This window comes from Silene latifolia, chromosome 9, assembly GCF_048544455.1.
Source record: "Silene latifolia isolate original U9 population chromosome 9, ASM4854445v1, whole genome shotgun sequence".
NCBI classification, from domain to species: domain Eukaryota; kingdom Viridiplantae; phylum Streptophyta; class Magnoliopsida; order Caryophyllales; family Caryophyllaceae; genus Silene; species Silene latifolia.
In genome coordinates this window covers 32461575-32533663 of record NC_133534.1, presented here as the reverse complement: position 1 = coordinate 32533663, position 72089 = coordinate 32461575, and the positions used below count along the sequence as shown (strand labels likewise).

The window sequence follows — 72089 nt, the reverse complement described above, 5'->3', positions numbered from 1 at the left end:
TTTTACCTCTCGACCCAAGGGGAAAATTCAAACCTAATCGGGCCGGACCATATCTAGTCAAATCAATACTCCCGTGGGGTGCGGTTAGAATCACGGACCTAGACGGAATGAGTTCTCAAACCCCACAAATCTCGACCAACTGAAACGATACTATGCCTAGAACAGGAACAAAAACGCGCCTCGCGTAAACCTACGTGTCGCTCTTGTGGCACTAAATAAACGGCCCCTAGCCCATTTGAATGTCACTATGCTCTTGCATCTTGGCAAACTTGTCATCCTCATAATCATCAAACAAACTAAATTCGCACCTCCAGAGTAAGCAAAGGCTCATGCTTATTTTCTATGTTCATTACAAGCTCTTGCTTCGAACAATTATTCTTTTACATTTACTCGAACTACGCGCAAGGGTTTGATTTCGCTTTTTAAGTGAATACGTAGGCAATCCTTCACGGGATTCAACCCACCATTTTATTCAAAATGTAAATAGAAGGACATTTGCATTGCATTTGAAATTCGACAAGAATAATTGAAGAAAATCACAACGGTTTCATAACCACTTAACCTTTTTATTTCATTCAATTACTAATAATAATAATACGGCAAATAATAAAAATAGACTAGGCTAGGATTCTAAAAAATCCCTCCTTTCTTATTACAACAATAATAATAATAATCAAATAATAAATAAGACTTGGGCTATTCCTCCATCTTTCCCTTGCCCTTGTCGTTCTTGTCATATTTCTTGTCACGACCTCGAGCCGGGCGCTCTTGCACCACTTCAGACCTAATCACCAACGGTCTTTCTCGAGGCCTGACTCTTCCATTCTTGCCAACCACCATCTCTCGCGACAGAGTAGTCTTCGATTTCTTCAAGGATGAATGACTTGAACCCGGCTTCTTCTTCTCCTTCAGATCGAGATGCTTCTCCTTCTCTTTCTCTCCCTCGCGCACCTTGTAGTCAACGGCTCGCGCTTCCTCGCCTTCGCTCCTCCGAAGTTGCGGCATTCCTCCACCTCAGATAAGAGTCCGACACCCACAAGGCATTGGAGGAGAAGTTCAAGAACCACATGTTTCTTTGGGCCCACTTCATAGCCCACTCTCTTCGGCTCTCTCGTAGTAAGCGCCATAGCATCATGGAACGGTGTCAAGCCTAGGGATCATCTGCTTCAACCCGACTTGCCTCATCAATCTCTCAGGAAAGATGCATACCATAAACTCCAATCCAGGAATGCGCGCGGACCTAGTAGGATCCAAAGAAGACACTCCAAAGGATGACTTGAGGTGCCACCACGGAACGACCCACCCGATCAGCGGGCCATCATCATTCTTCAGCTTGTTCTTCCAATAATCGCAGACCCGGGTGAAGTCCACCATGTATAGCCGTGTCCTCGTCGAAATCATACGGGCATGATAGGAAAGGGCATGAACTGGGGGCTCGAGCAATCGGAGCCGTTCCATAAGCCAAACCTACCAAGAAAACAGGTATTAGACACCCAACACAAAAAAAAAAAAAAAACACAAAAAAAAGAAAAGAAAAAAAAAACGAAAAAAAAAAAAACAAAAAAAAAAACAAAAAAAGAAAAAGAAAAAAAGAAGGGTGACTCTTACCTGTAGGATAACGGGACTCCCCAAAAATGGAAGATCGCGGTTGGATTTCCTATTGTCCAAACCCAAGATAATCTCCCCTAAGCATAGACAAGCTGGGCTCCTGCGCAGCTCCATTTGCTCGATAAGACCCAATAGACGGGGATCACCTCTCAAATCTTCATCAACATGTCCCTGAAAGACATAAACATGAAGCAAACAGAAGCCGAATGCTCTCCTCCTAGCAACATAAGAGACAGTAGGGTCCGCCCTGTTGATGAATCGGTCTATAAAATCTAGCATCCTCACGCCCTTCGGAGTAACGAGACGATCTACCTCAAGTCTAGTAAGTCCAAGCAAATCTCTAAACTTACTCTTATACCCTTGAACAGTAGAAGGGATGGCAGGTAAATGTTCGGGGTCCCACCCGCCAATAGCAGCAATTTCCTCCGGAAAAGGACAAATATCACCTCCTGGGAACGCAAAAACATGATAATTTGGGTCCCAATAATCAAGACAAGCATCCAAGAACGGTTTTACAACCTTAATGAGTTTCAAACTCAACAAAGACCCAAGGTTATAAGCACCCATGTCATGTTTCTCAATGTTCGAAAACTCATTAGTCCATTCCTTCAAGCGAATCTCTAAGGTATTCATGATGACAATTTTCTCTTGAAAATTTATTGGGAGTTTTTATGTGTGAATCAACGAAGAAGAGACGGAAGAATTATATGATTTAAAGCTTCGTCGACGCTTCTATTTATGCTAATTGCTGTTTCCAAAAATCCGTCAGCACCGACCTGCTTGGGAACAGGCGCGGCACCTGCTGCGCCTCTTCAAAGGGACGCAGCTCGTGCTGCGCCTCTTCCCCAGCCTTACCTCTGTGATTTCCGCGTTTGGATCTTTCCTAATTCTATAAACGAATAATTTCCTATTCCTACGGGATTTTATTTTGGTAAATCCGAGAAATTTACCATGCTTCAGGTTTCCTTAATCCACAAACGCGCATTTCGAGGCGGCATCGACATTTTCCGCCATTTTTCTCACACTTTTATATTTAGTTTTCATTTTAATTCTTTTTTATTTCAACATTTACTTAGTCATTTCATTTTCTTAACTTCTTTTTTTCCATTTTCTAACTTATAGATTTCTCTTTTTTCTTTTTTTTCCCGGGGTAACCCTCCCTACCGTCCGGTCATTTCCAACAAATTTTTTGCATTTTCGCGTCCTTTCGAGTCTCATTTTGCACTAATTAAAGGCCTTGTGTATATAAAAATGTATGTGTTACGTAATTGTCTATGTAAATTTCGGCAGCATGACGGTGTAAACCGTTGTCTACCAAACCTGTTCAAAAGCTAACCTGCAGGTACAAATAACACAACCCAGCAACAAAAGGCACTCAGGCCGTCGTATATACAACAAAAAGCAAATATACAAGCAAACTGGGGGCTTCGCCCCAAACAAAGTCCAAATGTGCAATTGGGGGCTTCGCCCCAAACAAATCCAAATCCAGTAATCGGGGGGCTTGCGCCCAAACAAATCCAAAAATGTTCAAAATCAAGTCTACAAAACCACGCAGACTCTGCATGGGCACCCTCCACTCGGCAACCCTCGCCATAAGAGCGGCAATCTCGGCATCCCGAAACTCGAGCTCCCTCGACAAGCGAGCCGTCTCCTCCCGAGACTGGGTCAACTCTCGCTCCAGCTCACGATCGGCCTGTGGACAACAAGAAATTGGCTCATGTCAATCAATTCAAACAAAACTGAAAAACCAAAGATCAAAAGAAAACAAATGAGGTTCATACCTGACGACCTCGACCGCCGACGAGTGCCTCAATGGCCGTAGCTCGTAGCCGGTTGGCCACCCTCCATAGTGCCACAAACCGAGATGGCGCGACCTGCGTTTCAAAAGAATTCTCAGTAAACTGAACAAGTTCAATCAAATGTGTTCTTACACGAAAACTATGCAAAGTAGGAACTCACCCTCCGAATCGAGATTTGCCGCCATCATCTAGGCCAAGATCCGTCACAAACCACGTCAAAGTCACGCAGCTCGGAGATCGTCGTCCTCCCAGTAGCGTCAGTGTACTCGAGGGTCTCGGGGTACTCTGGGGGCTCGATGCCCGCCGCCTCAACCTCCTGCAAAGACAAATGGCTCTCATTAATCGATGATCTTTCGTCGCGATTCTCAGCAATCAAAATCCAACAAGAAACAAAAGATGTTCACCACTACCGGCCAATACGCCAACCTCCCGTAAAGGAACGCCGAGTAATCCTCGTCAGGGAGAAGAAGGTCGTCACCACTGGCACCAGCCAAGTCCGCCTCCCTCTCGGCCTCGAAGGCTCCTAAACATCGTCCTAGGAGGATCGACGGGAACCGTCAACGCGCCCGAAAACACCGACGAGCTAACCGCTCGCCCGGATACCACACAGACCCATCGACGTCCACAACAAAGAGCCGACTCGAGCTCCTAGGTCGAAGGACCTCAGCGACAAAAGGAGGCACTCCAGCGTACTCCGCCCAAGGTCTGGGCACCCACTGCGACAATATAAAGGCAAAGGTCATTCCTATGATCGATTTAAAACAAAGTATGAGAAGAATAAGTGCATACAAATAGGATACTCACGCTTGCTCACCAAGAGCGTTCACATCCCGCCGGTAGACATTGTTGGGAAAGAACGCTTGCTCTTCGTCCGCACATGACCCGCCTCCCTCACCACGGGGTAGGCCCTCTCCAGGGGCCGTCCTCTCTTGGGCGCGAGGCCCGAAAAGTAAGAGTACACCCACGCCTGCAAAGCATAATAATCAATGACGATCTGTCGGTCGTCGATAAAGAAAGAAATTGACTCCGGCCTAAAGGAAGGTTCATACCTCCAAGAGTAGCCCGGTCCGACGGCACCGGAGAAGTCCCCTTCTCCATCAACTCCGGACGAACCATGGCCCTCATAAAGCGGATGAGGACCGCAAAACCAAAGCAGATGACCCGGTCCCCAACGCCCTAGGGAACTCAGGTCAGAAAGAAAGGGGAGAAGCTTCGTCGACAACCTCTCACCCTTGTCTCCGAGGTAAATCGAAGACAAGAACCACCAAAGCCACGACAGAGCCCTCTGCTCACCAGTACAAGGAGGAGGAGCCGTCTCCCTCCCATCGATCACCACCGATCCGGGGTCTTCCCCCGCAAAGTAATCTCGAACGTAGGTACTGGGTACCAAACCCGGCAAGATCGCAACAGCCTTCGGCGACAGGTTCCAACCGATCAACCTCCTCGCCTCGGCCGAATCCGCCCTCATGCCGCTCCCGCCACACCATCTCCTCGGTCCCCACGCGGCGGACTGAAATCATGCCGTAGTCCTCCAAGGTGACTCCCACCTCACCAAAAGGCAGGTGAAACGTGGAAGTCGTATCCCAAAATCGATCCAAGAAAGCGCGGACCAGGCTAAGGTTGGCCCGCAACTTCCTCTTCACGATATCCCTCCAGACCTGGACCAGAGGACCGAACGCTCCGCGCTCGATCAGGGCTCTCTCCTCCCCCGACAGCCGCTCGTAGTGCTCCATCGCCGTCGTGTACCCCGAGAATGACCGGATGTTCCCAGCCTCCTATTATGATTCGAAATAAAGCTATCTTTAGTTTTGAGTAAATTTGACGAAAGAAGAAAGGGATAGGTAATGAGTTAGGGAATTCCTATTTACCAAGCTCTTCACCGTCCTGTAGGACAAATGACCCTCTGCAGCCCACACAAGGTGCCTACTCTCCCAGGTCTCAACCCACGCGGGAGCTCCTCTCAGCTGACGACCCCCTCGTCCGAGGTGGGCCCGTCTCGGAATCTCCTCCTCATCAGCGGCCTCCTCCTCGGGAACCTCGTCTGCAGCAGCCATCACCGCAGCGGTGAAGGCCTGCTCCAAAGCCTCCTCAACAACAGCAGCGTCTATCTCCATGGGACCCCTCCCAGAAGTAGAAGCATCGTCACCTGCAACGTTAAAGCAAATCCAGGCCGCATCATATGACGACAAGCCTTTGTTAAGAAATTTTCGAGTCTTCAAAGCCCTGAAAACTGCCCTTTCTGGCCATCTTTGGCCATGTTCTCACCAATTCAATCACTCATGTGACAAATTGGGTCAAGTCAAGTCCGAGTCAAAGCCTAGTTCCGAGTTCAAGTCGAAAATTCAGCAGCATTTCGTTATAATGGCGGTTATGCCCTAGAGAAGTGTCCTGAAAAGTTGTCACAAACCAAACTTCCGAGATGGTAGAAAATTTACCCATCATCCAAGGGTCCCAAATATCAAATTTCATCACAAATGGGCAATCCTAAGGCCATTTTCGAAGCAATTTACGGTTTAGCTGTGAAACCGTCTCAAAATTCGCTCAAGGGCTCAAAACTCGATGAAAATTCGAAGCAAATACATGGTTATGTTCCTAACATTGCCTATTATCCATTCCTAGCATCAATTTGGCAAGACAAATCCATTTGGGGGAAAAGCCCCAAATTTTCGATCAAAAGGGTCGAAAACCCTAATGTTTGCGGCTCAAAATTCGACAAATACGGATGATTAATGCAAGATTAAGACACATACCTCGATTAGTCATATTTAAAGGAAGCTTTTGAATCCAACCTTGACGGAAATGGTGAAGATTTGAGAGAGGAATTGAAGAAATTATGTTTCGAATAAAATGAACATAAACCTTCTGATTTCGTGTTTTTACGCAAGAATTGCCAAATTGGGGAAAAGACGCAGCAGGCGCTGCGCCTCTTCCAAGAGACGCAGCTCTTGCTGCGCCTCTTCCTTTGTTCCCTCCATACGAATTTTCAAAAATTCGTTGTGAGTTCGTTATTTGTGGGCCCATCTTTGGTGCGCCTCTTCCTCAATACCATTATATCTTTTTGGTCCGTTTCGACGATTTTCTTTCGTTCCGGCCCACGTTTTATCCAGCGCGGCAATATTTTGCAGTATTGTCCAAGCCCATTTTATCCCGCGCAGCAGTATTTTGCAGTATTGCTCAATTTATTTTGTCCAGCGCAGTAGTATTTTGCAGTACTGCTCACGCAAGACTTCTCCTCTGACGATCAAGATGTTCCTAGTCGTCGATATATTCCCCAACAAGAGTTCGCTTGAGACCAACGCAAGCAGATTCAACCTCAAGTTTTTTTGCCAGAGTTCGTTTGAGACCGACGCAAGCGGATTCCCCCAGCAGTTTCTACCGACGTCCTGCTGTTTTCAATATCTCTTGTTCCCCGCGAAGTTCGATTAAGTCTCAGGTATGGTCTCTTCTTGTGGCTGGCGAGCTTCCTTACGTAGTCTAATGGACTTTAAACGACCCTCCCCGATAGTCGACAGACTCTAAAATGTTCCCGACGACAGGTCCTTGGTTCAGACCCCTTGAGCCGCCTTGCGTCGCCATAGTCGTCGAGTTGTAATCTTGATTGACTGATGGCTATACTTTGACTTTCGCCTTGTCCAAGCCTCAGTCAAAGTGGGGGCTCTGTAGACACCTCGTTTCTGCACCCCTCGCAAACCACCCGGTGATGATTGGGCCGCATGTTTGGTTCGCGGAACGATTTGTGACAATTCGTAAGATTATGTCAAGTGATTGCTCAAATATTAATGTCGACCTCTTAGTTGTCATCTACGTCCTGATACGGTCGTTTTGGCAGTAATTAGAGTACATTCGGAGTCCGGGTCAAAAACCGTCTCCATTTTCTGATAGTTGTTAAATCCCGAGTCGAATGTTCGGAATGTTCCGGATATTTCTATTCCATATTTCTCAAATTTTATCTTTTGGCAAATAATATCCCGTAATATTTACATAAGATATTAAAGATAATCGAATTAATTCCGTCCTACCATAACTTAAACACGGAAATCTTTCTTAAACAGGAGGAAACCTCCTGGGAACAGACGCAGCAGGTGCTGCGCCTCTTCCAAGAGACGCAGTGGGCGCTGCGCGCTTCTTCCCGTGCCCTTCTTTGCATGATTTACGTATCTTTTTTATATCTTTCCGAGATTCACTTCCAAAGAGTCTCCGAAACCCTATTCCTTCACGTGATTAGTATAAATAGGAGCTTTCGTTCCTCATATTTCTCACGCGAGTGTCCGCCCTTCTCTTCTCCCTTTGCATTCTAGACTTCGTTCTTACTAATTGGCGCCTACGTGCTTGGACTTCCGACCACGTAAGCTCGGATCTTTCCGGGTACCAGCCTCTCCGTTGCATGACCGACCAATTTGACCACTACACTCAATCAATCTAATTAATCAACTTGTTAAATCGTTTTCCTCTTTCGAGGGCACTCTTTCCTTGCATTCGCGTCGAGCATCACTAATCGATCTTCTTAGTTCTTCTCGTTCCGTCAACATGTAAGTCTGAGGGTGTATTAATCTCTCCTTTATTGTATTTTATTATTGTATAACAATTGTAAGGTTTATGTCGAAAGTACCTCATTAAAACCGATTTCTAAAACCGTCTTTAAAACCTTTTTTGCGGATTTCCGAAATGACGTCGAGAAAAGACGCAGCAAACATGCGCCTCTTGAAGGAGCGCAAGATCTCTGCTGCGCCTCTTCGTGAGGGCCGCCGCATTCTGCTTCTTTTCTTCTTCCTCCGTCCTCTCGTAATTCGTATCAAATTTATTTCTTTTGTTTTGTTCGTCTGTTAATTCTTCATTCTTAATCATTAATTCACATATATAATTCATCATTCATTCACATATTTCATTCATGCTTTAATCATCATAAATCCGACTCAAATCCCAAATAATCAATATTTGCGGGTTTTCGTTATTAAATTCAATTCGAGTTTTAGAGATTCAATTCGTTCATGTTGAGTTTCTGGGATTCATTGTTGATATAGTTTTCACCTGTTTATTCATTAATTCGTTTCATTCATCATGTTTAGTTGTTAATTCGTTTAGTTAATTAGTTTAATTAATCATTCATTAACATCGACCCTTCACATAATTAATTCATTAGCATCCGTCTCATCCGTGTTTTACTGCTTTTATGACTAATTCATATGTAAATAACCCATTAAATCACTTCCATCCGAGTCAATTGTCGTAATCAATCCATTAATTTACCAATTAACATTAACGGTTTTGCGCTTCGGCTTCACAGACCCCAAACTCACCCTTGGAACAGACGCAAGAATCGCTGCGCCTCTTCCAAAGGGCGCATGCTCTTTGCGCTTGTTCGAGATGAGTTAAATCTCTCGAACTCCTTTTCTGCCTTGACGTAGTTTAATTAGTTTACGTATTAATTAACTAATATTCGTATTATCGCTAATTTCTGTTCGTAATTTATTTAATTCTTTTAATTTTCTTTTCTTTTATTCCTTTTTATCAAATCATCCGTTTTAAAGGTATTTTCGACATAAATCGTCTATTCCATTGTAATTATTGTAATTTTCATTATTGTAATTCATAATTATTGTATTTCTTTCATTGTTTGTATGTTTCCACATGTAATTGAACTTAAATCCTACTTCGACCCAATTGTATGCTAATTACGTGTCAACCGACTTAGTCTAATTCTTCACATGTTAGGATTAATCAATGGATGTTGCATTGCATGCATATAGCCGACGATATATCAAGTACGAATAACTTCCCTAATCATTAGTAGAGGCCGCTATCGAGGCGGGCGGGATTAGGTGTTCGATCAAAAGAGCTTCCTAATACGTACCCTCACCCCTTACTCCAGATCTCCGTGAGCACCCGTGTTCATTGGCATCCACGAGAGTCATTCTAGACATAGAATGCTAAGGGTAACGACTGCTTAGTGTTCATGTCACTACTTTGTGTCTTGACATGACACGAGGTATTCGAACGGTTCCAATTTCCCATAAAAATTGGTGGCGACTCCATACAAAATGCAAACGCTTGTTTTCGAGCCCCTTCACCAAGCGCCCCCGTGGGCGGCCCGCTGTCCACAAATATGCCCCATCACTTTTTTTTTATAGGTTTTTTTAAGGGTGTCTAAGCAATTCATGGATTATACAACCAGTTGTATATGTTGTACGGTGTAGAATCTGAGCTTTGTGATAAAGTATCCGAGTTTTATTATAAAGTATTGAATTCATCCATTTACACATTAAAAACATGAACTTTGAATTAGCTCGGAAAAAATACATTTAAGCTCGGATTCTTATACTTTGGTTATACAATGCTTATAGTACAACTGGATGTATAATCCTATTTGTGTCTAAGTTTAGAGTCCACGTGTTTTTCCGAACTTGTTTAAGAATAACCCATTATCGCGTTTGTGATTGTTAGAATAACAATATTTTCAATAAATCTTTATCATGCCTCTAAATATCTTTTTGATATGTGTGAAGGAATTTTTTTTTTTGAAATAGAAGAATAATTTCATTAATAGAACGTCATACGACACCTACAAAGAATAACTATAATCGAAAACGAATATATTAGAAATCCACAAATAGGATCCTACATCCAGTTGTATAATGCTCATTATACAACTAGCTAGAATTCGAGCTAATATATAAAGAACTCGAGCTATATATTTTGAGCTTATGTTTACCCATTCCAACAATTATTCATATTTTTAGTATATGTTTCGAGTTCTTGGCATTACATCTACTAATGGTTCAACAACATTTTAATTACATGAGATTTTGAGTCTATATAGAGTCTTTTGATTCTAATTGTAATGTAGAGTTTTTGGTTGAAATTTTATATACAAACTAGATTTAAGTTACTTTTATATCCTTATTGATCTGTTGTTGAACAGTATGATATTAAACATGACTTGTCAATTATATTTCCCAAGCTTTTGCAAGTCATCTAAGAAGTCGAGCTATTACCCATAATGCATGTGTTATTGAACATAGAACTCGAGCTTATATAAAAAAAAAAATTCGAGTCATCCGTCATTAGCCATTGAAGCTCCACCTGATGCGTGACTTACCAATTGAATTTCCCAAGGCTTTTGCAAGTCATCTAAGAAGTCGAGCTATTACACATACTAGATGTGTTATTGACAATAGAATTCGAGCTTAAATATGAAGAATTCGAGCCATCAGTCATCAATCATTGATAGTAAAAAATTGTTTTCGATTGAAGAAAGAGAGTTATAATAGCTTATTAAATAATTTAGAGGGAGAGGATGATTAAGTAAGGCATAATGAAAAAAGATGGATATATAAAGAATTCGAGCCATCGGTAATCAGGCAATAAAGCTCCGTCCACCATTGATGGTAAAAATTGATTAATTTCTTAATGATTTTGATTGAAGAATGAGAGTTGTAATAGTTGATTGAATAATTTAGAGGGAGAAGATGATTAATCTGTATAAAAGAAGAAGATGGAGATCAGTAGTTAGAATAGGGAAGCAGTTATGGAGAAGAGGGATTACATTTGATTTGTTTTAGGTTTGTTATTTTTGGATTTAATAATTGTATTAGAGAAAGACTAAAATAACCCTGGATGTACAATGCTATTGTACATCCAGTTGTATAGTCTATGAACTGTTAGAAATCAAAGAAAAATTAATTTCTTGTAAACTAGGGATCTCAAACCATGATCTGACAATTCGACTCGGCCTCGTATCGCTATCTTCATGCAGCTTTTGATGAGGGGATCGTGATAAATTGTAAAAGAAAAATACATGTCACTAGTTCCATAGATCGTTTACAAATAACTTGTATCCATAGTAATGTGCGACGAACCATCAACAAATTATTCTTGTCTATATTTTGATTGAAACTAAATTTAAGTTTAACTAGGAACCCCGAAATAAAGGAAAAAAAAAAAAACTGAAAAACGATTCTCCCAAAAATAGAGACTTATATTAATTAGATGACAAATGCGCATACTATTAATTGAAAGATGAAACGGTTTTGAGGCTTACCATCGATTAATAATCGATGGGAGCCTCGAATATAATGGTTGGAGTCTAGTTTTTTTTCAGAGAAGAGGAGGAGATAATTTTTTCTTTCTTAACTAATAATTCTTTTTTTGTTTTTTTGTGACAAGGAAACTCATATGTGTGAAGGAATTTAGTACAACCTTGTAGATATGAAAATGAGTCATTTAGCCTAGTAGGTAAATAAGGTTGTTTTTGTATTCGTCCCTAGAGGTGCTCACTGGGCCGGGCCAAGGGCGGGCCGTGCTAAGGGTTTGGGGCACTAGCACGGCACGAGTGAGGGACCGGGCTTGGCCGGGCCAGTGCTAGGTTGGTTTTGTCCAGCCCGAGCACAGCCCACATAGTGGCGGGCCAAGGCGGGCCGGGCCGGGCCAGCTATATTTTTGGATTTTTTAGTGTTTGGACCGGGCTGGGCCAAGGAAAATGCGGCACTAGCCCGACCCGAGGGAAGGAGCGGGCTGTGCTGGGCTGGCACTAGGGCTGGAGAAAGTCAGCCCACGAGGCAGTGTTGGGCCGGGCCGGGCCGGATTGGCCCGCCATGTTGTCCACCTCTATTCGTCCCTATTGAATTTGAGCTAGTATCCTCTCTATTAACTCAAAAATAATGGATGATCTATTGTCTTTAATAAGTGCATTTTAATATATTACAATATTAATCTTACACATCACTATCTATTACTTATTTTGTGACCGTTAGATTATTCCGGAATAATATCTAAACCGTTAAGAGATAATGGAGAGGGAAAGTAATGAAGATGATTCAAATTGGTTGAATTTATGGTCTTGTCTATACTCCTTTAGCCATGCTTCCAATTGACGGTGGGTCGGTGGTTTCCTCCATTGTGATGTGACTGATGTCTTTGTCCACGCTTAGACTTGGCAAAAGCAACCCGCTCTGATTGACCTGATTGAAGGCTGACCCGAGACCATAAAGTAACACGAACTACATTACCCGAATGTGACCTGAAAGCCCAAATTGACCCGACCCGACCCGAACATGGCCCGAGGTTTCTTGACCCATAACTGACCTGATCCGAAACCAACCAACCCGAAAATGACCCAACAAAGCATAACTCTAATTGAACCGAAAAAATTTGAAATGACGTTTTATCTCTTATTCATTGATCCGAAAATGAGCCGACCCGAAATAACTTTACCCGCTTGACCCGACTAATAGACCCGAAATAGGTCTGAAACCTGAAACCCGATTACCCCCAAATCAATGAAAGACCCGAACTAACCCGACTCGAATTGGCCCGACCCTAACCCGCCCCGATTGACTCGTTTGTCAGGTTTATCCACGCCCCATGTTTTACTTATTACGCCCCCTATTTTTTCATTTATTCCTAATTTGCCTTTGAGCATCCAAATTAAATTTAGTAAAAATTAATTACCCCCAAATCAATGAAAGACCCGAACTAACCCGACTCGAACTGGCCCGACCCCAACCCGCCCCGATTGACTCGTTTGTCAGGTTTATCCACGCCCCATGTTTTACTTGTTACGCCCCCTATTTTTTCATTTATTCCTAATTTGCCTTTGAGCATCCAAATTAAATTTAGTAAAAATTAATTATCTTTTTATCGCAAATGTGTTTTGGAAATGGTTTGTAATTGCGTTTCAGTGACCTTTTTATAGCAACTAATTATCATTTCATCGTAAGGGGAAAAAAGAAGTAACGAACTAACTTTTTTTTTTTTACATATTTATAAACGGGGAATAATAAAAACGATTTTAAATTTGTTATTTTTTGCGGACAACGGCTTAAATTAGACAAAAATGACAATTTAGAACGAACAAATTTTAAGCGACCATAACTTTTTGCTTGGGTGTCCGTCTCCGACGATTTTTTTTTTCAAATCGTTTATCTCGACTAGACGAATGCAATGGAAAAATTGAAAAAAAGACTAGACGAATGCAATGGAAAAATTGAAAAAAACACGTCCTGAACTTGGTCAAGTCGTGTAGAACACGTGACTCAGCCTTGGCTAAGACGTGTAGACTACACGTCCTAGCCTGCCAGGCGTATAAATCACAAGCAATAATGTTTAGAGAATCACAAATAGTTTGTCTTTATCTACCCAAGTGGTTTTATTTGACCCATCACAAATGAGAATTTGTGTAATAATAATAATCTCCTTCAGTGATGTTTGATTTCCGAAAGGAAAATGAGTTAGCGGCACCCTCTCACATGAAATAAGTGGGGACCCTCATAATAATGGTGTACCCATTAATATTAAGTGGAAAGCTCAATAATGAAGGGTGCATGAGAGAAGGTGACGCCGAGATTGAGCGCCACCCGGTGACATCGTATCATCATTATCCATAAAAAGGGGAAAAAAATTAGAATCAATCAAAGTTTTGGCAAACTTACTTCCATTTATTTTTCATAATAATTTCAAATTCAGTTACAAATTTGTTCATGAATCACTCAAACAATGCCGACTAAAAATGCTTGATCATCTAATCGATCTCCGGCGATAATTATTGATTTCTCCTAGGATTTCGCGCTCGTGAATTCCGGATTATTATTTCTGGGGATTTTGTGAAGATAAGATATTAATCTTATCATATTTGCATTGGATTCTTCATTTTCTCCATCTTCATCGATAGACAACGATCAAGAACCTTCAACAAAACCTCCAACACCTTCAACTACGACGTTAATTCGATGGAGAAGGAAGTTGTAGAATCGCCGCAACATGTGGTAGGACTGCGCGCGTCGTCGGACACAGTGGACCAGTGGTGAACTCGGTGATAGAGAAGAAAGAGGATGAACCGGAATGATGTTTTGATCTAAGGATTTTGTTGGTATATTGGGGGTCCGGGGGGGGATGATGTTTGATTTTGGTGGTGGTGGTGAGTGAAAGGTAGGTGGTGGTGGTGGTGGTGGTTGAGTGGTTCACTGATACTGGGCAGGCCAGGGGCATTTGCCTAGGGCCCAACCTTGAAAGGGGCCCAATATGAAAAAAAAAAAAAAAAAAAAAAAAAAAAAAAAAAAACTCAGAAATCTGCCTCAGTGCCCCTGCTCCTAGGTATGTAATCTTCAATTCCTGTGTACAATCAATTTTCTCAAAATCTTATCCATTTCACCATCTTCTTTGTCTTCAATTCCTTTGTATACAATCAATTTTCTTCAATTCCAAAGCAAACCCATTTCAGATTTTCCATTAATTTGGCTAATTCCTACACCAGACAGTGACAAAAGAATAGAAGGGGCGACCTAAGAAGATGCGATTGATGATCGGAATGGTGGTGTCGAACCGTCGACTATAGAGGAAGTGGTGGCGGAGGAGGCATGTGTTTAATGGGGTTTTTGTGCTTGGTACTTTAGGTTTTCAATTGTTCTTTTTAGTCGTGTTGGTATGCTAATATGGAGTAACTTGTTTCTTTTGTTGGGTTATGTTTTCCTATTAAGCATGTCCTATGCTATAGAACGGTCTTATAGAAGAGTAGTTATTTTTTTTTATATATTGATTTGGGTCTTAGACTCTTAGCCATAATTTTATTCTATTTCGTTATATGTGCTGCAAACCTTTAAGTTATTTACAAAGATATTAATTGTATGTATATTTATTTGAAACTTTGTATATTTTAAAGAAAAATTCAAATTAAAACATTATTTATTTAAAAAATTATAGTGTATATAACAAGAGACATTATTAAGGTTTTCGATATTTTTTACGCTAAATAAAATTATTTAGAAGATTTTTTTTTAAAAAAAAAAAATTCAAGCCAAAATAATTTATTGGGGAAAAAAAATTGTGCCCCCATGCCTCAAATTCCTACTTCCGCCACTGATCATACATTGTATTTTTTTTAAAGGGCCCCAATTCACGATTTCGCCTAGGGTCCCGAGAAGTCTAGAACCGGGCCTGATTCTGGGTAAGTGATTTTGGTGAAGAAAATTAAGTAATGGGGTGGGATTGTTTTTTTTTTCTTTGGTCAAGTAATGGGGTGGGAATGTGGGATTGATAGAGGTTATTATGTTAATCCTTGTTTTAGATTTTTTTTAAAGAGATGACCTGACTAGTAGGTAGTGGGTTATCGGGTTGTATTATGAGAAGAGAAGGTTAATAGATCGTTATATTGTGAGATTAATTGAAGTTGAGAGTAATACGGAGTATAAGAATACCACCTATAATTCAGAGTATTCTCATATAATAATTGATTAAACACCGCCATATACATATAAGAATTATTTATTTACTAAAGCGACAACTAAAAGAGGTATGTGGTTGATTTTTAGCTAAAACTAATGTCATGACAGGCTTCACATTTAACTCTATCGTCGGAGATACACTCCTCTGAATCCATTGTCACAAAATACTCTAAATTGAATAACCTATTACCATATTTTACCCTATTATATGATATACGGAGTACATCTTATTTTGGTCATTGTTCAACCATAATTTTTTTTAGAGTGTTAAGATTATAGAGGGGATATTGCATAAGGGAATTGTATTGATTGATAATAATGTTGTATATTAACTGAAATATGGTGAGCTATTTATAATAGCTCACATCTTTATTAAACCCTAATCGTAATTAGGCAAACCCTAATGGTAGCCGGTCCTAATGGGCCTAATATCCTAATACCCTCCCGCAATCGTAAAGACGGTACGTAGTACGAACTTTAAGATTGGAGAATACAAGATAATCATAATTAAAAAAACTCCATCTCCTCGTCGTAATTCTTCATTTTTCTTCGTCTTCATCAAACTTCTTCATCTTCGTATCACAAGGTAGGTAAAGTATAAGACTCGCTAGAAACTTTTCGGACAAGAACGAAGATTTTTTCGGACTTGTCGAGTATCAAGTAATTTGTTAGGAACACTAATCTGACCTAAACAAATCTCGGTAAAACGGAAAATTATCCGTCAATTTCAATATTTAGAGAACGCTAAGTTTTTCGGACGCAAAATACATTTTTGTTGATTGCGTAACTCGCCAGTCAATTTTTGTACCACCTTGAACGAAGTAAAGATGATAAATCAAGTTTCAAAGATGAAGAAATTTGAATAATTTCTTTCTTCAAATTAACGAGAGGCTTTACGGATTGCATACCTCCCGTAAAAATCAATCTAGAATAAGAGGGGTTCTTATTATCTCTCACGGCAGCATCATCATGGACTACGATTTTTTTTAAAATTTTGAAAATATAATAAACTAAAACAACGATCATCACATGTAAATCCCGCTGGCAGGCACCGCTAATGTAAAACGCTTACCGGTAGGGCGGCGAATTTTTATATTTTAGGCCTCATTATAGAGGGGATATTGCATAAGGGAATTGTATTGATTGATAATAATGTTGTATTTTAACTGAAATATGGTGAGCTATTTATAATAACTCACATCTTTATTAAACCCTAACCGTAATTAGTCAAACCCTAATGGTAGCCCTAATCGGCCTAATATGCAAACAAGTATATTTTTGTGTAGATTTTACACTATTTGTTTTAAGAAGAAGCTAAAAGTTATCCAATTGTGCTTTGCTCACTAGTTTCTTGTTTTCAGTTATTTAGAGATTTGAGAAAACAAAAGACTGGAAGGAAACGGGAAATGGCCGGTGATTGGGATTGATCTTGGGATGACACACTCATGCGTTGCAATTTGGAGGAGGAATGACAATATTGAGGTCATCCCCAATGAACTCGGTAACCGCACTACTCCATCTTGTGTTTCCTTCACGGACGGTAAACGATTAATAGGTGATGTTGCAATGAATCAAGCTATGAAAAACCCGAAGAACACCATTTTTGGTTTGTTTCCTCCACTCTTTTTTCTTAATCTCGACGTGTTGTTTTATATCCAAATTTAAGAATAATGCTACTCGTAATAAATAAAAGGTTTTTAGAAAATTTGTTATAACATTTTTAAAAAATATTATTCAATGGGCACCTGTTAAGATGCTAATAAAAGAAGGTTTGCAAAATAATTCTCTAAGTATGGTAATTAGGAGTTCATATTTCAATTTCTTGTGATGCTTTCCTACAAATCCTTCTTTAATTAACATCTTAACACGTGACCATTGGCACATGTTAGAAAAACCCAAAAATAAATATAACATGCGTTACAAAACTCACTCGCCTAAACGCTAATAGGATGATTACATAGTATTCTAGAAATTAGGCAATAGATTAAAAAAGGATAAATTAAAAGGGCACATGTGAACCGCCACGGTTATACAACAAAGTAAATACAATCATTGTAGCTTAAAAAGCGAGAATTTTAAGAACTTTAATGATAAAACCGCGAAATCACTAAATCATAAAAAACAAAACTTAAGTAGAAGAAATATTTTATAAGTTACAACTTAAATGAATGCAAAGGATCCGCTTCATGTATTATAACGACAATCGGCTCTTCCTTATCCTTACTCTTCTCTTCAACTCTTTTCTTCTTTAATTCACTTGTAGTTAGATCAACTACATTACCACTCTTTCTCAATGTTCCATCCTCACCATTCTCATTCAACACTTCATCCATCACCGTGTTCTTCCTTCCACCTTTATCACCAACATTATCTTCAACCGGCTCCATTAGACTCTCGTACTCTTTACCCCACCTTAGTATGGCATGTGTCGTTTCATGCTTAATTGGAGGGTTATCTTAAGGAGGTAATGTCCATTTTTGTCTTTGTGAACTTGAAGACCCCATTTGAGACATTTGAGTCTCAAGCGTCTTTTTTTGTGCAAGAATGTTATTGATGGTGATATCATTTGCTTGGTTATCCTTTTGCATTTGTGCAAAAAAGTCTTGTTGGTTCCTTTATATTTGCAAAACCGCATTTTGCATGTCAAAGGATAGGTCATTATTGTTTTGCATTGGAGGTCCAGTAGTTATGAGTTATTGGTTTTGATTGTAGGGAGGTTGAGATTTGAAACCTTGTTTATTTGGACAACCAAGTTGGTTTTGATTTTTATTGGAGAAAGGTTTTTTAAAGGCTTATTGGTTTTGATTCCTCATAGGAGGAGGAACATAAATGGCTAGGCTTGTCGTGACCCTCCAAATTCACAATTTATAATCCACTACTAACTCTAACAACAGTGCGTCTTGCTTCAGACCATTGCTTTTGGTCTGAAATAAGACGGACAACATGTTAACATTTGACAGTTCAATTTTTATATTTTACGGATAACATGTTACCATTATTTTTCCCACTATTTTCAGGTAAAAAGTGACACCTCTAGTAATAACATTTTGTAGATTCACTGCTTACATTCTCTACAAAAATGGCAATATTTTGCCGGTCTTATTTCAGACGCGAAAACTGCCCGTCTGAAATAAGATTTTGTACTCTAACAAAAGTAAGGGTAAGTAGGGTTCGATCCCACAAGAAAGGTATATGTTAGCGGTGTTTATGTAAATAGTTTTAATGTAACCAATTTAGGGGGTGTTTGTGGTTTGAGTCTAAATCTAACAAAGTCAAATATAAAAATATTAGAGTAAATCAAATTATAAAAAGGTCTCGGGTCTTACTGTAACACCCCCATAGCTCAAGTGCCTTACCAGGACCACTTAAAGCATGGAAGTGCTACCATCTCGGTCACCCGAGGCAATGTATATCAAATAGACAATAAAAAACATACTTTATTAAATATGTTTAAAGCGATACAAGTCCAAAAACCAAAACTGCTAAAGTAAAATACAACTATTTCTCAAAACTGTCAAACCAACTGAAATAAAGTAAAAGACTGTTCATGACACAGCGGAAGACTTCTAAACATCTTGTGGCGACACAACCCAGCTATCCCATGCGCATCAACTCATACCTGCTCAATAACTGCTCACCATCCCCGAATGGATCACCACGGTTTTTAAAACAATTAAACGGGGTCAGTACTGATTACAAAAAACAATACACCTGAAATAATATACAATCCAAACTAACCAACCAATCTCCTTCACAGCTCCACGCACTTGACTACAAACTAAAGTGTGTAGTCCTGCCAGAATACCCATCGCAACAAGTATTCCACACCGCCAGTGGGGGACCGCAGCCGTTCCCGCCTAAGCCCCGCTCATCTCATCTGAGCGATAACCCATATTCCTAAATGTGCACATCCCCTATGTGGCGGGTTTCACAGAGGGCGAATCAAGGGCATGAAGCCACTCCCGCAAGTGACTCCATTCAGCCGAGGACGCATCTCGCAAACCACAGACAGTTGTACAACCAACTATACAATCAAGAATCACCAAATCCAACTCCGATATAATATAAACTAACAACAACGATCAATTATCAACAAAGCCATGTAAACAAGAGTAGGGAAACCCTACCTGGAATAGCAACCACAAGACCGTCACAGCAGCTAATCTGTAATGTTCCTCTACGAATCCTCCTCCTATAACACATATACATACAATTACCACCTAATCCACACAATACACCCAAAACCCCTAAAACTACCCAATTAGAGTTTTAACCAAACTCAACGAAATGCTATAAAAATTATACAAGAAGCTTACCTTTGACACGACGATCAGAACGACGTAAAGAAACAAGACAGTCCGACGATCCTAGCCCTTGGTAGTTGCTAACAACGTGACGAGAGAGAACTACGTAACTTCTTTTCTTTTGAAAGGTTTTATAAAGGTGAAAAAGTGATTAAAGAGAATGACGGAAACCTTTTATACTAATCACGCGTTATTAACAAAACCCGGCTAAAATAACCCGTAAGACGCAGTTACTCGATCGAGTTCCCCTAACTCGATCGAGTGTCACACGTACTCGATCGAGTACCCATCAGAAAGACTATTGTTTGGCGTTAAAACACACTTACTCGACAGAGTAAGCCTCACTCGATAGAGTACCCATAGACATAGAAAACCGTAGTATTACAGTCTTCTCTCCTTAAAAAGAACTTCGTCCCCGAAGTTCAACCCATTCACAAAAACAAAACATACTATCCCAACTCCGACACCACAACATAACCACAAACTCAAAACAAAACTCTCAACCAAAACTCAAACCGACTCAAAACAACTAGTACATGTACTAAAACTAACATAAAGCATACAAAAACTTTATGCAACCATCTCCCACCCCCTAAAAGAAACATGGTTACGTCCCCGTAACCACACATACCTGATCAAAAAGTGACGGATACCGCTCCCTCATAGCCTCTTTTGCCTCCTAAGTAGCTTCCTCAACCTCATGGTTAGACCATAGAACCTTAAGCAACACTGTTTCCCCATTCCTAGTTTTCTGAACCTTGCGATCAAGAATCTGTTTTGGCACCTCAAGATAAGACAACGATTCATCTAACTCTATGTTCTCCACCTCTAACACGTGTGAAGGGTCGCTCACATACTTCCGTAACTGAGACACGTGAAACAGATTATGCACCCTATCCAAAGCCGCTGGTAACGCTAACCGGTAAGCAACCTCACCCACACGATCCAAAATATCATATGGTCCGATAAACTTCTGGCTCAACTTCCCTTTCTTAACAAACCTCACGACCCCACGTATAGGATACACATTCAAAATAACCTTGTCTCCAACCTGAAACTCTATGTCACGATGATGTAAATCTGCACAACTCTTTTGTCGATCCTGGGCCGCGTTCATCTTTTGCCTGATCAGCTTAATATGTTCTATCATCTCCTGTACCATCTGTGGTCCTAAAACCACTGCCTCAGCTCTATCATCCCATCAAATCGGACTCCTACACCTTCTCCCATATAAAGCCTCAAATAGTGTCATGCCAATACTCGTGTAATTGATGTTGTTATAATAAAACTCAATCAGATGCAATCTATCCTCCCAGATACCACCAAAATCCATCACACAAGCTCGTAGCGTATCCTCCAAAGTCTTGATGGTCCTCTCTGTCTGTCCATCTGTCACAGGATGAAATGCAGTACTCATCTTCAAAGTAGTTCCCATCAACTCCTGCAACGCTTTCCAAAACCGTGATATGAACCTCGCATCTCTATCTAACACTATATCCTTAGGCACCCCATGCAACCGATATCATGTGAGCTGACTTGGTCAAACGATCAACTATAACCCATATCATGTTGTTACCCTGTTGACTCCCCGACAAACCCACTATAAAATCCATAGAGATAGACTCTCATTTCCATTCAGGTACCTCAAGAGACTAAATCTTACCTTGTGATCGTCGCTGCTCTTCCTTAACCCTCTGACGTGTCAAACACCGAGCCACAAACTCAGCTCTTTCATTCTTCATCCCAGGCCACCAGAAATTCTTCTTCAAATCTTTATATTCTTTGTGCAACAGTGAAGCGAACTGATACTTGATTTAGAGCTTTGAAAAACAAGTGAAGAATTTTGAAAACAGAAAACGGTTTTGCAAATATTTGAGGAACAAAGCTTAAAATGTTGAAATGATTTTGCAAATATTTTACAATGAGTATTCTGAAAAGTCTTAACAATAAATGATAAATGAGATGACTATTTATAGAGGAAATAAGTGTGTAAGAGAAGGATCTTAATACTTCTTCACTTTAATGTCCATAGGTTTGTAGAGTGTATTCTCATTTAAAAATATAGAAGAACAATCAGATTTGTAAGGCTCAAGGTGGCTGCATATTTCCAAGGCAAGGAGTGTTACCCATAAATTATGGGAACTCACAATTTCACCAAAAATGGAAAAAGCAAAAGACCCATTTTTAGCATGAAAAACAACTTGCATTAATAAGATTGGTATCTCTAATTTAACTTGCAAGCATATTCTTTTTGTTCTTTTTGTTCTTCAGATTTGAAAAATGATATTCCTTTTGAACACAATAAAGCTTTTGAAAGGTTTTGAACACTTATGAATTTTTCCGAAAATTCTCCATACGTTAGTACCAGAAACCGTGGTGCAACAGTCACAGGGACTGTTGCATGGTTTTGCAACATTCATTCTAGGCAATGGGCTTTCTTATCTTGCCTTCATCTTGATCATCTTGTTACTTTGGATAGCTTGTGGACACTTTGATTGATCATCAATAGCTTCAATTTTGCTAAACAATTTAGTTAAGAGGCAAACAATTAAATAACAAATGAAACTTGGCATCATCAACCAAATGTGTTCTAATAAATCCCCCATTTGATGATGGCAAGTTTTAAATATGTGTTAAGTTCCCCCTAAGCCTATGGTGAGTCGGTCTTTCAACCATATTCAATAAGACATCAAATAAACATGACATGATCAAGGTGAATGAGGGCCAACATGCTTATCCTAAGTAGAATATCTAATCATTAGCTAAGACATTTTCACGGTGTACGTTAGCCTAAGAGTCATTAAATGAACATAAACACATAATTTACATACTTCCCCCTCTTGACATCATCAAAAGAAGGACGAAAACATGTTCAAGTAGTACAAGATAAACCAGCAGCAAATTATTCGAGAAAAAACTTAAAAACAGTTCACAGATTGGATGAGATATTAAGACAAGGAGCCAAATGGGTTAGGAAGCCAATTTGGGTAAAAGATGGTTCGTTCATCATCATCGGGAACATTTCTTCCAAGGATTTGGACATGCTCTATGAGATATTCATTTATGGTTTTGAGCTCAGCAACCTACTTCTTAAGGGTCTCATTATTGACAGCAAGCCTAGTCACAATGGTCAAAAGCTTGTCTAACTTAGCATTTACCGGACCCATTGCAACAGTTGATTCAACTGTTGCACCAGACATAAGCTTCTTGGCCGCTTTGGGATTTGATCCTCATTTTCTTTTGGCAATGGATTTGGGTTTTGTGTTTGGTTTAAGATGAGATTCAACAAGTGGTTCATCACCATCACCAAAAAATTCAATGATTTTTCTTTTAGATTTGGATTTGGGGGTTTTGGTAAAGAGGGGATCAAGACCTTCATCAAGTACCTTGTCATCATTGTTTGGTTCATCAATTTGTTCATCATTTAGGATGAACTCATCTTTATGCATGACCTCCTTTTCTGATTTTTCGACTGGAGTATCCATATTTTCAGCAACATCATCATTTTTCCCACCTTCGGTTTCCTTTTCCTTTTCAACACCTTTTTTTTACTCACTCCATCTTTCTCCTTTCCTTTTTCCTTTTTGACAATAACTTCCTTTTCAACAATACTTTCAGCTTCTTTTTCTTTCTCAACATCATCAACATTCTTCTTTTCTTTTCCTTTTTCGACAACAACCACTTCTTCAAAAACATCTTCAACGATCACTTTCTCTTTGTTGATTTCACTTGTCAATTCATTAAGTGTAAGCTTATCTTTCTCAGAATCAATATCGACATTAGAGTCTAACATCATTGAAATTGGGGGACTCTTCTTTAATCCACCACGACCTCGCCCTTTGCATGTCGTGGTTTTGTTTCATGCAATAACGGCCTTGACTGTTGCAGGCTTGGTAGGGGCGGTTGGGTTTTGTCGGATTTTTCGATACATGCAGCGGATTTGGTGGCCATTTTTAATTTGTCAATGTATTCTGGGTTGAAGGAGTTAATATGAGGGTCGGTTGGTTAAGTGAGGGTGTGGGTAATGAGCGGTAGTTGAGTGTAAGAGTGAAGAATTGATGCTCAAAAAGTGGGATAGATGGAGAGATTATCTTGATTTGAAATAAGGTGAAATTGAGAGGCTCAGTGAAATAATTCACATGCAAGTGCAAGATTTTAATTGAAATTCTCGGTCTATTTTGCATGTTGGAGATTTTGACATTTTAAACTTTAGACATGTACATCCCTTTTTCTAGTCAACCATATAGAAAAAATAAATTTATTAGAGTCACATATCACCCAACAAACCAATTTCCAACCGAAGTTTTACGAATTGTTCTCTTTCCAACAGTTTTGTAAAAATGTCCGCAATTTGATTTTCCGTTTTACAAAAGTTAAGACTAATTGTTCCTTTTTCAACTTGATCACGTAAGAATGATGCCTAATATCATTATGTTTAGTACGTGAATGTTGTATTGGGTTCTTTGAAATATTAATTGCACTAGTATTATCGCAAAATATCGGAGTTGTTTCGAAGATCATACCATAGTCGTGCAATTGTTGACGAACCCAAATGATTTGTGTGCAACAGAGCGCTGCACTGATGTATTCACTTCCAGCCATGGACAATGATACCGTGTTTTGCTTCTTGGTTGCCCAAGTGATTAAACAAGGGCCCAAGAATGTAGCAATTTCGGATGTGCTTTTTCTGTCCACTGTGTTGCCCGCGTAATCCGCATCATAGAATCCTACAAGAGCAAGTTCGTAATGAGATGGATACCAAAGATGCAATTCTTTTGTTCCAATCAAATAATTAAAAATATGTTTGACGGTTTTAAAGTGTGATTCCTTAGGATTTGATTGGAAACGGGCACACAAACATACGCTAAATTGAATGTCGGGTCGACTAGCGGTTAAATAAAGCAATGAACCAATCATACCTCGATACACCATTTCACTAACACTCTTACCATTTTGGTCTTGATCAAGTTTAATGTTAGATACCATTGGTGTAGCAACGGGTTTGGCATTAGTCAACCCAAACTTACTTAGCATTTCCATCAAATACTTTTGTTGATGGATCATGGTGCCTTGTTCACTTTGTTTGATTTGGAGACCAAGGAAAAATCCTAGTTCCTCCATCATACTCATTTCAAATTCAGATTTCATTAGATCCGAAAAGCATTTGTAAAGAACTTCACTTGTTGCACTAAAAATAATGTCATCGACATACACTTGAAGAAGCAACAGTTCATCGCACTGTGACTTGATAAATAATGTTTTATCAACCGAACCATGATTAAATCCATTTTCCAATAAAAACTTTGAAAGCCTATCATACCAAGCTCCAGGAGCCTGTTTTAAACCATAAAGTTCTTTATCAAGTTTATATACGTGGTTAGGAAATACATATCTATGAAGCCCGATGGTTGTTCAACAAAAACTTCTTCATTTAGATAACCATTTAAGAAAGCGGTTTTTACACCCATTTGAAAAGGTTTAATAGCATGATTTGGTGCAAAGGCTATGAGCATTCGTATGGCCTCAAGCCTAGCTACCGGTGCAAAGGTTTCATCATAATCGATTCCCTCTTGTTGGTTATAACCTTGCACCACTAGTCTAGCTTTATTTCTTACGATTTCTCCACTATCATCAAGATTATTGCGAAAGACCCATCTAGTACCAATTACAGTACGATTAGATGGTCTAGGGACAAGATGCCAAACCTCATTCCTCTTGAATTGATCTAGATCCTCTTGCATGGTCGTCACCCAACATGAGTCATTAAGAGCAATGGTGATGTGGCTAGGTTCGATTTGTGAGAGGTAGGCATTGCAGGAACAAAAGTTTTGGAGGGATGACCTGGTTTTTACTCCTGATTCAAGGTCACTAGTCAGATTTGTGAGAGTACGGGAGCTTTGGTGTTTCCATTTTCTTGGAACAATGGTGTTGGAGGTTTCATTTGTTTCGTTTGGTTCTGATGCAACAGTTGCAGTGGCTGTTGCATGAGGGTGATTTTGTGAGGGTGTTTATGGATCAGTTTCTGTTTGAGTAGTGAATGGTTCGCTACCATCCTCATTCCCCCTGGATGAGTTAGCTCTATTTTGAGATGAAGAAGGGTTAGCTCCCCCTGAATTTTGGTCAGCTTCTTCATGCAACAGAGGCTCTGACTATTGCACAGCTTCCACAGCCTCTTCCACCATGTCCATGTCATGACGAATCATTCCAATCTCAAAATCATCATCCTCCTCTTCATCATCATCAGCCTGTTCATTGGACATAAAAGACTAGATTCAACAAATATTACATGAACGCTTTCTTCCATTTTCACAGTCCTTTTGTTATAAGCTTTACTATGTCTAGAATAACCAATAAATACTCCTTCATCACTACGAGCATCAAATTTACCTAGGTTGTCTTTGTCATTGTTGTGAACAAAGCATTTAATACCAAAGCATTTTAAATGTGAGATGTTAGGATTTCTTCCTCGTAGTAATTCATAAGGTGTTTTATTAATTATTTTCTTAATCATGACTCGATTGTAGATGTAACAAGATGTGTTTACGGCCTCGGCCCAAAAGTTCCTTGGTACTTTAGAGCTAATGATCATAGTCCTAGCCATGTTTTCAAGAGTTCAATTCATTCGTTCCACAACCTCATTTTGTCGAGGGGTTCTTGCGGCCGAAAAATTGTGGCTAATACCATGATTATTACAATAGTCCTCAAATGATGAGTTCTCAAATTCGGTTCCATAGTCGGATCTTAAGGATGCAAGTTTTAGACCAAATTTGTTTTGAACCATTTTAACCCAAATTAAGAATTCATCAAATGCTTGGTCTTTGGAACTTAAGAAAAGTAGCCAAACATATCTTTAAAAGTCATCTACAAGCACACAAATATAGCGACTTCCACCCGTGCTAACAATACCCATGTGTCCACATAAATCAATGTGAACAAGTTCAAGGACACGAGAAGTGGTAACACAATTTTTGCATTTAAAGGAGCATCTAACTTGTTTACCTTTAACACGAATCAACACAAAGTGATTTAAACTCAAATTTCATGTTAGGCATGTCATCTACTAGGTCAAGTTCTTGAGAGTATTAAGGGTTTTAGCATTAACATGACCCAACCTTTTATGCCAAAGCCAAGGGTTATTTTTGTGAACACTCATACATGATAAAGTTTGACCCGACAATGAGCATAGGTTAGGCATGTATACATCTTTGACACGCTTACCTTCAAGAATTAACTCTCTAGTTTTACCATCAAGTATTCTACATACACTGATATGAAATTCAACAATGTTACCTCAATCACACAATTGTGAAATGCTTAGAAGATTGTGTTTCAAACCTTTGATAAGCAATACTTTGTCGACACATAGTGACTTTGACTTACCAACTTTTTCAATACCAATGATTTCACCTCGTTTGTTGTCACCAAAAGTCACCATGCCACCTTTGTAGGCTTCTAACGAGAAGAATTGATTTTTTTCTCCCGTCATGTGACGAGAGCATCCACTATCTAAGTACCAATTGCTGCTACCTCCCATTAAAGCCTATACAAGATCAAACAGTTAGTTTGGAAACCCAAACAAGTTTGGGTCCCTTCTTGACACTAGCTTGTTTCACCAAGTCTTTCTTGATCCATACATTTTTAGCTAATTTTGTGTTCTTTTCTAGGTCACGTTTTCTCTTTTCACAATTGTTAAGCTCATGACCAGTATTACCACAGTAGTTGCAAATAACATATTCAGGAAGTCCATTGTACTTTCGTCTTCTAAAATCATTTTTGCTTGGGTCCTGGTTTCGGATGCAACAATGCGTGCTACTGTTGCATTTGAAACCAAGTTCAGCATTCTTTGCAAGCTTTTCATATTGTTGGGACTGTTTTAGAGGAAATTTTAAAACATTCTGACTTCCTTCCCATTTTAGGTAAAAGTTCTTAGCCTCATATAGCTCTTTGGTTAATGTATCAATTTTAGCAAGATGATTAAGATTTAATTGACCTACTTTGTCAAAAGCGTGTTTAGCATGTCTTACTTCATCACTAAGCAATAAGCCAATTTGCTCAAGTTGCTTGTTATCTCTTTTACACAAAGTGAGGTCAGCTAGCAAAGAGTCATGTTCCTTAGTTAGTGAGGACACAATTTTGATGAGGGACTCATCTCCTTTGTTAGACACATATGCAACAGTGTAGTGCTCTGTTACATGCGTTTCATCAACCCCTTTAGCAAGAAACAAATTCTATTTTCGGAGCTTTTTAATCTCCTTTTCAAGACTCAGTGATGTACTAGGTTGATCAACCTCATTTAGACATTCTTTCAAACCAACATTTTCTTCGGCTATGTTTTCAATTTCAGTTTGCATAGCCTCCAATTTATTGTTTTGGACACGACACTTATCAATGAATTGGTCTAAGAGGAGACACACTTTGTCTTTATAGAAAGATCGAACCTTTTTCTTGAGCTTATTTACCTCATTGTCTGAAGCTGAATCTGAGTCCACAGAGTGAGCCATAAGACATTTGACATTTTCTTTGTTTGTTGACTTTGGAACATTATTGATTGATTGAGAAAAGATGCACATTTTGGCGTCTAATTCTTCCTCAAGGACATCGTTCTCATCGAAATCAGACATGCCCCCAAATGGCTGTCATTACTTTGTTTTTGTATTCTCTTTTAGCAAAATCACGTTTTTCTTTAGATTTGATGTCATTCCACTTAGGGCATTCTTTTATATGCTGACCGTTATCACCACATTTGAAGCAACCCATAGTGGAACTAGATCTTCTTTTGGTAAAACGTCTTTTGCTAGTATTGTTATTGAACCTTTGAGATCCATGACCATTGACTATGCCCGCCATGTTTTTAGTGAACATAGCAAAATCGTCATCTACATCATCCTCATCACTTGAGAGAGCATTGAGATCGAGTCCCTTTCCCTTAGAACTTTAACTAGAGCGTTTTGTGAGTGTAAGCTCATGAGCCATGAGTGAGCCCATAAATTCATTAAGGGAAAGTAAGGCAAGGTCTTTAGCTTCCTCAATAGCCGTCACCTTCGGGTGCCACTTTTCAGTTAAGCTTCGAAGGATCTTTCGGACTAAATCCTCGGACTCAAAGCTTCTACCTAGACTCTTAAGATCATTAACAATACTAGAGAAACGTGAAGATAGACTATTGATTGACTCGTCTCTTCCTGTGTTAAACATCTCATATTGTTGCATAAAAAGGTCAACACGGAACTTCTTGACTTGTGACGTTCCCTCATAAGCTAAGCTTAGGGTGTCCCAAATGTCTTTAGCCGAGGAGTATCTGGATATCCGGTTTATCTCTTGTTCAGCAATGTCATATTGAAGAATGGACATGGCTTTAGAGTTTTTCTCGACTTTCCTATAATCGGCTTCAACATATTTGTTCTCACTTTTGAGGGACTTAGTGCCATCGGCATTAGTCACCTCAATTTTGAGGGGACCCTTTTGAATGATCAACCAACATTCATAGTCCGCACCTTTGACATAGTGTTCCATGCGGTGTTTCCACCAAGCATAGTTTTCTCCCTCAAACATGGGAAACTTAGTATGTTTTGAATCGTCCATAACTATAGGATCAACTCTTTGGTTTTAACCAATATCAAGAGCACGAGGCTCTGATATCAATTGAAGAGTTAAGAACGATTGAACACCTAAGAGGGGGAGGGGGTGAATTAGGTGTATCTTTTAAAAAATTTCTCGTTTACTTGGTTAAAAATAAACACAAGTAAAAACTATTAAGTACTAACTTGAGAAACTTAATGGATAGTAAGTTCACCAGAGGTACAGCAGGTATATGCAACAGTATGATGGACTGTTGCACAGCACTGGCAACGAGATAGGTAGATAAAAATGCAAAGGATAAACGAATATAAAAGTAAATAAACAAAGAAGACGATGTTTAAAAAATTGATTCAGCTCCTACTCTGGAGCTTACGTCCAACCGTTATTTTATTGCTTGTTTAGAAATTTACTCAAACTTAACTAAACCCCTTACAATGAAAATAACTCGCCAACCTACTCCGGTTGCAATTGCTTGAAGCTACTCCGCTTCAAGACTTTTCCTTGCTCAAAGCTAATCCGCTTCAAGACTTAAAGTTCTATCTCAACGGTTTACAAAGTCAGAATCTCAGTGGTTCACTTAATAACATGGAGATTACAATTAAGACCTAAACACGAGAATCATTGAACATATTCTTTGTGCAACAGTGAAGCGAACTGATACTTGGAGATTTTAGAGCTTTGAAAAACAAGTGAAGAATTTTGAAAACAGAAAACATTTTTGCAAATATTTGAGGAACAAAACTTAAAATGCTGAAATGATTTTGCAAATGTTTTACAATGAGTGTTCTAAAAAGTCTTAAAAATAAATGATAAATGAGATGGCTATTTATAGACGAAAGAAGTGTGTAAGAGAAGGATCTTAATACTTCTTCACTCTAATGTCCATAGGTTTGTAGAGTGTATTCTCATTTAAAAATATAGAAGAACAATCAGATTTGTGAGGCTTCCAAGGCAAGGAGTGTTACCCATAAATTATGGGAACTCACAATTTCACCAAAAATGGAAAAAGCAAAAGACACATTTTTAGCATGAAAAATAACTTGCATTAATAAGATTTGTATCTTTAATTTAACTTGCAAGCATATTCTTTTTGTTCTTTTTGTTCTTCATATTTGAAAAATGATATTCCTTTTGAACACAATAAAGCTTTTGAAAGGTTTTGAACACTTGTGAATTTTTCCGAAAATTCTCCATACGTTAGTACCAGAAACCGTGGTGCAACAGTCACAGGGACTGTTGCATGGTTTTGCAATCACTTATGCGAAAAAGATGATATGTTTAACTACTTCGTTTACAACATTCATTCTAGGCAATGGCCTTTCTTGTCCTGCCTTCATCTTGATCATCTTGTTACTTTGGATAGCTTGTGGACACTTACATTGATCATCAATAGCTTCAATTTTGCTAAACAATTTAACTAAGAGGCAAACAATTAAATAACAAATGAAGCTTGGCATCATCAACCAAATGTGTTCTAACACCCTTGGTCAAAACAGAATAGAAACCGTCAAACTCGCTGAACTGGTTTACTCGGTCAATTGCACTCGACCGAGTACCAACCAAGTACTCGACCGAGTACTCCAACTAAAATACGGAGTATTACAGTCTTCTCTCCTTAAAAAGAACTTCGTCCCCAAAGTTCGCGCCAACTACACCCAACGACACCTAACATCGCATATAATTAGCACAGTATAACTCATACTCATAATATAACTCATATGCATAGCTAGTAAAATCTATGCTAAATCACATAAAGTTGAGTAAACTCGGGTTGTCACATTTTATCCCCCCCCTTTTTAAAAAGAAGGTTACGTCCCCGTAACCTAACTCATATAAAACCACACAAGTCACGCGATATCACGGTCATTCCTCACAAATACAATTCATAATAAAACATATAAACAACATATGCAACTATACAATTCTAAATAAAACATATAAACAACATACGCAACTATAGTTCGACCACGCACGGAAGCTATCATTCAATATAATAAACATGTTCGAAGTAGTAATTTACTAATGGAATCCAAATAACCACATAACAGAACATAGTATCACATTACATCTCCCTAAAAGCAAACTTCGTCCCGAAATTTCTTATCCATCCCATATACCTACAGACCCCGAGGTTTCGTGGTGCACCACCAACACCTTCAACGACATGATAGACCATAATCCGCCACATAAGGTCAATATTCGTGCTCATTTGTCATATTTAGCTCATTCCCAGGAGATTGTAAATCATCAAATCATGTCACATTTTGGTAACAACTCGTAAAGCCCTAGTGGAGAGCAAAGCTCACTTAGCCAACTAATACCAAAAGGACTAGACCAACCACTATAAACAACTTACACTCATAACTGGATAGTAGACAACCAGCACCACGTGACATATTACAAACTAATAACCTCATCTCAAAATCCCACACCATACACAGTGTCAAGCCCCTGGAGACCGTCATAATTCACCAATCGTTGTCGAACACATGTACGAGTGCTATATATTTACTAACAACTTACAAAGTATGTTATCGACGATATAAAATAAAATCATTGTTTATGCACATATACTCGAACAGTAAACATATGCAATAACACAACCTTTAATTACATATTAAGGTTAATACTAGTTCAAATAACCGAACATGCTTGACTTGTTATGCCACTAATCAAGCTTCCCAACAGAGTTACCAATTTCATCGCAATTTTCGAACATGCACAAGGGATGTAAACAATAAAATCCATCTTATCGTTACTCATGATCATTACAATCATTAAGTTGTACATACATAGTATAAGCTGCTAGTTCTCACTATTAAGCACAAATTTGTATCCACATTAGTACTACTTGCCAAATAAATTAAAATATGCACATGAATCAGTTATACATATATAATCCGTAATTCCACATCATGCTCAAACTCGGTACCCACACATGTTCGAATCATTACTACACACTTTTTTACAAGCAGAGTACATACTAAGACAATCATCATTTGCATCATGATTAATAACATGTTCAATGTCAATTCGTGTGGATCATAAAAAATTTTTAAAAGAAATGTACACACTTTAACGCCAATATATTACCATCAATTAACTATCATTCAGCTGCTCAAGTTATCACATAAGCCATCTATTTGCACCGTCAACCATATATTGTCATATCACTAGACATGCTAGAATAATCTCATGCAAATAAATCACTTAATACTTCCGTTTCAATATATTAGCTTCTTATTTGTATATCTTCTTCAATTTACATGATAATTAATAACATCATTAACTCATCGTACATTATTCATGGACTATTATACGAATTACCTCATCCTACAACGATTCATTCAACCCATGTTATGTTCTATCCCATATTCATGCCGATAATATAATCAACCACCATGTAACATATATGACTCAATCAGACTCGTTGGCTAAGGTAACCGCAATTTACTTGCACGTAATCACACTTGTTACTATCTATAGTATGTGCAACAAATCAATCCACTTAATCAACCTAGCTATCATTCATGTTCATACTATTTGCAGACATCGTCATGTAATAATTGGCATATAAAACACGACTCCCACAATCTTTCAATGTCATCACTTATTCCACATAGGCTTACAGGTTAAGCTACTTCTCATGTCACCTAAACATGTTGCCAAAACATAGAAACTAAGACTTCGAAATTCATAAGGTAACCTTTATTTGAAACTTGTCATCAAACACACATTCACAGGCACTATAGAGCATGTAACTTCCAGAATCACCAATAAATAACAATTTATCGAATACATGAGTTTTTATACTTTTTAGAAAATACAGAGAGTCACGGAAGTGGGGAGAGTTGGAATTAGGTCCAAAGCACAAATAATCAATTTATAATGATTTTCCCAAACCGATGGGTCCAAACAGAATGTTATTAGCAATTTGTCGCGTTTCAAGGTCAACTTGCAAAAAATCATAATTAATTAATGACACATTCATATCAAGTGAGGTTTATCAATTTGGGAACGTATATGAGTCTAATAATTAAGAGAGTTGAAATCACTCAAAAATCATGTATGCATATAAAATGGCAAATTTTACAAATTAGTTGGTCGAAATTAGCACTATGCAGTAACAACATTCTGACCACGACTCACTAAAATATTTGTTTATCTTAATGTGTATCTCGTATAGGCATGAAACCAGCGGCAAAAGAAAGCTAATACACGAGGTCCAGGACCATCTTTAGAAAGAACTGTGTAAGGAGTAATTTTCCTAAGATGAATTGGATTTGGAAACGTACCCAACTGCCATTGATTTTCGCGAATTGCTTTACTGTTTGTTTTTTCTTTTTTGAAAGAGAGAACCTGGTTTGCTTAGAAGAAATGAAAACTGAAACATAAAAAGATTGATTAGAATACGTGTTTCTCATCTTATTCCATCTCCCAATTGGAGTATATATGCAAATATACATACAATGCAAATATGGTAAATTACAATTATGTGACGACATATTTACAAAAGAATAACGGGAACATAATCATAAACAGTGTATACAATATTACGATTTGCTATTAAATAGGCAGTTATTCATCTCCTTCTCACTTTAATACACGAAGCTTTCTTTCTGATTCATGGTCTGTTTTTGGTCTTTGTAGATGTAAAGAAGCTTATAGGCAGAAGGTTCACTGATAAGTCAGTGCAAAGTGACATGAAAATGTGGCCATTTCAGGTGATTGATCACCCCGGTGATGATGAAGCCAACAGGCCGGTGATCATAATATCCGATAAACGGGTGATCAGATATTTTTCTCCAGAGGAGATATCCGCAATGATCCTTAGGGAGATGAAACAAATAGCAGAGGCATATCTTGGGACAACAGTAAGAAATGCGGTCATTACTGTTCCTGCTTACTTCAATGATTCTCAGCGTCAGGCTACAAAAGAGGCTGGAATGATTGCCGGCCTAAATGTTCAGAAAATCATCAATGAGCCCACAGCAGCTGCGTATGCTTATGGATTATGCAAGGCGATCACTAGCGGTAATCCTAACAAGAATGTGTTGGTCTTTGATCTTGGTCGTCGGACATGTGATGTTTCCTCAATTTGTATAAAGAAGGACGTACTTGTAGTAGAATCTGTAGCTGGCGATACCCATCTAGGTGGTGATGATTTCAACAACAAAATGGTGACTCATTTTGCTGAAGTGTTCAAAAGGAAACACGACATAGACATTACTGGGAACTCTAAAGCTCTTGCAAAGTTAAGAAAGTCTGCTGAGATAGCTAAAAGACGCCTTTCTAACATGCTTGAGGTCCCTATTGAGATTCACAGGCTTTTCGATGGAATTCATTTTAGCTCAACTATAACTCGAGCGAAATTTGAACACCTGAATAATGAAATGTTTAGGAAGTGCATTTATCTTGTTGATAAATGCCTAACTGATGCTAAGATGGAAATTAGTGACGTACATGATGTTGTTCTTGTGGGTGGATCTACCAGGATTCCGAGGATTCAGGAGCTATTGCAGGAGTTCTTTAATGGGAAGCAACTGTGTAAACAAATTAACCCGGATGAGACAGTTGTTTATGGAGCTGCTGTTTATGGTGCTTTCTTAGCTGGTTTACTTGATAGGAAAAATATATTGTTCCGGATAGCCCTCGGTCAACGGTTTCGGATATTCGTACAACTACAACACGTACTTCCTTGCAAGCAACGATTGGACAAAATATCAATATAGGTGGTACACAAACAATTGGAACAGTTAAAATTGGAGATTACCCTCTCGAGATCCAAGCCAACGCAGGCGGCAATGTAGTTCTTAACATTACCGTAATATATGGAGGTAGTACGTAGGAACTTGTGACGACTGAAGCTTGTTCCGGTAGTAAGTTTCTGAACACAAATGAAGGGTACTCGAAAATCAGTGTTTGTTGTTGGCAGGATGCTGTGTTGAATCTATCTCTGCTATCTCCTTGTTACATCATAAAGCTTGGCAAACTTTTCCTTTCAGTTGCAAATATAGCGAGTGTCTTTCAGATAATGATGTTTTTATGTATATAGCACTTCCTTTATGCCATGTTTAAAGTTTTCATGAAAGTAGTCAAGTTTATGAGAATATTTTGTGAGAAATTCAGTGCCTTTGTTTTGCGACTGCTCATCATTGAGTGCCATGGCACGATACTCAGTCTATGCAGATGATCTAGCCACCACCGTACCGTTTGACAATGTCATGAACTCACTAGCTCGGTACAAGGAAATAATACAAATTGTAAAACTGCTTCAACTACGATTAATGCGAACAAACATTACATGAGCAAAGGTAGATAATGACACATAACATCGATAATTAAAAAATACAAATACAACGATCTGAAATAGCTTTACATACGTAAACAATTATTTAGGACATAATTAGTCTCTAATTAAACCTTATTGTTACAAGTTGACATCATATATAAGGCTAAGAAAATTCAGGAAGTTGGTGTAGGCAACAATGAAGAAGGATCAGCAAGAGGCTCATGCACAACCGAATTAGCAGAAATTGAAACTGGGTTTCCTTCTAATTGCAACATCATGCTTCCTAATATCTCCAACAACAACTTCTTAAACTCCTCTTCTTTTACTAGCTTTCCGTCGTTCGCCTCCACCATCTTAAACACATTATTCACAACCTCGTCCATCTGCTCACAACAAATTAACACAGATTAAAAGTTAGCTTTCATAAGACCCTATGACTAACCTGACTATGACTCGAAACTCAAATTACCCAAATTAATCTGACGCGAATTTTTATTACTCCAAACTCAGCTTTACTCTCAGTAACTCAATTATAGCACAACTGAATCATAGCCTAAACAGGAAATGACCTGACCAAATGACCCGTATACCGATTGTACTAACATAATTAGTACGACAAGCCAGAAATAACTTCGAGTATATGCCAATAAGTTGCTTAGCCATCGATATTTAATACCAAGAATAAAGTGATACCTCATCAATAGCGCCATAGGGAGGCAAACCAGCAGAGGGACCCAACGAATCCAATGCTATCCTCAGATATTCCTTGGACAATCTTCCTTGCTTATCTCTAGGTACAGCTGCTAGTGCAGCATCCAACACCTAAATGCAACAAAACATAATACACTCCTTAAGTTTGTGGACCAAAATAGTTCCCACAATTTGTTCTACCTTCTAAGTTACTCCTTATGAAAGACAATTCCGGAATTTGTCTCTTACATACAATAAAAATGTCAATTTCAAAGTAAGAGTGTGGTAGAATGGGTATGTAATAACCTTGTCGGTTTCAAACTTGTTAGCTAAAAGACTCTTAATGGCACTTCCATCATAGGTGTTCTCAGTATGCGCAACGATCACTGGCTGTTCTTTAAGACGCTCGACTATTTTCGCAAGGGTTTCCTTAAATGCCTTCAAGAAGGTCTCCTGGGATACAGGAATTTCATTACTTGTACATTCTACTAAAGAGTTTACAGCCGGCTCCACTATGTTGCTCATAACCTACAAAATCATAAGCAAAGATATGATTACGCACGTCATAACATTTCCATCTTACCAACAATTATAGGTAAAACTAATGTCGCGTGATGAAAAAGGAGTAGGATATAGCAATTACATACCCAAGGATCGGAAATGGGGGGTAAGCCTTGATCAACACCCAGCTTTTGAAGCGCCTTGACGATGTGATCATGGAAAGTGATATCAGTTGATTCAACCTCAGAGAATATAGACAATGCATCAGTCTCAAAACCAGGTGTGTTGATGAATTCTTGTAGATCTTCACCGTCAATGCGAAGGATCACAATGGGGTCACGCTTTAGTCCAGCAGCCATTCCTAACAAAATATCCGACAGAACTTCTTTGAACCCTGTTTTGCTCACTTTCTCGTCTTTACCATGAGTGAATTCATTCAATACCTACAACAAACAATCATGATTTGTTACATTATTTTCTGTCTTGTACATTAATCAAGGTCGAAAGCCTAACCAGAAAAGTTGTCTCACACACAGGTACGAGGTCAGACAGGAATCATTACTAAAAACAAAATAGAACAAGGGAGTGGTAAAATAAAACGACCTGAACTTCAGAACAAGCAAAACCGTCTATATTGTTAAAATCTAGACTACTTGGGTTCGGCTGTAAGTATCTAGCGACTAGCGTATATGGGTGTCCGAATGAAATGTAAAGTGTAACGAGTCAACATTATTAAACAAAATGAAATGTCGAAGTGAAATAAGTCCAAGTCATTACTACGTATGTAGGTACAGAAGCTTAACCTTAAAATGTTTGTTTAGAGATAATGACACCGTCCTACCAAACATTCAATTAAAACCCATGTCACTTTCGACATTGCCTGTGGTTTATGCATGCTCGTCAACAATCTAATAAGGCAAACCACAAAACTCAAACCGACCAAATTTTTCTATTGGTACGCGCCTCCAATTATCAGGGAAACTTATCTGTAAAAGGCTCTCACTCATTGTGGTCCTTGTTCATATTTATTGTGTCAGCTTTGATGTATAATTCTCACCTAAAAGTATTTGTGATTCAAAAAGGTTACCTTCTAAAAAGATGGATATGGATTGACTTGCAATTTGCAAATGTCAAATGACCCACTTCAACTGCACTTTCGGCCGTTGTAAATAAATTAGAAAATGAAATATTTGTTTAGCTCGATATCAGTATCAAATACTCTGTAACATACAGCTATCAGTTTCGGTCTTGATCATGCATGATATTGTTCATTGGACTAACTAAGTGGTAACACCCTAAAATCTAATCTAATCTAATCTACTCAAGTCCATGTTCCGATTTTACAATAACATTTGTATAAAACCGTTTTACACAAAAGATTGTATTCCCATGTTCTGGATTTCACATGATGATCAAATTAGCTGAAGTAGAGAATAAAAATTGTATGGTAGGACGGTCCACCCCAAAGTCGGTTAATTAAACAACTAATGTGGTCATCTTTGGCATAAAATAGGGTAGATTCCTTCTACTTTTTCTTCACTACTAGAGACTTCTTCTAGTTTTAAAATCAAGTCCACAACTAAAATATAGAAAGAGTCTCCGGAAAAAAAAAAAAAAAATTATAGTATAAATTTTGAAGAGATTTCTAGAAATGCGCATATTAATTACCCCGTTACCCGTCATCTAAATGTCTATTTGACCACATAAACTATACGGAATATATGCTTCTTATAGTGTGGTAATTTATACACATGGACAATTAGATTAATTGATAAGGGACTGTTCTGACTTAATTAGATGACTCGTGTTTGAGACTTGGAAATTCAACATTGTAACTTATGAGGGAGGCCTTGACCGCCTAGTGATCCTACACAATTCGAATAAAGACTAGACTAAACCAGATCGTCTGCGCCCAAAAAAAAAATGTGGTATTTTTTATATACACGCTTATATTCACCAATATAAACTAGGGTATTAAGTAATTCACAAGTGCTCTGTATGAGCTTAGATTGTTAATACGTTAGTTCACAACTAATCACAAGAGTACGTGCTCTTGGTGGAATTGTATAAATATTGGCCTTTATCTCGCCATTCCAATTATTATTTGAAATTAGGGATGTCAATTTCACCCGCATTCGATGGAAATCCGATCCACCTAATCCTAAAAGATGGATGAAAACCCGACTTAAATTGATGATGAATGGATAATAGGTTGAAAACTGAAAATTTCACCCGTCATCCATCCATCACCCAATTTTATTACGAGTACTTTTTATTTAATGTTTTTTAAATATAATACATTATTAAGATATAAAATATTCATATTTTCATATTTTTACTCTTTCACTATAGATATTTTGTAAACCTACCCACTAGAAAGTTAAAGTAAATAATAATCTAACTTTATTTTTATAAAGAATAAAAAATCATCATTTTAACTTAAAATATATAAATACACAACACCCGTTTATCACCCAAACCACCGTTTCATCCATGGTCCATGGATGATGGATGGATGAATGATGGATGATATGTTTCATGGATGACGGACAGGTTGGATGAGATTTTAAAAGAACGAATGGATGACGGATGAGGTTTCACTCGACCCGAACCCGATCCATTGACATCCCAACTTGAAATTGTATTTGTCGTCCTAAACTCGTTTAAAATGCTAGAAACAACATATTAAGATTATGAATCTTAGACAAACCTCGAAGAATCGAGCAAGAAAGAAAGAAATAAACAAAAAAATCCAACGTATGCAATCAAATTCAACATATAAAAGCCTAAACTGATGGTTAGAGGCTTAGAGCAATACATAACCCCAACTTGGCCATAACATTGACAAATTGACATGCCACAAAAGTGGCATGGTATGAGTAAGTAATAACAAAGTCACACCCAAACTTTCTAGTTCAATTAGAAACGCATAAACAAGCATATCGGCTAAGCTAACTAACATCGACATGTAACAAACATAATACATACAAAACATGTTGCAAAATGTGAGAGATAGTTAGATAGTAACAAACCTCAGAATAGATATGATCAGATTGTTGGGAAGAACCTTGAGGAGGCAAACCAAGAGCAAGACCAATATGAGCAATAGCAGGTTCAAGTTCATTCACAGATAACTTACCATCATTATCAATATCCAACTCTTTAAATTTATTATCAACATATAAACTAAACATCTCTTTATTCTCAACCAACTCCTTTATATCTGAACCATCCATTACTTTCCCTCCTTTCATCTCCTCCATTCGAATAACACTCTTCCTTTTTTTGATAATAAAGAGTTTATGACTTGTGATTTTATCTAACCATTTAGAGGTATGTTCATGTACTACTCGTGCTTGTTCAATGCTTTATTTATATAATAAAAATGGATGGGTATTGAAAAAGAAAGTTTTGACACGAAAGTATAACAAGTTTGATACGTGGGTCCTTTTGGTTTGAGGTATTAAATTAGGGAACTGACTCTATAGAAATATGTAGTAGAATGGTCGACCAGTTTTTGCGAATCATTTGCCGGCTATTACCTATATTCATTCATTATATGAACAAATGTACTGTGTACATGTCAAACTAAGTGGAATTTTAAGTTCGAATGGAGTTAAATTAAGCTGAAATAAGCTAAATTAAATTAAAGTTAATTGAAATGAATAGAGCTGAAATAAACTGAAGTTGAGTGAATTGAATGAAAGCTAAAATTAAGCTAAATAGTGTTGGTGCCTAATTTGAAGAACTAGTTGAAATAAACATTTTTTATGATCGTTTAAATCGCATAGATATATCGATCTCAAATTAATTATCTAGGTTTGAGTCTATGGTCAAATGATATAGAGCACCGACTCTAAACTTGTTCACGATATATATTCGGACTTAATGTACCCAAAAAAAATATATTCGGACTTAAAAATATTTTAATGATTATATTTAATGGTTGTTTGGTTCATTATACAAATTTGAAATGCACAAGATGCTACCTTCATGCAAAAATACACCAGAACTAAATACTCCCTCCTATTCACAATAAACTTCCCCTTTCATTTTGACATAAAAATTAAGGAAACACACTACCCCACCATATAATTAAATTTGGACCACACAAATACACTACCCCACCATACAATTAAATTTGGATCACAGAAACACTTACCAAAAAAGGAAATAGGGAAGTTATTGGGAATAGACAGAAAAAGAAATAGGGAGGTTTATTGTGAATAGGAGGGAGTAGAAATTTTCCCCAATTTTTAAGAGAATTACTCCGTATTTTCTAACTTTTGTCATAAAAAAAGACATCATATTATCAATTATTCAATTCACATGAATTAAAATTTCTAAATTAGGTAAGCAGTCATTTGATTCTTCCACTTTACACGTTTTATTTAACCGTTACTAATATGTTAACAAGGATTTTATTCCCGTAGCTCCTTCTATCCCCTTCAGCCTTCCCTACTAATCTTGGGTGTACACTTGGGATAATACTAATGTTGCTTGTGTAAAGACAAAAGGAAACGCATATACAACGCACAGATCATCCACATTTAAAAGGGTATAAAGATAGATTTTTGGATCATCATCCATCCAACACACTGGAACTGAATTAGGCCATTGTTGTAATCCTTTTTCTCTCGCGCATCCGATACCGACTTTTGTGAATAAATGATATCCATTCATTTACCGAATTAGACAGCATGGTAATACTGTAGTGATTACGGAGTATCATGTAAAATATAAACCAGCATCCCCGGGTTCAGTAAAACTAAACAGTCTTATACTTCAACAACTCAAACCACCCTAAAGGCAAGGATGAATACAGCATACATAATCCCAAACAAGTACAGCACCAAGTAAAAGCCGAGCACTGGGTGCACACCACATGTTGAGTTCAGGTCCCTATATCAATGTACAACCCTTATATACCACATTTTTCGAATTACCCACAGAATAAACCCATTGCAAATGTTTCAAGACTTGGCCAAAGAGAACTCAAAACTGGGCTCCAAAAAGCCAGCATCCATCACCCGAAACTAAAACCTAGGCTTCTTCAACCATCAGTTTCCTAAAGGATATAGTTGAAGATTTTTCTCAAATAACGGTATTTTGCAAATTATTGCATGCATTTTAAGAGGTGATATACTCGATTGAGGACTATCATCTCTGTTTTCGGGCGTATTTGTTGGTAAATGATAAAATGCCTTGAAGAATTAAAAATAATAAATACAGTACTAAATATAAAAGTAGCATTTAAAAAGAGAGTAAATTATCCAGCATAGCCCAAAACTGCAAGAAATGGTCTCTCCAGGCATCAAACAAAATCCATAATCCTAAACTCCTGGTGACACAAGTGATAAAACAAAACACAAGTAACCAGAGCTTAAGCTTCTGCCCTGTCAACTTCATCAACCAAAGTGATCTTGTGGGTGGGTTTGGAGAGCAAGTCAGTGTGCTCTTGGAATGGGGACTTGGTGAAGCGGGTTTCTCTCCAAAAGTCAGGGGTCAGGAAGCCATAGGTCTTTAGCAGACACTCAAAGGTTGCCTGCCAAAATTCATAGACACAAAATTAGCACAATCGACGCAGCACAATAAGGGTATAACCCGAAACCAGAGGGAACATGACTCAAGAGATATTACTCTGAATGTGACTCGCACCATTTATGGCTCTAAAGATGCTAGACATAACAGAGACCCAAACCCAAACTGGTAGTCACCAGAGTCAAATCCAACCACGCACAATGACACCAGTAATAGTCAAGAAGCCCCGTTTCACATATTTCAGTTGGGTATAAAAGACATTAAACCATTTGACAATCAGCTACAGTTTACTACTTGCTGTCAACCCTCACTCACCTATTCATTTAAACCTAGAGTGTGCTAAACTGCATCCAATAACATTACAAGTAAACTCAACGCCCAGCACATATCAAACTGATATGATATATGCTATAATGGTGTTATCTAATAAAACTATAATAAGAAAGTCTTACAAATCCGATGTTGGGTAAACATATCAAATTGAGCAACCTTGGAACATGTACAAGACAGGGAGAAGACGCTAAACAAGTTTTTCTAGTCACCAGCATTTTTAAAGCCAAGTAAATAGTTGGCGAATTGGCACAGAATACAATCAACTTACAGCAAAAAGCTAACCCTCGCACAAAAACAAGTTCAAATAACTGAAACCTTCACAAAAACAAGTTCAAATAACTGAAACTTTCACAATAGTTGACGTCTATCAAGGATTATCACTTTATAATGTACTCCGTAGACAATAAATATGGCAACGTTAACAATCAAGATTGCAAAACCCATATTTACACACCCATAACAACAAACAGTTGCAATCTTGAAAAAGCGAAATTATCAACAAAAAACAACTAATTGAAAAAACCCTCATAACCGAATTCAAAAGGAAGAGATGTTGAACCGATAGCTCTATTAATTGTGAGAAAGAGAAATCAAATCATGCACAAGTTTCATTATAAAATTACAATGAACAACAAACATATCCAAGACTAGAGCACAAGGAGACCACTAAGTAGCTTTGTACAAATCAGAAAGAAATAATAATGAACCAAGAGACCACTAAGTAGCTTTGTACAAATCACAAAGCAATAATAATGAATACTCACTACATTTTAATAAAAGGTCAACAAATGACAATACAATAGTAATTAAAACAAGAACTTTCTAGCAAATCAGTGATCCCCAACAACTAAATTACCATGTATCTTCGAATCAACAGTAAAAACCAGCACAAATAAGGGAATTGCCCTAAATTAGCATGTATCTTCAAATTAACAGTATAAACAAGCACAAATACGGAAATTACTCACATAATTATATACCGAAGAGAAATTTACGGAACGAAATAAATAACAAATCACCAAAACTTCACAGCATCGATGTAAAGGTTAGATATAAGATTATCGTAAAACCGTCTCATAAAAAAATTAGGGACAGTGTAATATACCTTGACAAAGTTACCAAGAGTCTTAGTAGATCCCCTGGAAGAAGTAAAAACATCCTCAATACCAGCAAACTGAAGAACCTTCTTCGGAACCCTAGCCGCAACAATACCAGCACCACGAGGAGCAGGTACCATCCTAACAGTAACTGACCCACATTTCCCGGTCACCTTACAAGGAACGGTATGTGGCTTCCCAATCTTGTTACCCCAGTACCCTCTCCTGACCGGAATAACCGACAGCTTAGCAAGAATGATGGCCCCACGAATAGCAGTCGCAACCTCCTTAGAACACTTGACACCTAGCCCGACATGGCCGTTACTGTCTCCGACAACAACGAAAGCCTTGAACCGGGTACGCTGACCAGCACGGGTTTGTTTCTGAACCGGCATGATTTTCATGACTTCATCCTTTAGGGCCGGTCCGATGAGCAGGTCGACGATCTGGTGCTCCTTGACGGGGAGGGAATGGAGGTAGATTTGTTCAATGGAGGAGATTTTACCGTCACGTACGAGACGGCCTAGTTTGGTGACTGGGACCCATTTCTCTTCTTCATCACGACGGGGTCCACGACGGCGTCCACGACCACGGTCTCCACGGCCACGATCACCACGGCCTCCTCGGTCGCCAAAGCCTCGGTTGAAGCCACCACGGTCGCCACCTCGTTCGCCGCCACGTTCTGCCATGATTGGTTGAGGGTGTGTGGAAGGTGAGATTTAGGGTTTAGAGAAAGAGAGGTGTGGAGGCGATAAGTAGAAGGAGAAATGAGGTGAGTGAGGTAGGTGAAGAATTTTATACGAGGGTTGGGAGGTGGTATTAGGGTTTTTTTTGTGGGCTTCGGGAAATTAATATTGGTCTTGGCCCTTGGGCGTTAATTTAGGTCAATCGGCTGTTCGGACTGGATTATACAGTATATATCTGTAGTACAACTGGCCTATGGGTTATTCGAGTCGGGTCATTTTAGCATTCAACGATTAATCGGGTCATTTTGGGTCATGATGTTGGCTTAACTAAGTCATTTTAGGTCAATCGGGTCACTTCGGGTCTCGGGATAGTTTTATCATGTCGAGTCATTCGGATCGAGTCAATTTTGCCAGGTCTAATCTGTAGTATCGGTTTGGTGCGCTTATCTTTTGATTTTGAAAAATAGTCTTAAAACATTAAAGATGAGACCAAAAAAAAACACCAACTTTTTGTTCGATTTGAGTTGGAACAATAAGAGTTTTTATTGATTATCGACTTGGTTGTGGGTGGATCCGATTTATTCATGTTTGCCATATTTGCAAGGTTACTGCTCTCCAAGCGATCAACTTTATCAGTTTGTGAATCTGGTTGTTAAGACATTTTTGTTATATGTTAAAAGCTCACAAGTCGCAATATGCAAATGCAACATTTGCATATGTCAACAAGCTTACTTAATTAAGTTATGAGAGGTGATCTGGGTTCAAATCCCGTAAATAATAGAAATTTGTATTTGTATTTATTAACTTTTCAACTTCTTGCTAGGACTGCAAATCCCCATTGTCCTAATTTGACTAAAACATTTTGTATGTGATACAAGTTCATAATATATACTCGTATTTACAAAAATCAACTATTTAGTGAACGTTTCAATGAGAACTTGCTTTTCTATCATAAAATCAATGTCAAATACAATCTTTTACAAGGAAGATGAAATTAAATGACCAAAATCTTGCGACTAATTTGTCATTACTTTTGAGACCGCACAGAAGCTTTAATCTCTCCATTAATGTCGAGCTTCAGCAGATTAACCAAACTTCTTTAGTATCTTCTTTTTCACTACCTTTCTACCATGAAAAACAAATGAGTCCGTTATTCCCGCAACTGTGAACGTACCTGAGTTAAGACATAAATATCGAAACATCAGTCTACTTTCTAGCAGATCTAGTCAAGGAACCAGCTCTAATACATGTCGAATCAAACACAGTATTTGATCAATACACCAGCTCTCCTATTTATCAATTCGGATATTTTTTCTCACGGTTGAATTTTCTCTCTTTCGGAAGCATCTCTATGTTCAACACAGGTGAAGGCCAGGTAGACCTGATCCACCTCAGCCTGACATGGGTGGGGAGCATTTGAGACACATGGGCAAGGTCGATAATATTATGAGCGGCCATTTTGTCTTTTCACATAAGTACTGTTTTATATTACCAAATACCATCCCAAACTTACTTTTAAGGAGGGAGTATTCAGAAACGATGTCGGGAGATATTGGTGACGACAGTTCAAACCAATGTCGTATGATTCGGTGTTAGATTTGTTTGGAGAACGGTTCGAGTAGAACCTACGTAGCTTTCATATATAAAGGAAACTAGTAACTTAGTTACGGACAGGGAAAAAAACACATGAGAATTTACAAATGCCCAAAATCGAGTATTTTCTGAAGCAAAGAAAAGTAGTCGTAAAGGTACTTTACCTCCAACAATAGCGCAGACATTAGTCATGAAATGTAAAAAGGATATACCGGTCTCCATGAAGGTTACCTACGAAATCACAGAATTGAGTTAGCTCTACAAAATGTTGCCATAATACGACTATTCTACATGCCATTGGCAAAATCGAGCTTCTCACTATTATCCTTTTTCAAGATTCTCACAAGAGGCATAGGAGTTCCTAGTATATGAAAGTGTGGTGTAGGAGTTAGTGGCCAAAGAAGACCGAAAAGGCAAACTATACATGAAGTCACAAAACATGATTATAACTTAGAAAGAAGGATCTTAAGGACAAATAGATGATAAAAAGGGATTAAAATAAGAATTAAAGGCTGGTAAAAAAGCTAGAGCCCCTTACGCATTCTTTGAAATAAAAAAAATTATAACAGATGCTTCAAATATCAGGAACCAACCTTCACAGGAGAAAGATCATAAAAGAAGAAAATCCCGGGAATAATCTGATTATGTCCCGAGTCTAAATTCCTCAAGTGTTCTGTCACAGAAAACTAAATAGAAAGTAGCATCAGCATGAGATAAAAGAGCATTACACAACTTACAAGTCACGAGACTCGAGAATAAATACCTGATTTGATTGGATAGTACGGCCTCGCACATCAGTATATACAGTTGGGACGACCTAAAAGAAATGTCAATATGTCATCATAACTTAATATGGATCCTTCAACAAAAGAATTTTAGTATAGAAGAAAAATGATGTTAAGCAAAGCTTGCTATATCAACTCCAACCAAAAAAAGAACAAAAAAAAAATTATTCCATGGGATTTCTTGATGAGAATGTGGTTCTACAAGATTATGGGTTTTTATTTGGTACGCAATATATGTTTTGAATTTACATCATAAAGTAGCAGGTAACATATGCGGATAAAGCAGTAAATAAGCAAACCTTGACAAAATACTGGTACATTCCACTGGTTGAGTCTTGCAGCCACTGTACCCTGCGAATTAATACGCATTACATGAATTCTCACACACCCAAAAAAAAATCAAGAAAATGTGAACATTGCAAAAGACGCCAAAACAAAAAGTAGAAAAGAGGGTTTTAAGCAGGAACACATTAAGGTAACTCATAAATTGCTTTTGAGGGATATATTTGTGCATCATACAAATACTACTCCATAGAAAGCATGAGAGTGTTTTTGGTATGAATGTAGAAAGAAATATCTACTCCTCAGGAGAAAAGCATCAAGCTACAGCAATCAGCAAATCAGGAATTGCATAGAGGATTGACACCAAAAATCAGACAATCAGCACAAGCCTGATCCTCCAAATACATCTTATATTCTTATGGAGTACAATCAGCACATCCATACGGTACAACTCTCTCTGTCTCAGTCATTTGGTTACATAATCCTTTTTGTATCCATGTTACTGTGACTGTCAGCCACTGTTACTTTGACTCTTCATATTATCTCGTGACCCCATGCTCAACAATCAACAGTCAGACGTGAGTACGACACTCGCCGCGTCATTTTAAGCCAAAAACACTAAAAACTTTCATCAACCAGCTTGAGTCTAACACTTAAGCAGACACCAGTGTCGGATCCTTCCAACCAAGTCTAACTGTCTAAGTACACGAATAAATCTAAGCCAGTTGTTTTCTTATTTAGGTAAGCTTTTATTGTTAAAAAGACTTTTCTGCCTTGACTTTTACCCCTACCTCCCTTGCATGTGCTTGCATAAAAGAACGGATCCAAAAGCAAACGTAAAAAATAGATGAGATAGAGGAATATTACCCATCCAAGGGGTTTACAATGCCAGGGAAGTACTCTCCGAAACTTAACTTGTTGATCTTGTGAGTTATCTGTTATAGCCACGAAGAACTCATTGTTTCAGAACTTCAAGCGTGGTAAGGCTCAGGTCCGTGAATAGCCAAAAAGAAGAACTTAAGAATTGCAAACTTACATTGTAATTATTCTTTTGAAAAGCAATTAGATCATTGAAATGGAAGCCTGACTGATGAAAGGTTTTTCCAGGAACAAAGTGGAAAGTACCAGCCACTTTGTTAACTTCCAGAAATCCATTTATATTACAACCTTCACCTTTTTCCTCATCAATCTTTTGGAAGAAACCTTCCCTCTCACACTGTTCAAGTGAGAGTGAGTAAGAAATTAGAACAATAATCCGCAAACCTTTTAATTTTTAGGTGTTTGATGGTCTTTGACTTCACGTGTTGAAAGTACACGAAATTACTATCACAGTATCACGAGCAGTCGGAAGATCTAAAGTCTAAACCTAACCCCCTAATACATATAGCTTCTATAAGTACATGCTGGACTGTAGCGTCTGAGTGTCTGACGACCACCGCACAACAAGACACTCCCTCCATCCCTTTTACATTGTCCCCAATTAACTATAGTGGTCAAATGATACCGACTGGGAACCGATTTTTTTCACAATTTACAATAGTTGCAAGTCTTGTAACTTTTGAAAAATGAATATATTCAAATAGTTGCATATATCTCTAGATATTTAGAGGTATAAAGGATCAGAATTCACATCAGTAGACCACCGAGTCAATGAGGACAATAGAAATGGGGATTTGGGACCATAAATTTCCGCTGACGATAGTAACACTAACAGAGTGATAATAGGTTGTTAGAGCATTTGACTTTTACTTCCAGCTGCAGTTATTTAGACAGTGAGCAAGAAGATTCAGCAAAGCAGGTTGGGGAGTTAATGAGCTCAAACTAATCATGTCTACAGAAGCTTCCACTAAAAAGTAAAAACACGTACAAATTTTTGACTCTTGCCAGAAGTTGTTTAGGATTAAGTGGGATACTATGATCATATATGAAGGGTTGATAGCAGATGTATATTTGAGAGCGACATGGGAGCTCACCTGATCGATCATATCCATATTACTTAAAGCCCAACCTTTTTTCCGGTATGCTTCACGAACTTCTTCACATGAGTTGCAGCAATGATCATCAGCCTGACAGACGAAGGGAAATTTAGATACATTTTGAGCAAATGAAAGCATGTTCAAAAATAAATTCACAGTTTGCTCTTGATGTACATGCAAAAGACCTATATTCTCTTTGTTGTAGGAATAGATTAAAAAAACTAAAAAGCATTTTTTTATAGTTACCTCACACAAATGACCATGCATCTTAAAACTTTTTCACTAAATTTGTTATCTCGAAGTCTAATTGCAACAGGGAAGAACATGGCTCACTTCCCCCTTATAACATAGCTAAGCAATACACCTCCCATTGTCTTCCTAACTCTCTCCTCCTTCCGCCATTCATACACCTGATAACTCTCTTCTCTCTCCTCACGCCTTTACCTTTACTATTTCTAACACCTCTATCTATTTATCATGTAATAGATCACTGTAATTTAATTAATTCCATGATACGCGCTATTTAAACTATAGCAGAGTTATATTTCTTTTCTTGATTTGGGTTTAATCAAGCTTGTACACACTTGAGCCAAAGAGAGGCGGGAGGAATTCAATTACTTGACAGTTAACACCACTGTAAACTCCAACATAAATAGGAATCTAGGTAATCCAGGGACACAAAAACACCTTCATCGTCCTACGGCCTACACTCATGATTCATGAACACACGTTGGTGAAGATAGCATCAAATCCCCAATCTCACGCTTGAAAGGTGGAAGCTTTGCCACCCTAAATCTGCATGATATGCATCTTCAACCTTCACAGAGAATTTTCGAGGCAGTTCCATAACTTCAGATCTTTTACATTGCCACCTCTAGTCAGTCCGGACACAGGATTTCGGTCTTAGGGGGCACAATTTTTTTTCTCATTGTAACTAGGTTGCTATATCCTCTATCACGATACCGATTTTTTTATCAGTATGATTAATTCACACTATCAAAAGTAGAAATCCATAATAAATGTACAAACTCACCATTGTATATTATTACCTTTGAAACTTGAAAAATATTAACGGAAAAAGTTCTGAAACTTCTTTATATACGTAATTGTTTAAAATATTGTTGACAGAAATTAAGGAATTTCAAAATAAATCATAGATTCTACAAATAAGACCTCATAGATATAACTGAAATTTAGAGCAATAATTCTTGTGTAGACGGTTTTACTCAATTATTATCGTAAAACTATGTGTTACTTTACTTAACTACCTCCACTAAAGTAACTTCTACCAACTATCATGATTGGGTGATAAGGGCATCAAAGTATTTCGTAGATGGTTTCAACAATATTTTATTGTAATAACAGTTTTACAAGAGACTTAATCAATTAAGAAGGGAGAGGGAGAACTGTACTTTAGGCCTTGAAATGTAGATTTAAATAAATTGACAATTCCCACAGACGCCAAGTAATGTTTATCAAAGTGGTTAAAGATTGTTTTTCCACTCAAATGAGTGGGGGTTGATCCCCCTAACACAAAAAGGTTGTTTACTTTCATTTTTAAGCACGAATAGATGATTGTGGCAACTCAAAGCATAATTAGCAAAAAAAATGCCCGCACTGGGGTTTGAACCGAGCCATTGTGGTTGGTCGATAAGTTCCACTATCACTAGAACAAGATGGACAGTGATGAAAGCATGAATATCCTCATATGACGACTTGACAATTCGGAATAGGTTTGCATTTAAGGCACTTAAGAACAACTGATGTTCCAAAATGTAAGACAACAAACAAGACCTTAGTCCAAGCAAATTGGGTAGGGCGTAGGCTAACACGGATCGTCTTATGGAACCATCAAAGTGAAGTGGGGATAAACAATAAAAAAAATGGAAAGAAGATGGAAGTATATCGAAGTAAGTTAAAGTAGGAAATTATTCAATATTTATGTATTTACAAAAATATATAACCATATAGTAGGGATTTAGGGATGAATGCCACTGAACCTCAGGTCCACATCTAAGAAAACGCATGCAATGATCCCTTGAGAAAGGGTGTTCATTCAATAAATATCTGAAACCCAAATTCGACTTTCAAAAACATAATCAGGAATCGTAACATACATTAGCAGAGATGGTAGACAAAGAGAACTACCGTTTCTGCTCCATAACATGAACCACAGTATGTCTCATTGTGTTCAAGCCTACCACCATGCCTCTGTAAAGGCTTCTCAATCTGCAAAAGAAAGTAATTAAATGAATATAATATTGTGGTTAGTGTATGGAGCAAAGACCTATGACACAGAACAGATAATAAGAGAAAGTAACAAGTAGAAACTGTTGGCAGAAAAAAAGACAAATATTGCTGGCACATGACAATGGTGTATATTTGAAACACTATCCAAACTTGAGTAAGGCACTGTTATATGATTAAACCTACACAATACTTCAATAGTGAGATATTGGGTTATGGTGAAACATTAAGGTCTAAATATGATCAACTTTGCATCATCCAAGCACTTAGGCGTCTTACATATTCAACTCCTTTTAAGATATACAGTTTGTCAGTGAGCATCTTTCTTAGTGACAGAAACAGTCATCCTCAATAAACTCTGTTTTTGATAATATATCGTGTCGGCTAGGATATGGATGATGTAAAGGTCAATCCATAAAATGCCTTTTTCCAAATAGTCTAAGTTATAATATCAAAAGAAGACGTGGACACTGCAAAGACCGATTAGTTTAGTCCTTCCCCAAAAATGCTCACATTCAAAACCCTTGAGATTTCAAAGAGATAGTTAGTGAACCTCTACACTCAAAATTTGGAATGTAAATATATATCCATCGCTAACAATATTGAGAGAAGAAAAAAGAAGATATAGATGTATTCCTCCCTCTCACTGTATCACCCTTTTCCTTTTGTCTCTTGACTCTCTTCTTCGGCTCTGTCTAGTAAAATATACCCACAGAGCTTATTCTGGAAAAATTTTAGTAGGTGACAATGTGACATCACAGACCAGTACAGGTCCTTCCCGCGCAATATGGCCTCACTCGTGCTCGCCCTAAGAAAATTTCCAGGGTATCACCCCAATACTACCCTCCATCAAGCATCCTTAACAGTGGAGTATTATACACATGGGCTTGCAGGAAAAAGAAAAAAAGACTTTAATGGGTATGAGTGGTACAAATGTACAATCAATTTAATTAAGCACTCATTGAAAGCCTTAAATCTTGATAAATCTCCCCATAAATCTGAGGTATTAATGATCACCCACTTCATGTCAAATCAAATTTACAGCATGATAATACCGAGTTGATTAAGACAAACAACCAAGATATTAATTGGTGGGACGTGAAAATGAAGACTACTTATAAAATGATTTTAAAAGAAGTCCTACAATAGAATCATGAAGATGATCACAACTGTGTAGCAGGTTGTAGCTCACTAAATATTTTCATAATAACAGAAGGACGAGAGAGGATTGTGTGGTCTTATAACCTTTGGGGCTCCAATGCCATCTTTCCTTGCTTCAATTTCATTCCCGTGGACATCAATTCTCTTTTTGGTGATGTCATGTCTCTACAAGTAAGCAAAGCAGCATAATTCTCAGAAGAAAGAAAAACGCAGAATGGTTGAAAAACAGAGGTTTTTGTAAATCACGTACTATGTCAAAGTGCCTCTCTCCACTAATATCTTCAGCATCAAGACTGAGAATCGTACAAGGAACTGCTGGAAAAGTAATATCAAACTGCAATTAACAAGCAAAATGAAGTACGAATAAATGACAATCTCCACGGGAAGACGCTAAATATATAGAAAAAAAATGCGTAATAACCTACGTTACTCTAACTTGGGTGCGAATGTTGTACACCTTAGTTTAAAAAAGCTACACCTTAGTTTAAAAAACGGGGTGCACGGAGGCGCAAGCCAAATCGCCTCAAGGTGTCTGAGGCACATTGGATCCAAAAGGCGCATGAGACGCACCCAAGCACACAAGGTGCAACTAGTGAAGCGCACCCGAGGCACACCAAGGCGCCCTAGAGACGTATTATAATTAAATCCTATGTTTTTTTCCAAAATTTTTTATTTTACTTTTCTCTTCTTCCCCCAGTGCTTAATTTGCACTTACAAATTAATGTTAGCCTTCTTTTAAAAAAAGGGGGGACTATTGTTGCACAAAAATTTATTCTAAAATATAAATGTTCATTATATAATAAATGTGCCTCGTGTTTATAAGGCGCGCACCTTGCGCAACCGTGCGCCTTATGCCTTCACAATTTAAATCGTACAAGGGTACATACCAAGTGTCGGACTTGGCATGATTAAAATTTTAGACATGGGAACCTATCCTAAAATGAGGATAAAGATGCGGAGGCACATCTTCAAAGCGAAAATGCACTTCTAAACTTGAAGTCCTTTATTTTTTTAAAAGTATGGAAATAAATTTAACAAATAAGACTTCAAATCATTAAATATAATAATATTAAATACTTTATAAACTCTCCTCCTCTACTTTTGAGTGCGAACCCCACTAGTTTAGCTCTCCTAGAAGTGTCAGACTATTGTGCCGTCCTAAAATTGAAGAGACGAAGTAACATAGGTAATAACCGGCTAGAGATGATAAAAGAAGCCATAGCCCAAATTATACTCCGAGATCAAAAAAAATTAAAGCTTGGGTTAAACTGTAAAGTCTAGCATAAAAGGAGAGAAAACACATATTTTTTTAAAAAAAATAAAAAAAAAAAAGGCAATGTCAAAATTCTTGGAGATGAAGCAAACGTTGCAACCTTGACAGCTCATTAACATCAAGATTCAAAGTAACAAATTAGATAGGCAGACAAAATTACTAACATTAATGCGCAGAGTTCCCCCTCTAGATGTGTCCACTAAAAGTGTGGTCTCTTTAACAGTATGGAGATATGACCCTGCATGTGTTGCAAGTAGAGCCCAGTGTAAGTGGTTAAGTACAAGATTAAAACACTAAAAGATTGATAAATAAGCCAAGCGAGTAGCATATCACGCTTATAACTCAACCAATAAATCACACTTATACCTCAACCAATAGTTCACACAAACAAGAAACATAAGTCATGACTATAAACTGGAATAAAGGAATGTTTGGCTCTGGCATATACAAGTTAGTCACACTATTTTCTAGAATGTCCATTGGAGACTTGGAGTAATTCCAAATCTATCATAATGTTGATGCAACACAGTCAAAATCACAGATCCTAAAATTCTAAACCCCAGATTAAAAAATTCCGCATCCTTTTTACTACTGCCACAAAAATTTCCAACAATATCTGACAAAGTTAAATGTATCCTCTTCTTATCTTTTGCAATCATTGCGGAGGAAAAAGAATTGCCTTTTTTCATGAGTTAAAACACTCCCAAAAACAAATCGAGTTACCTAGTTTTAATCCTCTCAATTCATATTCATAGTTAAATAGATAACGAAGGAACGATTCCATAAAATGATTATATATCAACACTGATAGTGCGATTTTGATAATCAACACCTGCTGATAGAAAATTCAGTTCACTACTATACAAACACTGCCATTTCTAGGCTTTTTTTCATTGTCGTTGGAACTTGGGGGGACTTTAATATATTTCAGCTTTCCTAAATGATGGTGTGCCGCTAAGTTTTTGTTGATTGAGTTGAGAAATACTTAGTTTCAACTCCTAGGACACCCATATAACCAACAGTTCCTTGTTTATCCTCCTAAAGCATGAGCTGAACCAACAGTAGGAAATGAGATGAATGCAAGCCTTATTTTGTTTCCTCACAAGAAAATGCTCTTATGTTGTATCATTATCTGGCTCATTACCGCAACTAACCAAACAATCTATTCACAATTCATAAAGTGAAGTGAGGCCTTTGAATGCCACAACTTAGTTAGAACGATAACACTCACACTGCAAGTGAAAAAAGGTATGGCTTGAGCTAAAATACATAATACTACACCAAGGTGAGATTTCAAGCCACGGCTATTGACTAAACATGATACTACAGTCCTACAACAGTAAAGGAACTGCTACTGACTAAACATGACACAGGAAAAAAATGCATCACTGTGGCTCTCAAGACCATGACATAGGTCCTGATGTGTTTGAAAGCCTCACAAATCAACCCACGGCTATTCATACATTTCTCAATATCAGCAAATAGAGCCAACCAATTCGAAACTCAGTTCTGGAAAAAGCAATAAACTAAAGGACTAAATCCACAACCACAAAGCCACTTTCACAAAATTCAACCATTGTCAACTGTTACAGCATACAAATCCCAGCACATAAGGGCTTGTTTGGATAGAAAAATAGGAGGGAAAGGGAGGGGAGGGGGATAAGGGGAAGGAAAGGGGTGGGAGAGAAGGGGAGGGAGAATGGGATGTGGTTGTTTGGATACCATTTCCTTCCAAATCTTTCCCATGTTGGAAGGATTTTGATTTGCCTTAGAGGAGGGGATGGCTCCCTCCAAATCCCTTCCCTTCTATTTCCCTCCACCCTTATTTGGTATCCAAACAAGGGATGTTAAATCCCCTACTGTCCCTCCATTTCCTTTCCATCCAAATCCCTCAATCTAAAGTCCAAACACACCCTAAATGTCCAGTGCAATTGCTCAAGCTAGTCAATGAAACTTATTCCAACTCGACTAATAGGTGACTAAGCACGACTAACAAATATTCAATCTATGTTTTATCTCCCAAACATAGAAACCTTGGTCCATCACTGCTGAGTGCTGACAGCTAAAAGCCGAAAACAAAAAGGGTCTTTCAGTGTTTCACACAAGGATTTCCTGCTCTAATCCTTGATAGTACATTCACAAAGAATGGATCTTTATAAGGTCATAAAGTCAGCTAAACCTAAACATATACAAGTTTTTACACGATATTCGACATACCGAATTCGTAACTAATCGAGTGCAATTTTTCAGAAGAGCCATCCTAACAAATGCTCATCTTTTTATCAAAAACAGCTAAACTATACTGGCTGAACAATACACTGCCAAATTACAACAGCAAAAAATTGAGCAGAAAACTGGAAATTTTAAAAAGGCAATAACTTTGAAGGAAAATGAAGAAGAAAAACATACTGAACTCAGAGAAAAAGAGCAAGGACATGATGAAAGCAGCAAGAATGGTGATAATCCCACCAGAGAAAGTTCTTTTGTAGAAATCCTCATTAATTTTAGGGTATGCATCCAAATCTCTAAGCTTCTTAATTATGCTCTCCATTTCACTATTTTAATCCCTTCCCAAAATTTCGATATGATGATATACAGTATGTGGGTTTAGAAGAGAAATTGAGAAAATGTTATAGAGGTCGTTGAGGAAAATGGAAGTCAAGCTCATATGCTCATCATTCTAGGGACAATGACATATTAGGAATTTAGGATATAGACCTAATTAAGGGGGGATTTGGTACGAAATTAGTGAGATTTTATCACCAAATTAATGGGATTTTGCTTCAATATTTTTTCGAATTAGATTATACTTCCTCCAATTCATACCAAACTTCCCATATAGATTTTCACAATTTTAAAAAACATTTTTTTCTAAAATGTGTCATAAGGGCACATGTTAATAACCTCCCCAATATGATAAGATTAACAATATATTCTCACTAATTATGGTAACAATGAGTTTATACTTGAATATCTCATTAGAATATGTTGTCAATCTTATTATATTAAGGTTATTAACACATGCTCTTATGGCACATTTTTAAAAAAACTCAAAACAAACCAGGAAAAAGTAAGGATAAAATGGGGTAATGAATATTGAAACCCCACAAGTTATAAGAATAAAGTTGAAGACAAATTGTGTAAATAGATATGGTAATAATAAGGACCATGTGATCAAGCTTTTTACTAACAAGGGTAATGGGGAGTTTGGTATGAACTGGAGGGAGTACTAGGTAATGTACATACTCCGACTCAAATCAAAGGTAATATAACGGAAAGTGGATAATTTTTTGGGTAATATAAGGGAAAGTGGAGAATTTTAAAAAGTGGAAAACCGAGGGGTAAAGAGAGGAAAAATAGGTATGCCATGTAATTGATGGGTTATGTAAAGGCGTTTTGGGTAAATAACAAATGAGTATAAGTAATACGGAGTATTTGGTAACTAGTGTAGTTCCCGTGCTATAGCACGGTATTTTTAAGATGAAATTTATAAAGAGGAACTTTTAATAAAATTATTTGCATAAATTAAAGCTACTTTTAATTTAATGTTATAATATACTAAATATAATTATAGTAAGTAGATAGAAAAGAAAGTTTACTATTAATAATAACACTATAATGTTAAATCGATAAGGGGAACTAATTTATGAAATTAAGTTAGATGTAAAATCTAGTTAAAAAATCTATTAGCCTTATTAAGAAAACTGGTAAAAATAATATACTACGCGTCTAAGAAGACAATTTACAAATTATTAAAACTAACATTTTCACTTTCTATTTCCTCTATAAGAAAATACATAAAAATTGTTATACATTATTTAAAAAAGACTCCATACTCCATATACTCCATATTACTAAAATAAAGATTTCATAATTCGAGAGTGCAATTGATATGTTGTAAAATTGCATAATATATTAGGGGGTAATTGATTGTGATTGCATATTTTCGGGATAATATTGTAAAGATTGCATAATTTGAGAGGTTGTTTCCATGTATAGGATTGCATTTATTTGAAAAGTCAAAGCATACATTTGTTTCCATGTATAGGTTTTCAATTGATTCAAATCTATATTTATCTCTATTAATAAAGGAAGCTTTTTTCGAGCGATTACAGAGAGTCCAAATTTTCCGAACTTCTTAAAATTAAAATAAATAAAAAAATCTGAAAGATATTGTTTAAATATAAGAATTTAAACAAAAGATATTGATTGAATTTCTTTAAAATAAATAACGGAGTTGATATAGTTTCTTCTCTGCCTATGTACATAAGATAGTATTTGATTCATAATTGGAGTCTTCTACCAAACTTTATAAGGCTATATAAAGGATGAGCAAGCACTATCGCTCACACCAATTTGAGATTTACACATGTTGGCCTAAACTATATTGACATTATTGCACATTATTTATAATCATTGCATCTGTTGTTTGTATTGACTATGGGCATGATCGATGAATTTTGCTAATAATCTCCTCAAATTGTTTTTGTAGGAAGCCAATATGGGTAATGCAGGCTACGAAAGTCGGAAACTTGAAGTGAAAGTAGCGGTGACCAAATAAACAAGCACGTACAAGCTAACTTATTGGTTCGTAACTTTGTTAGTCTATAAAGTACGTAATAACTCTTGCTACAATTATTTATATTAATGTCTATTTTCCCTTATCTAATACGGAGTACTCTCTAATATCTACACCAAAGGTTACATTGACAAGATTACATTGGCTTTATTACTCAAGACGTGTTTTGCAACGTAGATATTTTTAGTTCCACATCATTAAAAATTTATAAATTTGTATTCATAAAATATTTACGACGATAAATCAAATAAAATTTCACATGATTATATTTTCTCTTATATAAATATTTAATCATAAATTTTGAGATATATTGAAAACAGTATTGAGTGTCTCGAAACGTGAAAAGTCCTAAACAAAAGGAGTATTATCTCTTCAAGCTTTTTGTTGATTTATTTATTTGCGTACTTATTTCGGTTTGTTTTTACTTGGGTAACACTATATTTGGTGTTTGCATCTTGATATGTATTAGAAAAATAAATCGATGATGATTCAAACTATCATCTATTCATTGAAGTTTGTTTTTTCTTCCATTTTGCAACTTTCGTGATGTTGGAAAATATAAGGGCTTTTTGCCTTTGAAGTGTTTCCAATTGTCTCATATTGGTGAGGAAAAGAGAGTTTTGTCACTTTTACTGTATTTTTATGGAGTGAGATCTAATGCCGTTATAATTCTGGAATTCTTACTGTAGATTTATGAAGTGAGATCTAATGTCGTTATATTTTTTTCAGGACACAATACAGGATAGACATTATTTACTATCATCGATGATATTGACGGTAAGTCGATAACTACACCCTCTTATTAAGAATGTCTTTTAAATTATATAGACTTATATATGATTACTTTTGTACTCCAATTGCTATCATGCCTATAAAGAAGTATATCGAGTGTAGAAGTTGGTTACTCCCTATGCCCATTCGATTGTTATCATGAGGTATAAAAGATGGTAGGAGTCAAATTCTATAAAATATAGGAACTAACCTAAAATCTTAATTATATTTTGACCATAAGATTTTACGTAACCATTATGCCTACATGAGTACCTATTAAGACTTGGAGAGTATAGAGCATTAATGCAATATATTTTGCAAGGAATTTCACAATATATATAATCATATCACAAATGTATTCTACAGTTAATACTATAGTTAAATTAAGAACTCTTTATTGACCAATTTTAGTTTCAATAGGATTCAAACTATTGATTTGTTAAATTAAGGACTCTAAAACTATTGATTATATGCCCTTTTCTTGCGAACATAATTTTGTATCCCGTATTTTTTTTTTTTTTTTTGCCCGTAGATATTACAGTAGCACAGTATGCTTGAGATTTGAGGATTGATGGCCAAGAAGCAACATGAAGCTTTCCGCCTTCACCAAAGAACAAATTAAACCTTTTTGAGTCTTTTATATACATATATTATGTCCATTTAATCATATATTATCGCTTTTAGGCAGGGGCGGATTTGGAGGGGGGGGGGGGGGGGGCAGTGAGGGCACGTGCCCACACGTGACAAAAAAAAAAAAAAAAAAAAAAAAAAAAAAAAAAAAGACGATAAACACAACCCAGAGACAGAAACAACATAAACACAAACACAAAAAACAAAATAGAACCATAAAATCAAGACGATATTTGAATTTTAATGTATAAATGTCCCCCTTTACTCAAAACCTGGATCCGCCACTGCTTTTAGACATTGAGATAAAATTAATTAATGTAACAGTTGATTGTGCATATAAACCCAATGCATCTTCAAGTTTTCAATAATAACTTACGAATGGTAGGTTAAGGCTATAAGTTTTTCTTACATGATGGGAACAAATTCCTTTTGTCATTACTACGTATAATTCTCTAGCTTATTTTTTTTACTTGCTTACCAACTATAAACTTCGTTTTTGCATTTCTCAAAACAAAATCTATTCTTCCGAAAGTTTATTCTATATAAGTGCACCATAAATGGGTAAATAGAGAAATTTATATTAATAGCTGGCTTATTTCGAAAGTTATATTTTGAAAGTATTTCCTTTAATTTTTGCATTTGACAAAGCATTTAGAATCTCTTAATGTATAAATAATTAAATCTGTATTATAACTAAAAATAGTTATAAGAGATTCTAACAAGTGGCACGTGCATCGCACGGGCATTAAATCTAGTATATATATAAAAGAGAGTTTTTTCGAGCGATCTGAGAGCGTCCACATCATCAAAAATCAATTTAGGAAAGTAAAATTTTTGATGTAAAAAATAAAGTCAAAAATCTTTTAATTATTATAATATGTATATTTCCTAAATAATATTCAAGTGATATTTCCAATTTTTATATCAAACTTTTACATTTCATTTGGCAAAAAAATATCGTTAAAAAAAATATGAAAATAATATAATTAGCTTTGTGTTAAAAAATGCTATCCTTAGAGTATAAATTTCATATTATTTGCACATGTTAAAGATGGTGTACTTCTTAATACGTAAAATTGTATAATTTTTAGTATGTTTTGTCCCACATTGAAAAATAAGTAGGTGTGGTGAATATACTACATATAAATAGTAGAATTGTCCCACATCGAAAGATTAGTATAAGGTGATGTGATCCTATGATTATAAATAGGATGCATATTTGGAACTTATGTATCCACCAAATATTTTTGAGTCTCATAAATATTGTTTTAAAGAGCTCTTAAGATTTTCTATCGTTATCTACGATATGATATAAAAACAAAGTGGAAATCGTTGGGAATTACTCGGGAAAGAGTTAAGAATAAAAATAAAAGGTTTTACTAATGGTAGTCTCCTGACACAATACAAAACTAAAGATTTTACTAATGGTTGTCTTCTGAATGCAGTAATAGAGCTTTAATGAGTCGTTATATGTACGATGTAGAGATCCATATCTAATGATCGAGACTAAGTGGTTTTTACCTTCAAAGAAAAATAATATGTATACAATAGTGGTTTTTTAAGAAGAGACATGTATTTCTTGGTATGTTATATCTTTCACATTGAAAAATAATGTAGGCATTATGAACATACTACGTCTAAATAATTAAATTATGTATCTCACATTAAAATAATAGTATATGGTAGGGTGATTCTATAAATATAAATGGGAGACATCCTTGAAATTTAGGTATTAATCCAAAAATTTTTTTGATATAAAAGATATAGACTTTTTAGTATGTTATATGTCTCACATTGAAAAATAATGTAGGTGTTGTGAATATATTATATATAAATAATAGAAATGTCCCATATATATACAGTTTCTATATTATATTAAAGTGATGTTTATTATTTTGATATAAAAACTTTATATTTCATTTGAAAAAAAATATCGTATGAAAATTATATAATTAGATTGTGACAAAAAAATGCTATCATTAGAGTGTATATTGTATTGTATTGTATTTTCTCATTATTAAATCGGGTTGATCTCAAAGTAAGTACAAAAAAAATGGTGTACTTAGTAGTTAGTATGTTATTTGTCATACATTGAAAAGTAACGTAAGTGTGGTGAATATACTATGTATAAATATTAAAATTGTCCCACATCGGAAGATTACCGTAAGGCATGGTGATCTTATGATTATAAATAGAAATCATAACCCAAAATCTTTTGATTCCCTTAAGTATTTATAATAATGATTTCTAACCTAAGTTAATGTTTGGAAAATCTTTTAGTTATTATAATATATACTATGTATTTCTTATTTTATATTCAAGTGATGTTTCTAATTTTCATATAAAAACTTTTAAATTTCATTTGACAAAATAATGTCGGTAAAAAAATTATGAAAATAATATTATTAGATTCATGGTAAGAAATGCTATCATTAGAGTATATATAGATTTCATATAATTTGCACATTTTAAAGATGGTGTATTTCATAGTATGTTATATCTCCCACATTGAAAAATAATATAGGTGTGATAAATATACTACATATAAAAAATAGAATTTTCCCACATCAAAATATAGCATAAGGTGGGTGATTCTATGAGCATCCTTGGAACTTAGGCATCAACCCAAAAAGTATTGTCTTTTAGAGCTCTTAAAAGTTTATATCATTATATTTTCTACCTATAGAATTTATATGACCCATATTGAAAAATAATGTAGGTGTGGTAAATCCGTAAATATACAATGTTTAAATAATATAATTAGAATTGTGTTAAAAAATATTCTATCATTAGAGTATAGGTTCTTATCATTTGCATATATTTTAATTATGATAAAAAAATAGAAAACAAACGTCAATAATGGTAGCATGTGTAATCTATCAAAGTTCAAGGTTACCATGAGAAATTTCCAATGTTATAATGATATAGTTAATTAAATTTGCATTTAAAAGAGAGATATCCGTACCAATAAAACAATAAAAGGGGTATTATTTTTTAATTGTTATTTTATTGTCACGCCATCAAACTTAACGTTCATTTAACAGCCTTTACATTAGAGGGTACCATGGGCAAAAAAATGGAACCTCAAGGGTACCATGGGCAGATTTTTAAAAGTAAGGGTAACATGGAAAATCTAACAAAACTAAGGGGTACTACGGAAAATTTCCGTATCTCAATTATTTTAATTTTTTTTTTGAAGAAAAACAACGTACAAATATTAATGGAGAGTACTTGATCATATTACTAAATTTAAATATAACTATTAGATATAATGAGTAGCAATTGTCTGTATTAGGTATTCGAGATCTGGTTGGATGTCGAACTAAGATCTCTGGTTGGATGTCGAACTAAGTGCAAAAAAGATGGTGTAATTCTGAGTATGTTATTTGTCCCACATTGAAAAATAATGCAGGTTTGATAAATATATATTACGTATAAATATTAGAATTGTCCCACATCAGAAAAAAAAATCCAATTTTTGTGAACATATTACTTATAAATAGTAGAATTGTTCCACATCGAAAGATTAATATAAGGTAGGGTGATTATATAATTATAAATAAGAGTTAACCCACGTATATATTAATCTTTTTTTTTTGAAAGAGATATTTTAATAATATGTAAACAAATCATTAGACATATAATGTAAACAATAAACGCTTATAACGTTTTTTTTTGCATTATAAATAAGTTAATTACCCTGTTGCAACGCACGGGCATTCAAACTAGTCATACATTAGACTTGACGCAAAAGCAAATTTGATTTATTAAAAGTCGACGGCCCAACTTAGATTGGCCCATCAAAAAGTAGTGTAAGTTAGGCGGGAAAACTACTTGAGAATTTTATTTTCTTAGTAGTAGGGGAGATGTTGCAAAATGGATCATCTCCATTTCTTTCTCTCCATTTCCTCTTTTAAACTCATTTAATAATATTTTTTCTATCAAACCTCATTATCCCTTTATTTTTACCCATTAATTTTGAGCTGTTTGATAATGCCAGAATAGATCTGGACCACCGAAAGGAAATGGCCTCTCCATTTCTTTTTAGGAAATGAAGAGAAACCCTCCTCGTAATGTTGTGGGTCAAATAAGAAACGTTACCTTTAGCTTAGATCATCCGTTGATATGGGTCGGAGGAAGTAACAAATTATTAATGAATAGTATGCTTTGTTAATATTTTAAAAATAATTCTCCGTGAGGCTTAATTTTCGCATCAACGAATAATTTTGAGCAACTATGTCAAGAAAACAAATGAAAATGTTACCCCCTTCATTCCACTAGCTAGTTTACAATACACAATTATTAAGGTAAGTAAAAGAAATGTGTTGGACCTTTAGTCCTAATTAATTGTTTTGATAATGACAGTAATGATTTGTATGTGAACTTAATATTATAAACATATGCGTGTAATTGTGTGCTCAAGTCTTAATATAGAAAGGAACAATTACAAAGACGCAAGTTTGAAGTTTGGACCAATGAGGTACAACTTCGAAGATGCAAGCTTGAAGTTTGGACCAAGAAGGTACAACTTCAAAGAACACTTGATCGTTGTATTCAAGAAAGATCAAGATCAGAAACCAATCACGAGACTCAAGATGAGAGACTTGTGAAGAGACGATTCATGTACTGAAGATCTTCCGAAGATTAGATAGTATAGGTCGTCATCCGGTAATGGTTTTACTTTGTTTGATAAATATTAGTAAAGTTATGACCTCACAGTTTTAACTTTACGGCTAGACAAAAATGATGCGTTAATTTTTGGAAAATATATTTTTAAATGTTTTATAAAAATGAAAGAGTATTTATATAATTGGAATTATTTAATTAGAATTTAAATTGAACGAACTATTGGTTTGTAATACGATATGTATGTCGTCATGCAACCTAGGGTTTCATTTAAGTTTTATCTCGATTTGTTGTGGGATAGAGGAGGCCGAATTGGACCCAAGGAAAACCCTAGGTCCGGCCGAAACCCTAGGAGCCGTCGACTTGCTCATCAAGTCGTCTCGGGTTTTGCTCCCTAAAACTAGAGTTGGCATAAAGGGCCGCGGGTCGGTGGGCGGCATGGCCAGGCACGGCCCATGGCACCGCACGACACGGCCCGGTGAGAAAATCGATGAAGCACGGGCACGGCACGACTGGGCTTGAGACAGGATCCGGCGCGATTTTCTTCAAAAATCCGTGCCTAGGCACGGCACGGCCCAGGCACGGTGGAGCCCGGCACGGACAAGGCACGACGGGCTTGGCACGGCCCGGCACGAAGAATGACCCGTTGATCATTATTTATTAAACAAAAAAATACATTAATATTTAATAAAATATATATTTAAACCATTAATTATCATTTATTAAACAAAAAGTACACTAATATTTAATAAAATATATATTTAAACCATTAATCATTATTTATTAAACAAAAAGTACTAAAAATATATCAATTATATAACGTTTTTTTTAAATAAAAAAAATATTAAAGCACATGGGCCGGCCCACGGACAAGGCACGAAAAGCCCATGGGCCAGGCACGGCCCGAGCACGAAAATGGCCGTGCCTTGAGCGGGCCGCGGCGTAGGTTTGGATTAGTGGGCCTGGCACGGCACGGCCCGAGGAGCCCAATATCCGTGCCTGGGCCGGGCCAATTTTGGGGGAAGGCACGATGGGCCGGCCCGCGTGCCGGCCCAGCACGGCCCATTGCCTAATCTACCTAAAACCCTACAACTATAAATACTCTCATTCATTCAACATTTAAAGAGACTTTTGGAAAAAATATTTTTAAGCAAAAATATTCTTCTGCTTTCACTTTCATTATCTATTGCTTAAACAAAAGTTGCGCATCAAATTTGTCAATCACTCAAAGGAAAATCGTTATAGGATACTAAGTACACAAGTATATTATACTCACTCATTAACGTGAGATAAGTATTTATCGTTGTACTTTTCTTATTAACGTAAGAAGCAAAACTAGAGTATTTAGCGATACTCAATCTGAGTTATAATCATAGTGTTGATTATACGAGTGGATTGATAATTTTTGTAATTCGTAGAAAGGTACTAAAAATTATTAATCGAGAATAGTGGACGTAGGTTTCGACTTGTGGAACTGAACCGCTTCAAAATCATGTGTCTCTCTCTCTATTTTATTGTTTTCATAATTTTTATATTGCTTGAAATAATTATTTAGTTGATTTTAATTCATAAAATCAAGTAATTAATTATTTATCATATATTTCGAAAAAGTAGGGTTAGATTTTTAATACTCAATTCACCCCCCCCTCTCTTTCGTATTCGATCAATAGACTCCACAATTGGTAGCAGAGCCTCGTGCTCTTGATAGCCTAACCGCTAGAGTCTGATCTTTTTTTTTTTAAGTTTATTTATCGTTTTTCCGCTGCATTTAATTTTTATCAAATGGATTCCAAACACCTTAAGTGTCCTTATATTCAATGGGACGAACTATGGTTTATGGAAGAATATGATGACCCATTTCATTAAGGGTAACGATTAGGAGTGCTGGTTGATTATCAAGAATGGTCCTAATAAGATCTTACTTGCAACTACTGATGGCACTACCGTCGAAAACAAGGAAGAGGATTATATTGAGGTGGATTATAAAAAGGCTGAGAAGAATTCAAAAGCAATAAGTTTGTTGCAAAATGGTATGATTCCAATCGAATTCGATCATTTCTCAACCAGTTCATCTGCCAAGGAAATATGGGATGGTCTAGAATTAGCCTATGAGGGAACCTCTGTTGTCAAAAAGAAACGTATGACATTACTAATGCGAAAATACGAGTTGTTTGCCATGGAGCAAAACGAGTCAGTTAACAGCATGTCCTCTCGCTTTTCTAGTATCATTAATGAGTTAAAGAATTTAGGAAGAACATTCGACTCAGGAAATTGCTAGGAAAATTCTTAGAAGTATGTCTCGAGATGGAGACATAAAGTGTCCATTATAGAAGAATGTAAGGACCTAACTTCGTTATCCTATCAGAGCTACTCGGAACCTTAATGGCTCACGAGATTACTCAATCGGGATAAGGAGGATCTTTGGTACAAGCAAGAAAATGGCCTTAAAAGCTGAGTCTAGCAAAAAGAATGATTCTTCAGATATTGAAGATGAAACTGTGTTGTTTGTAAAACGATTTAAGAAAAATTTCCTCAATCGAAATCAAAATAAAACAAATAACAAAATAAAGCAAACTCCCAAGAAAACTTCTGAGTCAAAAGGGTCTTTCTTAAATCGTGGATGCTTCAAGTGTGGTGATAGTGATCACATGATCAAAGATTGCCCTACATGGAAGAAAATTAAAGACAAAAATCAACGTGACAAAACAAAGAAGGAGTTCAATCAAGTCATGATGGCTTCTTGTTGGGGAGACTTGGACGCTGAAGATGACGAGTCCGAAGAAGAAGAAGAAGTTGTCAATCTTTGCCTAAGAAACGTTAGTCTTGACCTAATCACCGACAGCGATAATGAAAGTGATAATTCCAATGCTGAGACGTGTCTTGTTGGAGATTCAGACTCAGACGATGATGAAGAGGTAAGTTTTCTTGAACTCAAAAAGCAAGTTAAGAAACTTTCTAAGAGTGCTTTAATTAAGTATTTTGAACAAACCCTTGATCATTGTCATGAACAAAGTCTAGAGTTAAGTGACCTTAAGGAACAAATCCTAGACATTGCTGAGGAAAACCAACTTCTGAAAGCTAAAGCCAAAAGCTCAAATCTAAAGTTACAGCTACTTCAGCTATAACTTCGGACATGACAAATGCTGAGAAAAACGCTCTCGAATCTAAAGTTAAGGCTAGTGATGTTATAACTTCGGAACTAAAACTCAACATTAAGAATATTCAAGCTAAAGTTATAGCTAGTGATGCTAGAACTTCTGAGCTGAAGAAAGTCAATGAGATTTTAAAATCTGAATTGGATGGCAAAAATAGTGTGGTTTCCGAACACAAGAAAGAAATTACATTTCTTTCTAAACAATTAGAAGAAGCCAAATACAACATGTCTAAACTTAGAGAGCAACATGATAATGAGAAACGTATCTTGAATGAACGTTTTGATAAATATCGTGAAGATATTAAGAAAGGTAACTCTTCCAAGGATTCGAGTGTAGATCATTCGAAATGTGAAAAAGAAATCGAGTCCTTGAAAGAATTACTCTTACATGCACGAAAAGTTCATGATAAGTGGGAAGGAAGCACAAAAGTTTTAAACTTCCTTACCGAACAATCTGATAATAACATGAAGATGGGACTTGGTCATGAATGCTATAGCCGTAGAGACCATGATAAATGCAAATCCAATCCTTCTGATCGTGATTTCAGAAAAAGAAAATATGTCAACCTTCCAGAATATTTGATTTGCAATTACTTTGTGGTTCTCTTGGACATATTCAAGTCAATTGTGTCAAACTTGCTTTGGATAAGCAAAAGAATGTCGAATCTGTTGAATCTTGTGATTTCATAGTTGAAGATGATGTCTCGACTATAGATGAATCTGACAACAATGAAGAACGTAATAATGAGTTTATGTGTACTTATTATATGGCTTTCGATTACTCATCTCTTCCTCCAAAATCAAACAAAATGAATGAGAATCGAAAACATACATTTAAGTCTAAAGTTCATAACACTAGGACAAAGCCTAAAGTATCTCATGTTCCATTTCCTAGACAAAGACCAAGACAACCCTATGTTAAAGCCAAAAGAATAATAAGACAAGTATGAGTTAGGAAGGATCAAATTTACAGAGTCACTAACCATAAAGGACCCAACTTAGCTTGGGTACCTAAAAGCCTTATTTGATTCATATGCAGGAAGTGGTGAAAGAAAATAATCTATGGTATCTCGACTGTGGATGTTCGAGGCACATGACAGGAGACAAAAATCTTTTTCTTTCCCTAGAGCCTTTTTTTGGTGGCAAGGTCACCTTTGGAGATAACAAGAAGGGCAGGATTATTGGAGTAGGAAAAATTGGAATTATTTAATAAAATATATATTTAAACCATTAATCATTATTTATTAAACAAAAAGTACTAAAAATATATCAATTATATAACGTTTTTTTAAATAAAAAAAATATTAAAGCACATGGGCCGGCCCACGGACAAGGCACGAAAAGCCCATGGGCCAGGCACGGCCCGAGCACGAAAATGGCCGTGCCTTGAGCGGGCCGCGGCGTAGGTTTGGATTAGTGGGCCTGGCACGGCACGGCCCGAGGAGCCCAATATCCGTGCCTGGGCCGGGCCAATTTTGGGGGAAGGCACGATGGGCCGGCCCGCGTGCCGGCCCAGCACGGCCCATTGCCTAATCTACCTAAAACCCTACAACTATAAATACTCTCATTCATTCAACATTTAAAGAGACTTTTGGAAAAAATATTTTTAAGCAAAAATATTCTTCTGCTTTCACTTTCATTATCTATTGCTTAAACAAAAGTTGCGCATCAAATTTGTCAATCACTCAAAGGAAAATCGTTATAGGATACTAAGTACACAAGTATATTATACTCACTCATTAACGTGAGATAAGTATTTATCGTTGTACTTTTCTTATTAACGTAAGAAGCAAAACTAGAGTATTTAGCGATACTCAATCTGAGTTATAATCATAGTGTTGATTATACGAGTGGATTGATAATTTTTGTAATTCGTAGAAAGGTACTAAAAATTATTAATCGAGAATAGTGGACGTAGGTTTCGACTTGTGGAACTGAACCGCTTCAAAATCATGTGTCTCTCTCTCTATTTTATTGTTTTCATAATTTTTATATTGCTTGAAATAATTATTTAGTTGATTTTAATTCATAAAATCAAGTAATTAATTATTTATCATATATTTCGAAAAAGTAGGGTTAGATTTTTAATACTCAATTCACCCCCCCCTCTCTTTCGTATTCGATCAATAGACTCCACAATTGGTAGCAGAGCCTCGTGCTCTTGATAGCCTAACCGCTAGAGTCTGATCTTTTTTTTTTAAGTTTATTTATCGTTTTTCCGCTGCATTTAATTTTTATCAAATGGATTCCAAACACCTTAAGTGTCCTTATATTCAATGGGACGAACTATGGTTTATGGAAGAATATGATGACCCATTTCATTAAGGGTAACGATTAGGAGTGCTGGTTGATTATCAAGAATGGTCCTAATAAGATCTTACTTGCAACTACTGATGGCACTACCGTCGAAAACAAGGAAGAGGATTATATTGAGGTGGATTATAAAAAGGCTGAGAAGAATTCAAAAGCAATAAGTTTGTTGCAAAATGGTATGATTCCAACTGAATTCGATCATTTCTCAACCAGTTCATCTGCCAAGGAAATATGGGATGGTCTAGAATTAGCCTATGAGGGAACCTCTGTTGTCAAAAAGAAACGTATGACATTACTAATGCGAAAATACGAGTTGTTTGCCATGGAGCAAAACGAGTCAGTTAACAGCATGTCCTCTCGCTTTTCTAGTATCATTAATGAGTTAAAGAATTTAGGAAGAACATTCGACTCCGAGGAAATTGCTAGGAAAATTCTTAGAAGTATGTCTCGCAGATGGAGACATAAAGTGTCTGTTATAGAAGAATGTAAGGACCTAACTTCGTTATCCTATCAGGAGCTACTCGGAACCTTAATGGCTCACGAGATTACTCTGAATCAGGATAAGGAGGATGCTGGTACAAGCAAGAAAATGGCCTTAAAAGCTGAGTCTAGCAAAAAGAATGATTCTTCAGATATTGAAGATGAAACTGTGTTGTTTGTAAAACGATTTAAGAAAAATTTCCTCAATCGAAATCAAAATAAAACAAATAACAAAATAAAGCAAACTCCCAAGAAAACTTCTGAGTCAAAAGGGTCTTTCTTAAATCGTGGATGCTTCAAGTGTGGTGATAGTGATCACATGATCAAAGATTGCCCTACATGGAAGAAAATTAAAGACAAAAATCAACGTGACAAAACAAAGAAGGAGTTCAATCAAGTCATGATGGCTTCTTGTTGGGGAGACTTGGACGCTGAAGATGACGAGTCCGAAGAAGAAGAAGAAGTTGTCAATCTTTGCCTAAGAAACGTTAGTCTTGACCTAATCACCGACAAATGATAATGAAAGTGATAATTCCAATGCTTTGAGACGTGTCTTGTTGGAGATTCGAGACTCAGACGATGATGAAGAAGAGTAAGTTTTCTTGAACTCAAAAAGCAAGTTAAGAAACTTTCTAAGAGTGCTTTAATTAAGTATTTTGAACAAACCCTTGATCATTGTCATGAACAAAGTCTAGAGTTAAGTGACCTTAAGGAACAAATCCTAGACATTGCTGAGGAAAACCAACTTCAAAGCTAAAGCCAAAAGCTCAAATCTAAAGTTACAAATGACTACTTGACTATAACTTCGGACATGACAAATGCTGAGAAAAACGCTCTCGAATCTAAAGTTAAGGCTAGTGATGTTATAACTTCGGAACTAAAACTCAACATTAAGAATATTCAAGCTAAAGTTATAGCTAGTGATGCTAGAACTTCTGAGCTGAAGAAAGTCAATGAGATTTTAAAATCTGAATTGGATGGCAAAAATAGTGTGGTTTCCGAACACAAGAAAGAAATTACATTTCTTTCTAAACAATTAGAAGAAGCCAAAGACAACATGTCTAAACTTAGAGAGCAACATGATAATGAGAAACGTATCTTGAATGAACGTTTTGATAAATATCGTGAAGATATTAAGAAAGGTAACTCTTCCAAGGATTCGAGTGTAGATCATTCGAAATGTGAAAAAGAAATCGAGTCCTTGAAAGAATTACTCTTACATGCACGAAAAGTTCATGATAAGTGGGAAGGAAGCACAAAAGTTTTAAACTTCCTTACCGAACAATCTGATAATAACATGAAGATGGGACTTGGTCATGAATGCTATAGCCGTAGAGACCATGATAAATGCAAATCCAATCCTTCTGATCGTGATTTCAGAAAAAGAAAATATGTCAACCTTCCAGAATATTTGATTTGCAATTACTGTGGTTCTACTGGACATATTCAAGTCAATTGTGTCAAACTTGCTTTGGATAAGCAAAAGAATGTCGAATCTGTTGAATCTTGTGATTTCATAGTTGAAGATGATGTCTCGACTATAGATGAATCTGACAACAATGAAGAACGTAATAATG

The 72089-nt window shown here is 36.8% G+C and overlaps 4 protein-coding genes across 4 annotated transcripts; 1 reads left to right on the top strand and 3 right to left on the bottom strand.

The window, feature by feature from the left end:
* The first annotated feature begins 29699 nt into the window (after positions 1-29699).
* Positions 29700-35580, top strand: LOC141600812 (heat shock cognate 70 kDa protein-like). Its single transcript, XM_074421066.1, has 4 exons — positions 29700-29730; positions 34153-35115; positions 35235-35339; positions 35438-35580. Exons 1-4 carry the CDS (start codon positions 29700-29702, stop codon positions 35578-35580), a joined length of 1242 nt encoding a protein of 413 aa, XP_074277167.1.
* Positions 35581-35754: 174 nt separating this feature from the next.
* Positions 35755-40447, bottom strand: LOC141599504 (uncharacterized). The gene is made up of 5 exons (XM_074419532.1): positions 40018-40447; positions 37132-37428; positions 36791-37012; positions 36488-36616; positions 35755-36177 (listed from the first exon to the last, which is right to left on the bottom strand). The coding sequence occupies exons 1-5, from the start codon at positions 40246-40248 to the stop codon at positions 35968-35970; spliced, it is 1089 nt and encodes a 362-aa protein (XP_074275633.1). The 5' UTR covers positions 40249-40447; the 3' UTR covers positions 35755-35967.
* Positions 40448-42166: 1719 nt separating this feature from the next.
* On the bottom strand, positions 42167-44846 carry LOC141599503 (uncharacterized). Its single transcript, XM_074419531.1, has 2 exons — positions 43965-44846; positions 42167-42530 (listed from the first exon to the last, which is right to left on the bottom strand). The coding sequence occupies exons 1-2, from the start codon at positions 44643-44645 to the stop codon at positions 42369-42371; spliced, it is 843 nt and encodes a 280-aa protein (XP_074275632.1). The 5' UTR covers positions 44646-44846; the 3' UTR covers positions 42167-42368.
* A 656-nt stretch (positions 44847-45502) lies between these two features.
* On the bottom strand, positions 45503-56866 carry LOC141599496 (uncharacterized). Its single transcript, XM_074419524.1, has 13 exons — positions 56369-56866; positions 54124-54197; positions 52937-53020; positions 52771-52851; positions 51427-51507; positions 49276-49368; positions 48339-48518; positions 48170-48237; positions 47320-47371; positions 46999-47052; positions 46829-46921; positions 46400-46466; positions 45503-45816 (listed from the first exon to the last, which is right to left on the bottom strand). Exons 1-13 carry the CDS (start codon positions 56508-56510, stop codon positions 45728-45730), a joined length of 1158 nt encoding a protein of 385 aa, XP_074275625.1. The 5' UTR covers positions 56511-56866; the 3' UTR covers positions 45503-45727.
* Between the last annotated feature and the right edge of the window lie 15223 nt (positions 56867-72089).

Bases quoted from the DNA above. Each gene is read 5' to 3' on its own strand.
- LOC141599503 (XM_074419531.1), bottom strand. From the start codon at position 44,645: ATGGCAGAACGTGGCGGCGAACGAGGTGGCGACCGTGGTGGCTTCAAC. The intron at 42,531-43,964 runs GTATATTACACT...GAATTTTGGCAG, and splicing joins CTCTTGGTAACTTTGTCAAG to GCAACCTTTGAGTGTCTGCT.
- LOC141599504 (XM_074419532.1), bottom strand. From the start codon at position 40,248: ATGGAGGAGATGAAAGGAGGGAAAGTAATGGATGGTTCAGATATAAAG. The intron at 37,013-37,131 runs GTATGTAATTGC...ATGATTTTGTAG, and splicing joins CCCCCATTTCCGATCCTTGG to GTTATGAGCAACATAGTGGA. The intron at 36,617-36,790 runs GTTATTACATAC...TGTTGCATTTAG, and splicing joins ACAAGTTTGAAACCGACAAG to GTGTTGGATGCTGCACTAGC.
- LOC141600812 (XM_074421066.1), top strand. From the start codon at position 29,700: ATGGATAGTAAGTTCACCAGAGGTACAGCAG. The intron at 29,731-34,152 runs GTATATGCAACA...TGGTCTTTGTAG, and splicing joins GTTCACCAGAGGTACAGCAG to ATGTAAAGAAGCTTATAGGC. The intron at 35,116-35,234 runs GTTTACTTGATA...ATATCAATATAG, and splicing joins TTATGGTGCTTTCTTAGCTG to GTGGTACACAAACAATTGGA.
- LOC141599496 (XM_074419524.1), bottom strand. From the start codon at position 56,510: ATGGAGAGCATAATTAAGAAGCTTAGAGATTTGGATGCATACCCTAAA. The intron at 53,021-54,123 runs GTTAGTAATTTT...TGTTAATTGCAG, and splicing joins GGGGAACTCTGCGCATTAAT to TTTGATATTACTTTTCCAGC. The intron at 46,467-46,828 runs GTTGGTTCCTGA...GTGATTTCGTAG, and splicing joins ATGATCTTTCTCCTGTGAAG to GTAACCTTCATGGAGACCGG.